Source organism: Cavia porcellus, unplaced genomic scaffold, assembly GCF_034190915.1.
Source record: "Cavia porcellus strain 051 isolate PalLab524CR breed Dunkin Hartley unplaced genomic scaffold, mCavPor4.1 scaffold_21, whole genome shotgun sequence".
In the NCBI taxonomy this organism is placed as follows: domain Eukaryota; kingdom Metazoa; phylum Chordata; class Mammalia; order Rodentia; family Caviidae; genus Cavia; species Cavia porcellus.
The window spans coordinates 47257028-47324761 of NW_026947504.1; the positions used below are offsets into that span (position 1 = coordinate 47257028).

The 67734-nt window shown below is 43.0% G+C and overlaps 1 protein-coding gene, 1 long non-coding RNA gene and 2 pseudogenes across 7 annotated transcripts; 2 read left to right on the forward strand and 2 right to left on the reverse strand.

Annotated features, from left to right (window-relative positions):
* The first annotated feature begins 949 nt into the window (after positions 1 to 949).
* LOC100722574 (serine/threonine-protein kinase Nek3) lies at positions 950 to 25249 on the forward strand. Of its 6 annotated transcripts, none has more exons than XM_063232682.1 (16): positions 950 to 1015; positions 2795 to 2964; positions 3412 to 3505; positions 3586 to 3683; positions 6323 to 6406; positions 7701 to 7768; positions 7860 to 7946; positions 10759 to 10813; positions 13388 to 13588; positions 14384 to 14456; positions 18599 to 18648; positions 19271 to 19286; positions 20009 to 20230; positions 20835 to 20969; positions 23756 to 23882; positions 24490 to 25249. In XM_063232682.1, the coding sequence occupies exons 2-16, from the start codon at positions 2848 to 2850 to the stop codon at positions 24572 to 24574; spliced, it is 1512 nt and encodes a 503-aa protein (XP_063088752.1). In that variant the 5' UTR covers positions 950 to 1015; positions 2795 to 2847; the 3' UTR covers positions 24575 to 25249. The 6 variants fall into 6 exon arrangements, with proteins under 6 accessions (XP_063088752.1, XP_063088757.1, XP_063088754.1 ...); XM_063232684.1 differs by having other exon boundaries at positions 1011 to 1027; XM_063232683.1 differs by lacking the exon at positions 950 to 1015 and adding an exon at positions 1050 to 1290.
* On the reverse strand, positions 4601 to 27463 carry LOC134471983 (uncharacterized). Its single transcript, XR_010041792.1, has 4 exons — positions 27404 to 27463; positions 10910 to 11023; positions 5752 to 5804; positions 4601 to 4780 (listed from the first exon to the last, which is right to left on the reverse strand). It is a non-coding gene; the product is annotated as an uncharacterized LOC134471983 (long non-coding RNA).
* Positions 27464 to 29156: 1693 nt separating this feature from the next.
* LOC111753682 (mitochondrial dynamics protein MID51-like) lies at positions 29157 to 30165 on the reverse strand (annotated as a pseudogene).
* A 13214-nt stretch (positions 30166 to 43379) lies between these two features.
* Positions 43380 to 43501, forward strand: LOC111753764 (U2 spliceosomal RNA; annotated as a pseudogene).
* The last annotated feature ends 24233 nt before the right edge of the window (positions 43502 to 67734 follow it).

Consider the following 67734-nt stretch of genomic DNA (forward strand, 5'->3'; position numbering starts at 1 on the left):
GCATGCACACACACTTTTCCATTCGTCATACCAAGTGGGTAAACACATAGATTGCTTCTCATATTCCCCAGGGAAAGGTATTGAGGTGCACACCTGGCTACAAATTTACAGCAGAAAAGTAAGGGACAGATCTGCTGGGCCCAGTGTTATGCTTCTTCTTAGTGCCCTACGAAAGCCGAAGCCTAACACAGGGAATTTGGCTACTTTCTTACAGGCTTTCTACAGCCTACAAGTCGTGCACTGCTTTGCAAGTAAGCCCTAATAAATTCATTTCCTCCCAAGGCAGAAGTTACTTTCCTGTTTCTCTGGGAAATGACAGGGCTGGAATGCTCCATTTTAATAAAAACTACAATTCTCAGGATACAAACTCAGGAAGTAACCTGAGTTTACCTGCGGGCGTTTCAGTGCGTGCTCCAAACGGGATGTACATCTGCACTGGTTCAAAAGTTTCCTGATGCAAACAAGACTGAAACCTTCTACCTTATTCTCTCCACCTACTAGTTCAAAGTGTGCCAACCTTTGTCCTTTGACTTTTAACTTCTCCCATAAACCTTAGCTCCAGATGCAGTACTAATCTTCCTTTACTGTGTAAGAGAACAACTATACGATTTCAGCAGAATGTAAACATCTGGGGGCGGGGCGTTATTCCGTTTCCGCACATAGCTGGTAGGGGTGAGAACTAAGTGCCTCCCGAGTGAAATTTATCTATACCGGCCGTCCACTAAAACTGGAGACAAGATTATGTCACTGCGGGACACTGTACTCAGTATTATTAGCACTGTTCTAGAGCAACATGGAAAAACAGCTTTGAAGTGTGCTGTTTGCAAGTCCCGGTCTCCAAGCGCAGGACCTCCCGCCCATATGTAGGCGGTGTCCAAACTCCGCAACCCGAGAGACGACCCGGCGGCGCGCCCCGCCCCGCCCCGCCCCGCCCCACTCTGCCCCGCCCCGCGGAAGCGCGCCCGCGGCCGGCAGTGGCCAGGCGGACCAGCGAGGCGGGTCTCGGGGAAGGCGGGTGAGGAAAGAGGTGCTCGCCTGGGGGCGACCCTTGGAGCTAGGAGTGCGGCGCGGCGCCTCTCGGGCGCTGTGGCGGCGGTCGTGGGTGGGCGACTGGGACCCAGGCCCGGACCCCCTCCTCTGTTCCCGGGCCGGGCCGGGGCGCTCACACCTCCCGCAGCCCGGAGTCGCCGGACGGCGCAGGCGCAGTGCTTCTAGCGCCGCGAGGGTGTGGTGGGGTTGCGCGCCGGTGCGTTAGCTCCGCATCTGCTTAGCCTGGTGCAAGCCTCGCTGGTGAGCCCACTGCAGGGTATTTACAGAGCACTTTAAATCCGAAGGGACCCAATGCTGTTTTTAGCTAAGAAAAATCTAGTTGCTCTTCCTTATCACTGTCCATTGCGTAAAATGAAGGCCTGGAAGAAACAAAGATCGGGAACAAGGGAAGTGTAATGGATGCCAAAGGTCAGGAAGGTGGTAAAGGAGTTGTGTTGTTCCTGTGCCTGGATATACTCGGAGACCTAACTGATCTTGGAGATAATTGCTTTTGAAGACCATGCATCTAATTTGGCTATCCGGAGAAAGTATTTCTAGGGTTTCCTAATAATTCTGTGTTAATACAAGAATGCAAACTCGAAGTTTAGCAGATCACGTTAGTACGTATTTTGGTACATGGTTTTTGTATTGCCTTTAATGTGCTCTGTTATTTACAATTCTTTGTGATGCGATTGAAAAGAAAAAGAAAAGCACACCTGTAATCCCAGTGCTCTTGGAGCCTGACACTGAAAGATCATAAAGTCGAAACTAGCCTGGGCAATTTAGAAACTTTCTGAGACCCTGTTTCGAAGAAAGGGTGGGGCATATAGTTTAATGCAAACAGTTCAACTTCCAGGACCATCAAAACAAAAGTGTTCCCCACCTCCATCCACACTTATTGAGGTTTAAGGTTACCTCTGCACCCGGTGTCCATGGTGGCAGGGACCAGGAAATTTGTGGAGGATTTTAGCTCAGAGCCTATATGTCCTATGGAAGTGAGAGAGAGGAAAAACTTTTATCTTTTAGAGGTCTTGCAAATTAAACTAACAAGAGAGTTTAACGGGGGAAAGTTTTAGTATATATGTATAAATGTAAGATGTTGCAGCTAGGAGCTCATCTATTATTACCGGCCCCAGGGTAAATTGTCATAGGAAGGTAAATATTTTGTGAAAACTAAGAGAAAGGAAGGGTTATTCAATAAAGTTTATTATGCCGACTTGAAGTGCTGCTTTTCCATTGATAAAATGCTTCTGGGCCTGCATAACTAGTTAAAGATCTCCTATACCAAAAGAGAAAAAAAGGCCTTTTTTTTTTTTTTTTTTTTTTTTTTTGCGGAACCAGGGATTGAACTCAAGACCTTGCGCTTGCCACATAGGTGCTTATACTGCTGAGCTAAATCTCCAGCCCCCAAAAGGCCTTTTTGATGGTCTTTACATAGTAAAACTTTTGTTTTTCTGTCTTTTCTTAAGTCAGGATCTCACTATGCAGTTCAGGCTGGCTTTGAGCTCACTGTAGCCCAGGCTGGTCTGGAATTTGCAACAGTCCTGGCTCAACCTCCCAAGTGCTGGAATTACAGGAGTGCGCCACCTCTTCCGGCTAACACAGTGAAAATAAGTCTTTTATTTAGATCAGAAGGGCCAACGCAAACAAGCAAATTGCTTTCAGTTTAAAATCCCCTTTAGGAGGAAATCTTTGCTGTTGGCTTCGCCTGTTGATTAAAACTACTTTGAATGAATTAACTCAGTGTTTCTGGTTTTGAATGTAGTTTGGGAGCACAGGAGGTGACTGCCTGAGCAGAGCCCAGCTGCAGTGCCCAGCATGGATGACTACGTGGTCCTGAGAGTGATCGGGGAGGGCTCCTTTGGCAGAGCTCTTCTGGTTCAGCAGGAAAGCAGCAGTCGGATGTTTGCCATGAAAGAAATACGGCTTCCCAAGGTTACTGCTCAAGAAAGGAGCTCACGTTAAAAATGAACATGTAGATTTATATGAGAGTAAATCCCTGTAGTTTAATGAGGAATTTCTCCTGGAAAAATATGTAATCAGTTTATTCATTACTAGTTTCACAAGGGCTTGATATATTTTGTGCAGTTTGGTGTTCTGATTCTCCAACTCTGATGATGTTTGAACAGATATGGTTCACATTCTTTATGTGAAAGAGATTAAAAAAGAATATAATACAATCAGTGGATTATTTCAAGCATGCAAAACATGGCTGCAGTTGAGTTAGGGATTTCGTTTGAGAAATTGATAAATTTGAGGAAAACTACAGTTTTATAAAACTGAAAACAGCACTAAAGTGTCATATTAACCATACCAAATATTAGGGTAAAGCTATTTTAAAATTCAGTATTAAGTTTATGCTTATTTAAATTCTTTTCCTAGTCTTTCTCTGATATACAGAATTCTAGGAAGGAGGCTGTCTTATTGGCCAAAATGAAACACCCCAATATCGTTGCCTTTAAAGAATCATTTGAAGGTAAATATGAATTGCTCCAAATATGTACATTTCTAAATTTGGTCTGTAGCAACTATGACTTTTCTCTGTATTTATTTTAGCTGAAGGACATCTGTATATTGTGATGGAATATTGTGATGGAGGGGATCTAATGCAAAAGATTAAGCAACAAAAAGGAAAGTTATTTCCTGAACATACGGTAAGAGACTCACTTACATAGTTTCCCTCAGTTTAGAAGCAACTTTTCTCACAGTCTTTGTATAAATTAAAATAAAAGCATTGATATCTGTGATTGCCTGATCCACTAGCTAGAAGCAGCTGGGGTCTGGATCATCATTACTGCTTAATGTCCTCAGGATGGCTGCCTGAAATATTTGTAAGAAGTAAAGTCAAACCTGCTTTGGTAGCACATGCTTGTAGTCCCAGAACTTGGGAGGTTGAGACAGGAGGGTCAGTGCCTGGTCTATATTGTGATTTTAAGGCTAGCCGGAACTACATAGTGAAATCTTGTCTCAAAAAAACAAACAGAAGTAAAATCCATTCAAGTTATAAAATATGAAGGTGTCATACTTACATGTTTAGAATAATTTCAGCCAGGCATTGTAGTGCCTGTAACCCCAGCATTTGGGAAGCTGAGACAGGAGGATAGCCACAAATTTGAGGTCAGCCTGGCTGAGATACATAGTGAATTCAAGGCCAACCTGGAGTGCATAGTGAGACTCTTTCTGAAAAAGATTTTTTTTTTGAAAATTATAGTTCTTACTCCTTGTATTGGGTATTTAAAATCTTGATTTTTACTATTCTGAAATTTTAGAAGGCGTAATAGATGCTATTTCGTACTACTAGATCATGAGAAGAATGAAGCGTCCCATTTCTGTTTCTTGATAGCAACTATTCTCAAGTCTTTTTCCTTCTGAAACTCAGCATGTTTCCTTAAATCCAAAACTTGCTGTCGTTTTAACGGGAAATTGCTGGAAAGGTGTGCTGTCTTCCCTCACCATCAAGACTGACATTCCCATCACGAAAAAACTGACAAAGAAGAGACACATATTTCACATTTAATCATAGTTTTCCGTGACATGAGAGCCTTTAGAAATAAAGACCCAAAGACCCAGAGAAAACTCATTTTATGCTTAGATTCAGTGAAGCATGGACAACTATGTAGAAATTGGATGAAAAAGTATCACCTCACAGTAATGGAATGAGTGGCGAAAACTGGCAGGTCCTGTGTGCTAGGACTTTTCTTGGCCTTTCTCTGTGGCATTCCTTCTTTCCTGGTGTTGGGCAGGACCTCTCCTAGAATAAAAAAATTTGTGATCTACTCTCATGCAGAGTAGGTGGAAGAATTCCCCGATGGCCAGCTTTTATGCAGAAAGTTGGGGTAAACTGACACTAATATTTTCAAGTTTCCCCATGGCTAGTTTTGAGGAAAAAAGAATTCTAGTTACTATGACCACCTTGGGCAAGAGACATTCTGGTTTTTGTGACCTGCCTGAGGGGACAGAGGGCACAGGAGAAAGAATCAGAAACATCTTATTTCTCAGCCCCTTTCCTTGAATTCACAAGACCCAGCATGAGAAGACACCATACTTTGAAGTATCATATTCTGAGTTCCAACACATAGTAAATATCTTGGTAATGAATTGGCCAAGGAGGATGGGGAGATAGAGAAAAGAAAAAAGAAAAAAATATATGTATGTATATAATTAAGATAGTTATACTATTACTTTCTCTTAGTTCATTGAAAAGAAAGGTTTGTGCTAATATTGTTTGGACAATTAAGTGCTGATGTTTTATATTCTAAGTAACTAAAGATAACAATATGCAGTGTATTATCATGTTATCCTCCTATTGTTTTGAATTTTTTTTCTCTTAAAAGAACTGGCCAAGGAAAATCTTTATAATATCTTCAATAGAGGTTACTTTGATTTAGATTATAACATGTTTTGAAAGCATATAAATAAGTATTCTTTATCAAGAAGTCATATCTTTTTGTTATTATTTTGTTTTGATTCTTAGACAGGGTCTCACTATGTAATTAAGGCTGGCCTTGAGCTCACTCTGTAGCCCAGGCACCAGTCCTCCTGGCTCAGTCTGTCATTATGCCAGCATCTAAAAATTGTGTTTTTAAAAAAGTATAAATTGCACTAAAAAAAAGGTATAAATTCCAGAGGTGGGGAATTTACATTCAGTGGTAGAATGCTCAGCATGTATAAAGACCTAGGTTAGATGGCTAGTACCAAAAAGAAAATAAAAAAATAAAATACCTCCAGCGATTGTTGACAACACAGTAGAGTCCTTTAATGTCATCATGAATATTCTGAAAAAAATAAATAAAATTCAGTATAATGATTATATTAGAAAAGCTGTTATATATTTCTTAATGGTAAACTACTTTCATATATGCATTCAAGATACTTGGTTGACTATAATAAAAATATACAGGAGATTTTAATAAAGTAGCTACTTATTTTTTGTTTTGAGCTAAGATTTTGCTATGTAGTCCAGGCTGGCCTCGAACTCATGGCAATTCTCCTGCCTCAGCCTCCCAAGTGCAGAGATTACAGACATGTGCTACCATGTTCAGCTCAAACTATTCGGATCATACATACCATAACTTTTCTGATAGAATCTTAATTAAACTGTGTAATTTTCATGAGTTTTGTTTTGGTGGTACTGGGAATTGAACTCAAGACCTTGCGCTTACCAGGTTTCATGAGTTTTGTATTCACATGTAAAACCCTATCAGTGAAGGCCTTTAGGCGATTCTTTGGAATTTTGGGTTAACCTGAACAAGTAATTGCAATTTTTGCAAGTTGCATACCTTTTTTCTTATAGATACTTAACTGGTTTACACAAGTGTGCCTTGGAGTAAATCATATTCACAAGAAACGTGTGCTACATAGAGATATCAAGTCCAAGGTGAGTGGAATACATTTTGGGGCTTGGAAAAAAGAAACTGTTTAACTGCTTGTGTGTGTGGTGGTGGTGGTCCTGGGAATGGAACCCGGGGTGAGCTACCACTGAGCTACCTACAGATACAGCCCTTTTGATTTTGGTATTTTGACACCAGATCCTGTGAAGTTCCCCAGGCTGGCCTTGAATTTGCAGTCTTCCTGCCTCAGCCTCCTTCTGTACTGGAATTACAAGCATTCCACTGCATGCAGTTTCATTATCTTTTTTTTTTTTTTGTTATTCATTTCCTTTAGGGATATTTCTATTTAGTTTAGAACTATTTGCTAGCCAAACACACATACACACATGCACACACACACACAATTTTTCTCCAGCTTTACTAAAGTAAAAATGACAAAAATCACACATATTTACATTGTATGTGTTTGGATGTATGTATTCATTGTGATTAAAACAGTTAATATATCTCTAACCTCACGTACTTTCTTATTTTTTTGGTTTTTTTTGGTACTGAGGAGTGAACTCACAACCTTGCTCTTGCCAGACAGGCAGTTATGCTGCTGAGCTAAACCCCTAGCCCTCATGTACTTTCTTGTGATTAGAACATTTAAGAGCTGCTTGTAGGGGATCTGGAGATACAGCACAGTAGCATAAGCCCCTGTCACAAGTGTGACATCATGTGTTTGATCCCTGGCACACAAAAAAAAAATCTACTTGCAGGGTCGGGAATGCAGCTCAGTGGTACAGAATATAGAATTAAAAAAATAGATCTATTCTCTTAGTAATTCTCAAGAATACCATAAATTTTGTAAAAATGCTATATATTAACCACAGTCACCATGGTCCTACAATGGATTTTGAGAACTTACTCCTTCTCATTGAAACTTTATATCTTTGACCTAATTTTATACTAATCAAATAAAGATGCAGAAGTCACCGAAATCTTTTTTGTGATGTCTGTTCATGAGTTTGCTTCCCTTTACAGGTGTCATCTCACCAAGTCCCTTTGTTCTCAGGTGGAAAGTGCTCAGAGCTGGGTGTGCCACTTGGTGGCGCCCTGCCCCAGGTTCCTGGTCTGCTCTGTGGTGCTGCTTAACATTTGTGTGTTAGATTTCAAAGCAGTCATCCTAAATTCCCAAGCAGGGGAATGTGTAGCTGTCAAGAGGAACTCTGCTGTTTTGTAGTCCACTCAGAGACTCGGTTGTGGGCTTTTCTACTCTTAATCTCCATCACCAGCAAGTTTGGAAAGACAGCTTCCCAGGAGACCTGGCATAATCTGAGTTCTTCTTTTTCAATACAGAATGTCTTCCTCACCCAAAATGGAAAAGTGAAACTGGGAGACTTTGGGTCTGCCCGTCTTCTCTCCAAGTATGTCTCTATTCTTTTGCAGTAACAGTAATCAGAATACTCTGATTTTAGAAATATTCTGTAATCATTCTTTGCCTTTTTATGGTTTTAGTCCCATGGCATTTGCTTGTACGTATGTGGGAACACCTTATTATGTGCCCCCAGAGATTTGGGAGAACCTGCCTTACAATAATAAAAGGTAAGTGATGTCTTTATTTGGTGAGAGGTGACCATTTGGTGACAGATCTGGCAGCCTGCAAATGATGCTAGAGTCTGGTGCTCGGTTAAAGCAGGCACACGAGCACGGTGGTTTATTTAGGCTGGGGATTCAGCTCTGTGGCGGAGCACTTGGTGGCATGTGTGAGGCCTTGATCCTTAACACTGCAAATAATTAATGTAAGCCAGCGAAATTCTTAAAATAAAAATATATTTGAAAACAATGTCGAATCTATATTCTCAGGCTTTTGGAAGAAAGTCAGTTATCCAGCTGTTTTAGTCAAAACTGAGCAGAACTAGTTATAAATGCTAGAAGAAGGACTAGTCATTTCCTACGAGTATCAGGAGTTACATCACTGATTCCCAAACTTTGCTGTTCTGGCTTTTAAAAATCCCAAAGCTCAAGTCTCATCTTTACCAATTAAGTCAAAATTTCAGGAGTTGGGAAGCAGATGTAATTTTGCAGATTTCTAACATGTTCCATATTTGGGAACCATGGAGTTAGCATTTCCAGGACTAGAACAAGTACTTGGTTGCTGGCATAATTGATTGATAACGTACGAAGGCCTTTTGATATGAAACATTTTTTCTAAATATAGATTATATAACCCAGTTGTGGTAGTAGGTGAGCAGGGAGGATTGGCAATGGATGGGTAAGAAAGGAAATAGAAATCATCCACTCTTCTCTACTGCAGTGTTCAAATAACATTTTTTTATCCATTCACTTTTCCCCCATTAGACATAGGGTCTTGCTCTGTAATTCAGGCTGGTCTTGAACTCACTAGCCCACACTGGCCTCAAACTTACAATAAGTCTCTTGCCTCAGCCTCTCAAATGCGGGGATTACAAGCATGCACCACCAAACCCAGAGTCTAGTTGCTAACATTCTATGTGCAAATTGTATCCTTTATCTACATTATACCATATTCATTTCCCACATAGTTATACTCTTCACAGATATTTCTAATGGCTATATGTGTTTTACTCTGTGGCTCTTCTAGAATTTACTTAACCATTTCTCTGCTGCTAGCCTTATATTTTCACATAAGCAGTGTTGTGAATAATATTCCTTTTGTGCATTAACATCTTTGTTCTTTTGGCATTACATTCATGGCATAGATTCCTAGAGGTAGGAGCACTTCAGGACTCGTTATTTTCCGCTGAGTTGCTTCCTGAAAAGGGTAGGACAATCTATGTGAAGTAGGTTTCTCTGCCGCTAGCTCGTCAGCCAGCTGTGCGGCTAACAGGGAACAGCTGGCAGTTTACTGCGAGGAGCTGGGGAGCAACAGAAACCCCTGAATGCTGCCTGGGTCAAGCTGCCATTTGGGCAGAAGACAAAGAATAAATCCTTAAGCCCTAGGGAGGGATAAAGTGATGAGAGCAGAAAACTGTAAAGTCCTGGGCGAGTTTATTGGCATTCGAGGCGGAAAACAGCAGCAAAACAGTTGCTGGAAGCTTCTTGGCAAGCAGTTCCTTGCCCTGTTAGCTACTGTTTTGTGAGCCACTCCTATAGTTGTTAGATTCACAAAGGGACTGGGGTATTTTTGTTGATGTTCCTCATAGAGAATAAATGGTCTTTAAAAATTGCCCTTTCCCAGGAAGTGGAAGTATAGTTGCTTTTCCGTAAACATTTATTTAAACATTAAAAAAAAGGAATAGGTTTAAGAGAACTGGCAACCACCTGGAGTGTCTCTCAGTGGTAGAGGATTTGCCTAGCATGCATGAGGCCCTGGGTTCAGTCCCTAGTACTGCAGAAAGTCAAAGTGACTCTGAAGGGACTTCCTGGAACAATTGGAGAAATATTAGATGATATTTTTGAATTAAGGTGAAATTGCTTGGATGTGAAAATGCCATTGTGTTTATGGGGAAATGTAATGTGTTCTTGCAATGATAAATTTAATAGCAAAAGTACCTGGTATTTGCAGCCTTTCAAAAGAGGTTCCATAGTGAAGAGGGAAATAGCACAGAAACACAGCAAATGTTAATGATTGGGAACTTAGGTAAGAACACATGGACATTTGCAACTTCCGATAAGTTTGAAATTCAAAAAACTAAAAGTTGAGGGTGAACAGTTAATTTTAAAAATTAGCTACAGTGAGTATCATTGAGAAAAAGTCTGAGATGACAGGAGGAAACGGCATGAAGAAGCAGGGTATGGGCCAGCCATACCACTGAGCTGCTTTGTGGAAGAATGAATCGTCTTGTTCTCCAGCCCTGGGGATGGAGAGTTGCCGGCAGCTGCATTCCCAGCCTGGCAGAGCAGAGGAGCAGCCATGGGGAGGTAGAAAGCTGCCTGTCTGGAGGCTTGGGATGTAGCTCAGCGGCATAAGCGCCTGCCTTGCAAGCAGGCAGTCGTGAGTTCGATCCCCGGTACCAAGAAAAAGGAAAAAGACCAAAAAAAAAAAAAAAAGGAAGCTGCCTGTCTGGAGGCACCTGCCAAAACGGTGCTGTGTGCGCATGCAGTGGCCACAGGGACGCTCACTGGCTGCCTCCAAAGTCCTTCCTGCTGCGAGTATTTGGGTCCATATATTTGTGCTCTTGCTGCTGAATTCCTAAATGCTACTGATGTGACCCCAAGTCACCTTGATTTGGAGGGCTGGGTGTGGGGAATGGAGAATTTGTGAATATTACTCCATACTGAAGTGTTAGAATCACTGTATATTTTGTTTTAATACCGAGGAATCGCTTGTAAAAACTATTCTTAATACTCGCAGGGTAAGTTTTAGTTTTTTGTTATGAGAAAAATGAATGTATTTTCGTAGAACTCCTAACCTACCTGTTGTTTATCCTTCCAGTGACATCTGGTCCTTGGGCTGCATCCTGTATGAACTCTGTACCCTGAGGCATCCAGTGAGTACAAACAAATGGCAGGCGAGTCCTCAGTAATGTGCCAAATTCCAGGTAGTGCTTTGTTTCCCTAGGATTAATTCATTCTAAAAAGTTTACCTGTGTTGCTATTGTCGTGGTCTTTGCCTTGAGCTTCTTCTGTGCTGTATGCCAGTAGGCAGTATCTACTAGCAAGTTTCTGTAGTTCTGTTTGCAGTTTCTTCCTTCTTTTTACTATTTTATAAAAAAAAAAAATTCGGTAAAATGTATGTACCATAAAACCTGCCATTTAACACATAATTTGGTGGCATGAATTATAGTCACAATAATATGTACTCGTGCTCCTCTCTACAAAACTTTTCATGTACACTCAGCAGAAACTCTGTGCCTATTAAGCTGTTTCTCCCTAATCCTCTTTCCCTTTAGCTGCTGGTATCTCCTATTTTCTATCTCTGTGAGTTTGCATAGTCTAGATATTTCTTACCAGTGGATTCTGTAACACTTGTCCTTTTGTGTCTGGTTTAGATCAATTAAACCATGTTTTTCAGATTCATTCATTTGATGGCATGTGTCATAATTCTATTTATTTTTATGGCTAAATAGTAACCCATTATATGGTTTTGCCATGTTTTGTTTATCTGTTCATCTGTCAGCGGACCCTTGGATTGTTAATACTTTTTGGTTATCACAAATAATGCACATATGAACGTGGATGAAAAGTATCTGTTAAAGTTTCTGATTCTACTTTGTGAGTAACTGGATATGTAATATTTTCCGGAGCCACCAAACTGTCTTCCAGAGTGGCTACACCACTGTTAAACTCATCTTTTTGCAGTTAGAGTTCACTTACCATGTGCACTTACTAACAAAATAGGAGAAAATACCTTAATACCTTGCCTTACTATTGTATTTTTTTCTAGATATTTTTAGAAATAATGTAACAAAATGAGGCTAAGAGACTTATCACACCTGTGCAGGAGTGTATTACACAGAACCAAGTTGTAGAGCTGATCCCTACTAGATCTTAACTTTGCATACAAACAGACTGTTCTTTAGGCATGGAGTGCAGTTTAGGTCTAGCAAGCTTTTTTAGTGATGGGGCAGAGAGCACTTAAAAGTTCCAGAGAGCTGGCTGAAAAAAATCCTTCAACGCTGCCAGGTGAGAGTAGCTCAAACCAAAGGCATGCACTGCCAATGACAAATTGTCCTCCTTGAATATAAATGGTTTATAACGCGGCTGCACAGTTAGAATGACTTGGGGAGCCTTTCAAACACTGATGCATAGGCCCACCTCAGGCTAATTGAATTAAAATCTCTGAAGTTACCTCGGGCATTGTGGTTGTTAAAACAGGGGGACTGATGTGCAGTGCAAGTTGGGAACCACTGTTATATACAAATAAAATTAGAATTTTAGAATTCTAATATCTAGGGACTGGTAACATACATCAATGGTAGAGCATGCACCCTACATGCACGGAGCCCTGGTTTGAATACCCAGGGCCACACACACCCCAAATTAAATACGTGAAGCCTGAAGTAGCCGGGTACAGTGGCATATTCCTGTAATCCCAGCTACTTGGGACACCAAGGCAGGAGGGTCACAAGTTGGAGACCAGCCTATGCAATATAGTGAGAACTTGTCCAAAAATAAAATAGAAAGGGTTGACATGTAGCTCTGTGGTAGAACCCTTGGCCTTGCATTCGTGAGGGCCTGGATTCAGTCTCCAGTACCACACACGGAACAGTGGAAGTCTAGAGGGCTTGCCACTGTGGAGCAGGTGGCTGGGTTTCGGGGTGGAGGAAATCATACGTAAAAGGCTGATCTTTTGACTTTTGACTTTTTAGAAAGCTGCTTTCATTTTCAAATAGACTAAAGATGTATATCTATAAAACCATAGATTATGATGAATGAAGTCTCCAAAGCAAGCATTGATGGGAAGCCTTCTCTAGATTGGGAAGTTTTTACTATTCATGTTTATCCTTCAGCTGGGGCACTGAGATTCTAGATGTGTACGCGTGGTGCTGGGATTAGAACTAGGGCCTCTAATGTGATAGAGTGCTTTTCCAAGGGCTGCATCCTTAATTTCTTTCTTTCTTTCTTTCTTTCTTTCTTTCTTTCTTTCTTTCTTTCTTTCTTTGTTTCTTTCTAAGTACTGGGGATTGAACCCAGGGCCTTTGCACAGAGATACATCCCTGGCCCTTTTTATTTTTTTGGAGACAGGGTCTTGAATTTCGAGTGGCTCAAACTGGGCTTGAACTTGCAATCCTTCAGCCTACCAGAGTTCTGGGTTATAGGCTTGTACCACCAAACCCAGTTTGTATACCTGTAGAAAAAAAAATGACTAGACTGTGGGTTTATGTATAAAAGTAAAATAATTTATATGAGCATGATTTCAATTCAAGTCGTATTCCCTAATTTCCATTTTCTTCCCTTGTATCTGCTTTTAAAGTTCAATTTTTGCTGAGTGTAGTGGTACACACCTGGAATCTCAGCTGAGGCAAGAGGATTGCTGCGAGTTCAAGGCTAGCCTGGGCTAAGCAGTGAAACTGTCCCCAAAATACTAACTAAATAAATAAGGTTCAATTTTTACTTTTCAGTTTCAGGCAAATAGTTGGAAAACTCTTATCCTCAAAATATGTCAAGGGTCCATCCGCCCACTGCCGCCTCAGTATTCCTGTGAACTTCAGCATCTGGTCAAGCAGATGTTTAAGAGGACCCCCTCGCAGCGCCCCTCAGCTACCACCCTGCTCTCCAGCCGCTGTGTGGCTCCCCTCATCCAGAAGTGCTTACCCCCTGAGGTACGCAACTAGTTGTCAATGGGGTGGTATATGGCTTGGTTATCTTTTAAGCACAATGTACTTCTTAGACATGCTTGTAAAAATTCAAGTAATTAGAAGTGTGTTAAAAAATAAAAATATTTCCCCCTCCCACCATGCTATTTTCCAAGACTAATAGCAATAATAGTTTGCATGTCCTTCTAGATCTTTTTCTCTACACATACAAGTGTCTGTATTTGTCTCTCTGTATAAATTATAAGTACATTTGGCTAGGTGTGGTGGTGCACACTTACAATTCCAGCACTAGGGAGGGAGAGGCAGGAGGATTGCCATGAGTTCCAGGCCAACCTGAAGTAGGTAATAATAACAAACAAATTTTTAAAAATTATATGAACTTTTATTATTTAAAAAAATTTTAGTTGGTTTTTTTTGTGTGTGCTGGGAATTAAACTCAGGGCCTTAAGCATAGTACGCACAGTTCTATCACTGAGTTACATTCCACCTCTATTATATGTACTTTCCAAAGCCATTTTTATTATTCAACTTTTTTTCTTTTGTCTTTTTGAGACAGGGTCTCTCTAATGCAGTTCAGGCTGGCCTTGAGCTCACTGTAGCCTAGGCTGGTTTCAAACTTGCAACGATCCTCCTGCCTCGGCCTCCTGAGTGCTGGGATTACAGGCGTGAGCCACCACGCCTGGCTTATTATTTAATTTTAGATATGCTTATGCTGAAGAATATTGGTAACTAAATAACCTTTTGGCAATGTTCTAAAGAAAAATATTTTCACATCTTTAAATTTTCAATTTTAAATTTCAGATTATCACAGAATATGGAGAACAGGTATTAGATGAAACCAAAACACATAAACATAATACTCCAAGGAAAATGGGTAAGAACTTTGACAAGGTTGTCTTTCAGTGTTCTTTTTAAATATAATAAATAAGAAAAGGAAGATGTAAATTTTAAGTTGTGAAAGTTATTTAGCTGAGATATTCCTCAAGTCAAAATTTTCTTTTTCACTGTATCAGACATAGTTTTGTATTGATCCTTACATTATAGTTTTCCAGGGATCAGAAAAAAGACCGTAGTTTGGATATTTAATGATAGAAAGGCTGCTGTCTGCTTCATGATTAGCACCTTATTTATTCTGGCTTACTGGTAAAAAGAAAGCTTTTGTGGAGAGGGCCTAGGAATCGAACCATGGAAAACCTAACACTAATTTTACAGGAAAATATGATTCCCGTGTTTCAGGAGAGTAATCCTGTAAACAAACTTTTCTGAAGTAGAACCTAGTCATATGTAGACTATAGCTTTTGGGCTGGTAGTGATATGTTAGTGTAGGTTCATCAGTTGTAAGTGGTGTGGGATTTTGGTAGTGAAAGAGGCCATCATGTGGGGGAAAGGGCATGTGTATAACTTTTCACTCAGTTTTGCTGTGAACCTAAAACTGTTCTGGGATCAGGCATGGTGGTACATGCCTGTAATCCCAGCATTCAGGAGGCTGAGGCAGGAGGATTGCCAAGAGTTCAAGGCCACTCTGAACTACATAGCGAGATCTCATCTCAAAAAAGCAAAACAAATCTGCTCTAAAATAATAAAATGTGTCAAAAAAATAAGCACATAAAGTTGGGAACTAAGGCTAGAGATATGATTTAGAGTGCTTGTCTAGCATGTGTGAGGCCCTGGGTTCCCTCTCCAGCACCAGGAAAAACAAAAAGGGAACCAGCCACCTAATAGCTGCATAAGATTTTCCTGTATCAGTAGGCTGCCCTGAACAAGCATCAGATTTAACTTGTTCTTACTCGGAGCTTGTCATGTCTGGAATTTTTCAAAGCCATGTTCCCTCCTTTGCATTACTGTCAGTGCTTCTGTAGGAGAAAGCTAGAGATGGTAGGAAGGAGCAGACTGAGAGAAGAATGAAGAAACATAGCTCCCGACCCAGGGGAACATTTTGCCTCCTATGGGGATCTGTATCGCATTGTAAAAACTAGCAGGCAGTCGTGAGTTCAATCCCCGGTACCAATAAAAAGGAAAAAGACAAAAAAAAAAACCAAAAAAACAAAAAAAAACCTCTTGTTTCCTAAACGTTAACTTTTAAAGTGTGGTTTTGGAGGGATGTTCTAAGAATACTGAGAAAAGGCCCCCTGGGCTTTGACTATAATTCTGACACAACAGAGTGTTTCTGCCTCCCCAGCTGTGTGGGGCTTCTCCCTAGTGGCAAGCCAGCCGTCAGCTCTGCAGGCCCTGCTGAGAGAGCTCTAGTCCAGGTCCAGTCCAGCGCTTTCTGCCTTCCAGGGCCTGCAGGTCAGGCTTAGTTCTTCCAAAGCACCCTCACATCAGACACCAGCAGTGAGTCAGGCCTCTGGAATTTGTGACCAATGGGCTAAAAATTGCGGTTCCTGTAGCCTTTTCTTTAGACTTGATGAACTTGCTAGAGTGTCCCACAGAACTCAAAGGAGACCTTACGATTTACCAGTTTATTAATAAAGGCTTTTTTAAAAAAATAGTGCTGGTGGTCAAACCCAGAGGTGCTATACCACTGTGCTGTACCCCTAGCCCTTTTTACTTTTTAATTAGTTTATTTATTTGGTGTTTGTTTGCTTTTTTGTGGTACTAGGGATTGAACCCCAGGTTCTTGTGCTAGGCTATATCCCTTTCTAAGATTTTTGAGACAGGGTCTTGCTAAGTGACTCACCCAGGCTGAGTTTGAACTCTCCTGAGGCTTTGAGAGTGCTGGGATCAAAGTCCAGCCCCTTTTTATTTTTTATTTGAAGACAAGGTCTTGCCTAGTTGCTCAAGCTTGTTTCAAGCTTGAGCACCTCCTGCCTCAGCCTTGTGAGTAGCTGAGATTTTAGGCATGTGTCACTGATCCCCACAAAGCTCTTTTAAAGGATGCAGATAAACTGCAAGGTTAAAAAAATATACAAGGCAAAGTCTAGAAGGGTGACGAATGCAGGAGCTTCTGTCTCTACTGAGTTGTGGTGTGCTGTACTCCTGGCACATGGAAGGCCCTCATCCATCTCCTGTGAGCTTTTGTGTGTTTCAACCATGTGCTATGGTGTTGTCATGGAGATGTTATTGCACAGGCTGACTGCAGCGTGGACAGCTGTGCTGAAGTGTGATTGGATGAAGTGGGTGTGATCTAATACTCATAGAGTGAGCCAGAAGCACAGCCAGACCTGTCTGTTCAGATTCTGTATGGGAAGGGACCCTTTGGGAAATGGGCATATTATCATCTAGTATAAGACAAGGAAGGGCAGAGTTTATTTATGGACAAGACAGAAAAGTGGGGAAGGATTAGAATATATTTTGAGTTTCTGTGACCCACTTTGGGAAAGAGAAATTCTAGTCTCTATGGCTGACCTTGGGGAGAAAAAGCAGGGGTTAAGGAGGCAGGAGAAAGCCAGAGGGGGAGATTTTGCTGTGGAAGCCTGTATCAGTTACTTTTTGTTTGCACCGAGACAAAATATCTGATGCCCAAAGTTAGGGAAAGAGGTTTATTTCTTTTTCTTTTCTTTTTTCTTTTTCTTTTTTTTTGTCTTTTTCGTTTTTATCGGTACCAGGGATCGAACTCACTACTGCCTGCTTGCAAGGCAGGCGCTTATGCCGCTGAGCTAAATCTCCAGCCCCAATTTCTTACAGTGCTTAGAGGTTTCAGTCCATATTCATTTGGCTCCAAGGCTGGGTGGCTTGGCAGGGCTACAGTTCTAGCTGCTGCAAACAGCAAGGCAGACCAGGGAGACAGACACACACACCTTCTTCCAGCCATTACATTGTATGCTGGCTCCACCCCTGGGCGGGTGTAGCACTCACACCATCAATCCAAGCACTAGACAGTGAACCAATCACAAATGCTAGATTTGGTAGAGTCCATAATTGCATGAGACTTGGGGACCACTGACATGATTTGGCCTTTTCAGCATGTCTTAAGAGGTTGAAATTACTTTTGTTTTACCAGTTTGCTTTGGTGTTAATTTGACTTTTGGTACTATTTTGTAGCTTTTGGACATGTTCAAGGGTAATGATAAACCAGTCCAAGAAAAGTGTCAAAGTAGGCTGGAAAAGTATAGTTTTAGTTTAAAGGAGTTAGAGTAATGCCACTCTACTAGGACCATGTGGCTGGTGGAAAATCCATTTATTCTGTGCACAGTAGGACCAGAACAAAGAGGTAGAATGCCAGGACAGTCACTGTGTGTGACGTGTCCACTCCTGTGTGCACAGTACCTGTCATCAGAGATGCTCAATGACATTTTGCTCAATTTTTCAAATGTTGAAGGAGACGAGGGGTGGTGGTGCATGCCTGTAATCCTCACACTTGGGAGGCTGAGGCAGGAGCATTACCATGAGTTTGAGGCCACCCTGGGCTATATAGTGAATTCACAGCTAGCCTTACTACATACAAAGTGAGATCCTGTAAAAATAAATAAAATAATTCAATGAGCAAGGCACCTGAACTTCAGAACTCTGCCAGAGGAAAATGAGGCAAAGAGCCCTTTCTACCAGAGGGACTAGTTGCCAGGGTTCTTCCCCAAATCCTGCCTCTGTTATGAGTGAATCAGCTCATTTCCTGGCATGAATACCCATTCTCTCTGCCATGGCAGCTGTCAGGAAAAGGGACTCTGCAGGCTGACTCGCAGGCATTGTAAGGGATGATGATGTTCAGGTGTGCACAGATATTACCTGTAACCTTAGGTGAGGTGGCTTAACCAAATAGCCATGTGTCTTCCACGTCAGATTTTTAACACGCCAACAACTGAGGTGCATTACTACAAGGCAGTTAAAACTTGGTAACCTTATTCAGGGTAATCCTTTGGCTCTTGAACTTTTTTTTTTTTTTTTTTTTTTTGGTATTGGGGATTGAACTCACAACCTCGCGCTTGCCAGGCAGGCACTTGTGCCACTGAGCTAAACCCCTGGCTCTAGCTCTCTGACTTTGAAACCCTCATTTATCTCTCAGGCTTTCACATAAGAAACCTAAACAGAAGTTAACTTTCCTGTGCTTTCTCTTCCTACCTTCTCTTTCTTTTTAAGTAGGCCCAAACAGAATCAGGACTGCTTTGGGAAATGAAGCAAACCGAATGGTAAGTGCTTTAAAATTAAATTTATGAGGGGATTGGAATTGTAGCTCACTTGTAGAGCACTTGCCTAGTGTATACAAGACCCTGGATTTGAGCCCTAGCTCTATAAAATAGTAATAATCAACATACGTTATGTAATTATCCGTTAGACAATTATATTTTATGTGCGTAAATGTATGAACTATGCATCTGGTGTAGTGCCAAGAGCGTCCAGAGTTCAGTGTGCCGAAGGGCCGTGATTTAGGGTATTGTTTACTGAGTACCAACAATAGCAACTTCATAGACTATCTCATTTTGATATTACATGAAGCCCCGTACAATACGTCATATTGAAATGTTTCATTATTCTTTTCCTCAAACCTGTCATTTTTATATATCTTTACATTTCTAGCAATTCTAATTATTAATGTATGGGAGTAATCATACAGTACAAATACTTGTATGTAAGGATATGATTAAAATGCATATGCTGTATGTAACTGCTAATATATAGGTATTTGGATTCTATGACTACTTATATTTTAAAATTTATTTATTTTTATTTATAGTTAGAATAGCTACCTTTGCTTATTTACTGTTTTGGAGCAATTTAAATATTAATCAATATTTTTTATCTTTTTTAAAGCAACAAGGAGAACAAGGTAGGAAGTAAAGCCATACTGATTTTGAAACCACTAATACAAATTCAATTGAAAATGCTCTGAGGAAAGTAACGAGAGGAAAGAAAGGTAAATGATCAGACTGTGATCATTGCTTATGTGAAAAGTCGGGGAATATAAAAGGAGTAACAATTTTCACATTACTTGGTCTTGTATATCAATAGCAAGTACATATTGTATATCAATAGCAAGTACATTTGCCCATCCAGTAACTTGTTTAACATCATAGCTGTATTTTATTCCCTCACTCACTGAGATTGTAGCTCAGTGGTAGAGCTTATATTTAGCACTGAATTGTATAAGGTCCTAGATTCAAACTCCAGCCCTGCCAAAAAAGGCATACTCGTATTTATTGGTCTGAGCCATTTCAAAAAGTATTCGTTTACTGTCTACCATACAAAACCAAACTCTGTGTCTATAAGTTCCTTGGGGCTTCATTCTTACACATCATGTAAATATGTAGCTTTGCATAGTTTTTAAAAATTCAGTCCCTTTAATGATTCACTTTGTATTGATTTATCATTTTGGATAATTTTATTTTGAATTTTTATTTTCATTTCCTTTATTCCTTAGGCTTAAAAGAGAGCTGCTGCTGGATCTGAGTTTGAAAGAGAAAATAATTATTCTGCATTGTTCTAGTACATATTTGGATGTAGATGAATGGATGAAATAATAGTCTTTGGTGTTCCTTTTTCACACTTTAGAATCAGGTAATCAGTCAGCCCATCCCAGAAAAGCCAGTTCACCAAGTCCTCACAGGCGACAGTGGGAGACAGATAAACCCAATGCAGTTCTTTCAGCTTTGGAAAATGCATCCATCCTCACCTCCAGTTTACCAGCAGAGGGTGACAGAGGTCAGTATGGTCAGTGTCCTGCAGTGTCTGAGGGTGACTGGTTCCAGATCCACGCCTGCTCGAGACCATTGTGTAAGATGGCATAGTATTTGATACCAACCATGGGCTTCCTCCTAGATCTGTTAAATAATTTCTAGATGATTTAGAATATGGTACCTAATACAATGTAAATATTGTAAAAGGAGCTGTCGTGTGACATGAAAAAGTCTTTATATCTTAGTAGACTTAGTATCTTTAGAAAAAAAAATTTTTTTTTGTCTTCTTTGAGATGGGGTCTCGCTCTGCAATTCAGGCTTGCCTTGAGCTTGCTTTGTAGCCCAGGCTGGTCTCAAACGCACAACGATCCTCCCACCTCAGCCTCCTGAGTGCTAGGATTACAGGTGTGAGCCATCACGCCTGGCTAAGAAAAATTTTGACCCAACAATACAGGACCCTGGATACAGAGGGCCAGCTATAGTTGGAGTGAATGCTATTATTTTTTATACAACATTTTGTTATAGTTACTCACTGTATTAAGGTTTCGGTAACTCTGTGAAGGCTGTTTGGTACTACACATCACAGAGCTGCTCATATAAGTGAATAAAACAGATTTTAGCTGAGAGTCAAATATACTCTGGAACATAGATGCCAAAACTGTTTTCTTATGTAGCACTAACTGTTATTTTTTCACAATTAGGTGGTTCTGTAATAACATATAGTGAAAATAATACCCGTAAGCAGTGGCTCAGAGAGACTCCTGATACACTGTTGAACATCCTTAAGAATGCAGATCTCAGCCTGGCATTTCAAACGTACACAATATATAAACCAGGTAATTTTTGTCTGTGATAATAATATAATTGCTTTTTTAAAAATATGGTAAGATACATTCGTTGCTGAGATAAAACACCCAACACCCAACATTAAAGGAAGAAAGGTTTATTTAGCTCGGAGTTTGCAGAGGTTTCAGTTCATAGTTGCCTGACTCCAGGAGAGAACTGCTTGGCAGAGCAGCAGAGGAGAATTCATGGCAGCAGAAGGCAGAGGCAGCAAGACAGCAAGCTGAAGTGATGATTTTCTTTCTGTCCCTCCTATCTTAGGACAGATAGCATAGCGCTGTGAACCAGTCCTAGCATCACACACCCTAGTCCAGCCAATTCTTTGAAGTCCCATCTATGACCACATGAGGCTTGGGGGACACCTAGATACAAAGCCTGACATTCTGACTCCTAAAGACTCACATCCATCCTGCTTTCAAAAGGCATTTAGTCCATCTCTAAGAATCACCAAAGTCATAACAGTTTCAGCTCTGATAAAAAGTCCAAGTTCAACCTTTCCTTTGAGATGTCAGGCAAACTCTTGGCTGTGAACCTCTGTACAAATGAAAAGAAAGCTAAACATTTCCAACATTCAGTGACACAAGATAGACATTTTCATTCCAAAAGTTACAAAGGGGCATAGAAGGCAATGGGGAACAAAGGAAGACCAGAATCCAGGAGGCAGAGGTTAAATCCCATAGGTCACGTCCAGCATCAGAGGCAATCTGTGAACTCCAAAGGGCCTGAGTGGCTTCACCCCTGTGGCACTGCCAGTGGCTGTAGCTCCCGTGGCTTCCCTTTGGCGCCAGCTCTGCTGCCTCCTTGCAGTTTTCCTCAGAAGATCCATATCCATGGCTTCTCCCAACCTCTGGGGTCTTCGCTGCACCTTTGGCTTCACATTCACAAATATAGCTCATTTGGCGTGGCAAATCCTAACTAGATTTATTATAATACATTTAGTTGTATTTGTTTACATGGTTTGAGATTAAAAAAGAAGGCCAGGAATCTGGTTCAATGATAGAATATTTCCTTATTAGAAATATTAGAAATATAGAATATTTCCATGTCAGAGGTCCTGGGCCTTTAAAAAAAAAAAAGAAAAGAAAAAAGAACACCAGGCACAGTGGTTTATGCCTATAATCCCAACACTCTGGGAGGCTGAGGCAGGAGCCCAGCCTAGGTCACTCAGTGATTCACTTAGCTTCAAAATAGCTTAGCAGCATATAGCTTAGTGCTTAGATATAGCTTAGTGCAAAGGCTCTGGTTGGAATCTGCACCACCAAAAAGTAGTACAACGCAGTTCCTTCCCTAAAGAATAAAGTTCATTATCTCGGAGGCCAGCACCCAGAGCAGTGGTGGCCTGTGGTCTGTGCACTGTGGCAGAGTTGTGCACAAAACTTTATGAGGACATTCAGGAGAGGCAGATGGCTGGGAGAAAGATACTCAGGAAAGCTAATGGCTGTAGAATCTTTTGAGTTTTAAAAAAAAATTTTGGCTGTAAGTTTTTGGTTGTGGTGCTAATAGTGAAGAGACAAGTTCTCACAATGAAGTACAATGTACTGTGTAGCCTAGGCAAAAGCTCTATCCTCCTGCCTCAGCCTTCTGAATGCTGGGATTACAGGTACAGGCGTGCACTGCTGTGCCTGGTTTGTAAAACGTATTGGTATTTTAGGAAATTCACTGTCAAGCAATGCATCATTTCTCTGTTATGAAATGATTTATACATATAAACAGTTACCTTTCATTTTTATGTTCATTTTTTTTTTTTTCTTTTGGGCTAGCCAGCCTAGACTGGCCTTGAACACACAATCCTGCCTCAGCCGGAGATTGGGGTTATATACCTAGGCCACCACAGCCCAGCTACATGTTTGTTTTACAAGCAAAAATTCTAATGCAGTTACTATCTAGAAAGTTGCTTTTTAAAAAAAGAAACAACAGTAACAACAAAAAACCTCTGGGGGTTTGGCTCAGTAGTAGAGCACTTGCCCAGCATGCTCAAAGCTCTAGGCTAAATCCCCAGCAATGTGAAAATAAATAAAAATAAAATCCATACACATGTGATCTTTTTTTGATTCCTTTTCTTCCTTTTATAAAAACTAGAGAGGGGAAAGCTCAAAGGAGAAATATTAACGTGATCCAACTATCAAACGTAACTTTCAGTGCTTTAATATAGGTTCTTTTTTGCTTGTTTGTTTGTTTGTTTTAGGCAGGTCTCACTGTGTGGTTCAGGCTGGCTTTGAACTCCTGGTGATCCTCTTGCTGTAGCCTCCCACATACTGGGTTACAGCCATGGGCCATGATGCCTGGTGCTTTAATACAGGTTCTTGTATTTGAAAGTTTTTAGTGTGATTTTCTGAATTTTTGCTCTTGGAAGAAGTGTTTTAAAATTCAATTCACGTGCTGATGCTACCTGGGTCTGTTTTAAGCAAAAATCATGCTGGGTAACTACAGTTTTCACTGGCACATTTAGCTGGGTGCTACAATAGGAACCTGGAGTCCTGGCACTCTGGACGGTGAGCTGAGGGGGATTGCTTGAGTCCAGGAGTTGGAGACCACACAGAGACATGCTCAAAAATAAATAAATAGGGCCAGGCATGGTGGTGCATGCCTGAAATCCCAGCACTCTGGAAGGCTGAGGCAGGAGAATTGCAAATTCGAGCCTGGTCTGGGCAATTTAGCAAGACCCTATCCTAAAATTTAAAACATAAATAAGGAGCACTGGGAGATGTAGTTCAGGGGTAGACACTGGGTTCAGTTCCCAGCACTTAAATAAATATTTTCTGTTGCTGTTCGCCTGGAGGTTCGGAAGGATTCTTTAAAGGCCCTTTGACTGAAGAAACAGAAGCATCAGACCATGTCGATGGAGATCAGGATTCTGTTATTTTGGATCCAGAGAGACTTGAACCTCGGCTGGATGAGGAAGACACGTACGTTGTGATATTTCTAGAAAGCTTAATTGGGCTGTGTGTGGGGGTGGACACACCATATTGTAACATGATTTCAGGTTTAATAGGTGCTTATATTCATTTTCACCATAAGTTAATTATATTTTGATCTTTTGTCTGGGATGAGTAATCCATTACAATTTTATTATAGAAAAAAATGTCTGTGTGTGTGTATATATATATATATATGAGAGAGAGTCAATCAGAATCTCAGTATGTAGTTCATCCTGGCCTTGAACCCACTGTGGAACCCAGCATGGCTACAAACTCGCCATGATCCTCCTGCCTCAGCTTCCCAAATGCTGGGATTACAGTGTGCCTATCTCAGAATTCTTGACTGAGTCCTACATGTAATTTTTCAGTGTGGACTTACTTTTTAATATATTGAACTTTACAATGAAGAAGGATTCAGAAACAGTGAAAACTTTTAGAAGAACTGTGTAACAAGTTTTTCTCTGTTCAACTGCCTTGTGCAACTAATTTTTTCAAAACTTGAACTGTTATATGATAGTGTTTTGCTTAGAACCCATCAAGAAATACCTATTGCACCCTAATACAGAGACTTATCATCCAAAATGTTTTTTCACAGGGACTTTGAGGACGATGACAAGAGCCACGATTGGGTATCAGAACTGAAGGAGCGAGTTGGATGGCAGGCCCTGTGTGAAGGATAGTGCCTTCATCATGCGAGGAAGAAGAGGAATTCTTGTTTTCCTCTGTGCGAGGAAACAGAGGAAAGCGGGAGAAACTCTTCATATTTAAAATTGTTCCTCTTTTGTATGACTGAGCTTTTTTTTTTTTTTTTTTGTCTTTTTCTTTTTTATCGGTACTGGGGATCGAACTCACGACCGCCTACTTGCAAGGCAGGTGCTTATGCCGCTGAGCTAAACCCCCAGCCCCATGACTGAGCTTTTAAGACTGTAGAATTCCTAGTCGGACGTGGTGATGCATGCCTGTAATCCCTGTAATCCCAGCACACAGGGAGGGAGGAGGGTCGTCTGAGTTCAAGGCCAGCCTAAGCCAGAGGGAGACACTGTCTCAAAAAAACAAACAAACAAAAAAACCAAAATAAAACAACCTGTAATTCCTATGAGATTTTTAACACAATGGAGAAGATATAGCAGATGGGTATGAGCTTCAGGCTTTGCAGTCCAGTTGATCAGAGATTGGATGCCAGCTCTACCACTGTGTGACGGTAGGACATGACCTCTCACCTATAAAGTGAGGCTTTGTAATGCCTATTCTCTAGGGATGCTTTTACTAGTCTGCTGGGATTTGTGTTTATGACTACATGATACTTTATACTTCCTAAAGATCTGAGGTGCTAAATATATTTAATCATAATAGGATGCCGTGTACAGTTTCTCTGTGAGACCTAGTTCATGTTCAGTGATCTTTACCAGTTCCTAGCTGTCCTGAAGTACCTCACAGGTTGCATGCAAGAGCCCGGGATGGAGGTGCCCCATGGCGATATGGGGTTGCTCTAGATCTTGTCAGAGACAGCAATTAGGTCTGCGATAGAGGAGAAGCAAGACCACCATGAAGTCCCCTGGCAGATGTCAGGAAGCAGAAAGTGGTGTGGAATAAATGGGGGGCCCAGAGTGTGTGGGTCATTGTGTGAGTGTACACGTGCCGGGTCCTCCTTTAATACTGTGATACTTCAGTGAGGCAAGGTCTCTGAACAGACTTCTCTCGGCCTCCCAAATGCTGGGTACAAATGTGCATCACCATGCCCAGCCAAAAACATTTCCTTCCTGGCACTCACAGAAGATGGTTCCAGCTGGGGCACAGTGGCATACACCTCTGTGTTCCTAGCACTCTGCAGACTGAGGCAGGAGGGTCTGAAGCTCAGGACCAGCCTGTGCTGCAAAAGGAGGTACGGTCTCAAAAACCAAAAAGTAAACCAACAATAACAAAAATCCAAACAGTGAGGGAAAGGGAACTTGGAATGATCTATGCATACTTATTGAGAGGCTGAGTGAATCCTGGATAATAAATCCTTCAGAAGCTGGGGGTGTAGTTCAGTGGTACAGTGCTTTACATGCTCAGAATCAGGGTTCCATGCCCAGCACTAAACAAAAAAGTTCTTTCAAAGGTCAGATGATTTGCAAGGTTTTGCTTTTAATAAAATTTCAGGAGACTAATTACTGGGTAAGTGTAAACCGTTTTTTGGTGATAAAGTACTACATGATTGTTTTCTTTTTTTTTCTTTTTTGGTCTTTCTCCTTTTTATCGGTACCAGGGATCAAACTCACGACTGCCTGTTTGCAAGGCAGGCGCTTACACCACTGAGCTAAATCCCCAACTCTAGTACTACATGATTCTTAACATACAACTAGAGAAAAACGGAAGGAAACTTTAAATAAAATTCCTAATTCTATGATTTGTATAAAAGAAAGAAATAGAAGAGAATCAATGTTGAACCTTATTCTAGCAAAGAGTTCCCATTCACCCATGGTACATAAACTAAGGCATAGGGAGCCCATCCACATCTTTTAGCAGTGAATATCCAAAATAATTCTACTTTTGATATTTAATAGGTATTTGTCAATACTGTGGCATATTTTTTTTGTATATTTTGATCAATTGTATGCTACTGGTAGTTTTAATATTTCAGTCCAGAAAAGGGAAGATCTTATCATCAGGAATGTTAGGACAACGGTGAAACCCAAAAAAGAACAACGCCTGAATTTAGGGCTTACAGGAAGGACTTCGTGAAGTAACTGCAAAAGGTGGCGATAACACAAGGGGTCAGGCCTATGGACAAAATAGAAAGCCACCATATATATTGCTTTATTGATTATCAGAGCAATCTGATAGAATCATCAATGACTTTCAGGCATTAAAAAGATTAAATTGAGAAAACTCAGGAAAATGAAATGGAGGTTAAATTTCAACAAGAAAGTATTAATACACACTTTCTGAATCATAAAGAAGTGGGTTTCTAGAAGGTGTGGTTGACAATGGTGGGAATCAAAGGTATTTTTAAGTTGTGTTGGGTGTGGCTATGTCCTACTTTTGTATCCGTGTCTCTGCCACTGCAGAAAGTCGCTTACTTTTCAGCTGCCTGCACACTTAAGGAAGCATTAGAGACTGCAGATTGATGGGCCAGTGGGGAGTACGGCGCGTTTGCAGACCCCGGGGCAGCAACCGGTTTTGAACGAGGCTGGTGGGGTGGGGGAGCTCGGTCGTCACAGCTCCAGGATCAGCTCCTGGTTGGGGACCTCGCAGCGGAAGTGCACCACCCCCTCCTAGGGGCATGGCTCACTGCTAGGTTTACATACGTGGTAGGGCTTATACAAGTTTCGGAGTTGATCCCCAGCATTACCAGCACCAGAACAAACTCGCTTCGTTTCTGCTTAGCTCATTTGTAAAAGTGGGAGTTTAATTCCTTGGAGAGTTGGAAAAAAGTAGAGAATAAAATGCGCGAGGTCCCTTAAATGAGAGGGGTGTGAGGGGTGCGACGTGCTGGTTGCATGTTATGCAATAGGGTCCCGACTTACGGTCATCGGGGACAAGCGATCTCAGCTGGAGGACCTCGCTGGGGGACCTCTCCCGAGGACAGCGCGGACCCGCCTCCCACCCGCGCGGCCCGGGGCCCCGCCCACGTCCCTCGGCGCGGCTCCGCCCCCTAGTTGAGCCGGGGCTTCCCAGCCGGGGGAAACTGGACGGAGCTGTGAGGCTCCTCAGGCCCCAAGGGACAGGTGTGGTGCCCAGGCTGCGCTTAATCCTCACCCGGAGCTGGACCAGGGCTCCAGAGCCGCGGGGCAAGAGGGTGGATTTCGGGCGGAGGGAGCCTGAGTGGCCGGGAGCTACCTGGAGTCCCGGCCCCGTCGATCTCCATGGCAACGCGCTAGACGCCAGCTCCTAGGCTGGACCTCACCTAAGTCACTGGCTGGGGCCACCTGGGGCGAGTGCCACACCCTTCGTTCTGGGCTGGAGGGTCCATGCCGCCTCGCTCACAACTGGGTCTTCCGATGCCCGCAGCCTCCCGTGGCAAGTCAGTGGTACCCACTTTCTGCCCTGATGTGAAATGATTCGAAAATGAGTTGCCTGCGCACCCAAGTTTTTAAACCTGCCTTTTGTTCTAAAGGTAGCATAGAGGAGAAATAAAGGCAACTGATAATAAGGTATGTGTCTGCATCCGAAAATGCTTGGCACTACTACGTGGAAGAAAGTCCTGAAGTCGCCAGATGCCTTTGTTTTGGCACCTGAAAGTGGTGACCCCCGATGGAGTCCGATACCTGCAGAGGGGCCGGTGGAGGGCGTGATTTCTCAAACAAACAAACAATTCCTATTAAGTGTTCCTTTGTTTGACACAGGGTCTCTCTATGTAGTTCAAGCAGGCCTTGAGCTCACCTTGTAGCCTAGGCCAGTCTCCAACTCGCAGTGATTCTCCTGCCTCAGTCTCTCAAGAACTGAGATTCCAGGTGGGCACCACCATGCTTGGTCTCTTGCTAAAATTTGACAGGGAGTTTGTTGCATTTCTAGGAAAGTCATTTGGCGTGGAGGCTTTGTTTCTAAGTGTTAAACAGTTTGGTTGCAGCCACAGATAATCATGAATGGATTCTCCTCATGAAAACACACGACTTTCCTAGGTCGTGGGGCTCCACAGAACATCTTTACTGTGTGTAGGACTGGCTTCTGCGTGGGAAAAGGTAGTGTCCCAGCCCTAACCACCTCTAAATCCTGTAATGACTGTGAATCTGTGGGGAGAATGGAAAACCCTGCGTGAAATTCCAGACTGCATTGTAGAGACCAGTTACTGCCTCACTGAGGAGCGCTTGGGCTGTGACCATGCCCAGGTGTGAGGATGGGAGTAGCCAGGCAACCGTGATATAACAAATTGCCTTCTCTGAACTCACCGTGCAGTATTGGTATTTCTATTTTAGGATATTCAAGTTTACCGAGGTTTGTGTGCAGGCTTCCCTGCTAAAGTGAGTCAAACTGAGGTACAAGTGAAGGCTGCCCTTGGAGCCTCCAGGCTGACTCTCTGTTACCTGTGATCACAAGGGTGTTATTTGACTCTGTTTTGGCCAGGCCAGAAGAGAATTTTAGCAAAGTGAGTTCCTTTACTTTTTAGCCAGTTTTCTGGCAGTTGGCTGTCATGAGAAGCATACAGTAATAAGACCCTCTAATTCCAGGAACCTCAGCGCTGGAGACCATGGATAAGTTTGATGTGATTAAGGTCATTGTGGAAGGTACCTTTGGAAAAGCCTATGTGGCTAAAGGGCCTGGCCTTTAATCAGACTGGCCTTTAATCCACTGTGGAACCCAGGCTGGCCCCGAACTTGAGGCGATCCTCCTGTTTCAGCCTCCTGAATACTGGGATTACAGGCATGCGCCAACACCTGCTGTGGCCTTCACCTTCCCTTAGGTCTGCAACAGCATGTCCAGCTCAGACGACAAGCAATAGCGTGTGTATCCCAATCCACCTGCTTCCTTAGGGACGAGTTCTACAAAGAAGTTCACGTTGGGGTTCAGGGCTCCAGGCAGCACTCCAGCCTCTAAGCAGCTGAGGAGTCCCCTCAGAGTCTGCAGGAAATGACTGGCCAACATGTCTGGAGACCAGTCAGCCTCCTCGTGGGCTAAGAGGAGGATGACATCGGTTTGCTGACTGGCAGTGAGGTGGCTCGGGACTTGCTCATGGCCTGGAGAATCTTGGAGCACAGAGATTGGCAGTCTGAGTCTGCCTAGTCTAAAGCCTACCGAATTGCTGTTTCATCTAGCCCCAAAGTCACCACAAACTGTCACACTGGGCTCACTGGTGTGGTCTGGCCACCAAGACAGTGTCACAACAGCAGGCAAATAATAATATTTGTCTGCTTATACTGCACTTCTAGTGTCAGGGCAGGTGGTGGTGGTTGATCACATAGTCCAAGAGGGCTGGCCAGTGCCTCCTTACTGTTTTTTGTTTCCATTTTTGTTTTGTTTTGAGACTGGGTCTCACTATGTAGCTCAAACTAGCTTTAAACTCACTATGCAGCCCAGGTTGGCCTCAAACTCACAGCAACCCTGCAGCCTCAGCCTCCCCAGTGCTGGGATCATAGGCGTGTGCCACCATGCTTGTCATGCCTTCTTAAATATGTCTGCCTCTGTCTTTGGGCAGAGATAGCTGTCTACTACACAGTGGTCCCAGTCACTGATACCAAGAGGAAGAGTACTCTGAGTTCTCATGATAAACCAGGAAGAAGCCAGAGATGTGTATGATAGTGTCCTCACCAGGGGCGTAAGACCACAGGTTTTGCTTCAGCACGAGGAGCATAAGAGCTACAATTATATCATCCTTTACAATAAGAGGTCTCAAAAGTAATGTAGGTGCTAATACAAATCAGATATTGACATTTGGTAAATATCTGCTAACAGCAACAACTATACCGCCCTTAACAGCAAAATACCACAGTCAACTAAATAGATAAGAATTAAAAATCTTAATAATAATAATTAAAATGGAGAAGCTAATGGAAGGGAAAAATGAAACAGAATTGGAAAAGAAAGAGAAAAAAAAAAAAGGAAAATCAGGAAAGAAAAGTAAGATGGAAAAGTTCAACTGAAGAGCCAGGTGTAGGGGCACAGGCCTGTAATCCCAGCACTCGGGACGCTGAGGCAGGAAGGTCACCATGAGTTTGAGGCCAGCCTGGACTACAAAGTGAGCTCAAGGCCAGTCCGAACTGCATAGTGAAACACTCTCAAAAACACAATAAAATAAAATAAATCTAACTAGTGAATGAAAGCTAATAGAATTAGGTAAAAATAACAGAGAAAGATAAGCAAAAGGAAAAGAGAAAAACAATAATAAAAATTAAGAAGTAAGCTCTTTCAGTGGCCCAGTCTGCACTCTGCAAAGCGTATTTCTTTTTTACTTTAGGGCCTTAAATAAATGTAAAACCAAAAAAAAAATTTTAAAAATAAATGTAAAACCTTTTACCTTAAAAAAGGGGGTGGGGTGGGGATTTAGCTTGGTGGCACAGTGCTTTCCTGGCAAGCATGAGGTCCTGAGTTCAATTCCCAGTACCCTAAATAAGTCAATGAAAAGATAGAAAAAATAAAATAAAACAAGCAAATAAACAAAAAATAAAGAAAAAGCAATGAATCCGAAAACTTCCCACGTGTTGGGGTGACTTCTCCTTCCTAAGGCCTGCAGCATTGGAACCTACTAGATACAGGTAGGGATACTGTAGTGACTCTCACTTAGAACCTGTTGTATTTCTCTGCCCCACTTTTGCTGTGCTAATGCTGAGTCATGCTCTGCCTTACCCACTGGGGGCGCTCAAATCAGTGTGGGGTGTCTGCCTTAGGGCACATTGGCTCCAGCAGTTTCCAGTCTTTGTGCCTTGTCTGCATCCATATTTCTGACCAGCTTTATGGCCCATGGCAGTGATGATGAACCTTCTACAGCTTTCAGTAATACAAACATGTGCCGCAGGTTCACCACCACTGGCCTGTGGGCGGTGAGGTGTCTCCTTTGCCCCAGAGGCCCTCTGTCTGTACACCCCAGGAAGTGGCAAGTGTCCAAGCCACGGCATAGCCTTGGTTAAAGTGGTAGATGGAGAAGAAAATGAACCACTGAGTTCTCTGCTGGAAACAGCAAGAGGAGCCAAGCAGTCATCTGTTCCTGACGTCAGCACTTTCTGACCCAGTCTCCTCAGGAAATTACACGATTGGCCTGGCTTTTCACTATGGAGAAGGGACCAGCCATGTCTTCTACAATCCACTCTTGCTGCTGTGTAAGCTTCTCAGGGGATCTGCACTCAGCCTGCCCCTTTTCTGCAACTGTTTTTTTTTTTTTTGGCCGCCTCCCACCCAGTCACTGTGGTAGGGTGACACCAGGAAACCTGAAGTGAAGTTGTTCTGTGATTTCTGATTCCTGGAGTAGCGCAGTTGTAGTCAGTAAATCCTTTCCCCCAACTGTCTGCTGATTGTATCTGCCCTAAGTATGGTGGGCACTGCTGTGAATTTCTCCTCCACCTCCAGCTTGCCATGTGGAAGGAGTCACTTGCAGTGTAAAACCCATCCTATAGTTGCAGCTTACAGTACTGGGAGCTTTTCTTGGGGCTGATGCTGCTGGTCTGTTGTTTTCCCTGGAATTACTGATGCTTTCTGGGCTTCGTTTGTGTTTGTGGAGATCGGACCTTCCCCCTAGGAGCTGGGATTAGTGTTCCATCCTCTTCTTTTCTCTGACCGTGTCTTCAGTTTCTTTATAGTTTCTAGTTTTCTGATCAGTTCTTTCCTGATTTCCAGAATTCTACTTCTTTTTATCCTCTTCACTAGGTTGCTTTCTAGGTGTCTTGAATCCATGTCTTGAAGAGGCTGTGTTTTGCTATTGTTTTTACTCTATTTTTAGTCTCCATTAGCTTTCATATAAGTCTCAGGCATAGTTTATAAGATTATCTTCACTGAAGGATTTTACTGGTTTTCCTAGAAATATGTGTGATTTTTTTTTTTTAGCTGCTTTCTGGCCAAGAGTGGCTATTAACATTCTTTACACCTTTGCCAGTTTCACGGATGAAACATTTAATCACATTTTGTTTTAATTTTTGTCCCTTTGATTTTGAGTGAGTTTGAATCTTTTCCTGTATACTGGCCATTTTTATTTCCTTTATTTTTTGAGCTGCCTATAAATGTGCTTTTTCATTTTACTGTTGGGATGTTTGGCTTTTTTGTTCCCTGCATTAAGTTTCCAGAGTTCTATATATCATAATACAGTCTTTATCTTGCCAATATGTTTTATGTAACTTACGTTTGTCTTTTCACTTTTTTTTCAGTACTGGGGATGAATCCCAGGCCTTTGCAGTCACTGAGCTACATCCCCCAATTTTTTTTTGAAACAAGGTCTTGCTGACTTGCTAAATTACCCTGCTGGCTTAAACTTGCAATCCCTCTGTCTCAGCCTCCCAGAGTACTGAGATTGGAGGTGTGTGCCACCATGCCCATGTTTACTTTTAAAAAATAATTATTTTGATAAATAATATCTCTATATTTATATGATTTTTTTTGAGACAGGGTTTTGCTATGAAGTTCAGGCTATCCTTAAATTCATTATGTAGCCCAGGCTGGCTTCCTGTCTCAGCCTCCCAAGTGCTGGGATTACAAGTGTGTGCCACCACGTGTGGTATAGTTAGGGTGTGCTGGGGATAAACCATGGCAAGAACTGTACCGCTGAGACATATCCCCAGTCCCTGACCATGCAACTTACTTATTTAAATATTTGGATTTTTTGAGATAGGGTCTCACTATGTAGCTCAGGCTGGCTTTCAATTTAGGCCTTAAACTTAAGATCCTTCTACCTCAGCCTCCCTGAGCTGGGTTTATGAGTTTGCCATCGTGTGGGACCCCAGTCATGTAATTCAAGTTGGGGTAAAAACCACTGAGGTTTGACTGGTTGAATAACTTACCCAAGGGTGCTACGGTCTTGGTTACTTTCCTCTCATAGCTGGGACCACACTCAACCCCCAAAATTAAAGAAGGAAAGGTTTATTTAGCTCACAGTCTGTGGAGGTGTCAGTCTGTGATCAGCTGACCCTAAGGCAGGTTGGCATGGCACAGGGGCAGCAGTTCAAGGCAGAAGACAGCAAACGCAGCCAGAGCAGAACACGGGACACACCTCTTTTCCTCTCACACTGTAAGCAGGCTACCACTCCTGGGGTGGTGTGGCACTCACACCATCTCTGTGCCCTCCTCTTGCACAGCTGAGGAGGTTTATAAAGTGAGCACCCTGGCCGTCTGCTGAGTCCCTTCATTAAACTTCTAAACTTCTCAAGTTGACACCAAGTATCAACCCTTACAGATACCTTCACCGTCCTTCCACTCAGGTGGAATGATGCTGATATGGATAATGTTAATCAAACAAAATTGTTAGCTAAGGGAAGCGCAGTGGTAGACTGAACAGTATGCTCTAGGTTCTGGGTTCAAAATCCAGAACAAAAAGAAGAAAGGGCAGAAATAGGGTGTGGTCACTTGCACTGACACAAATGCTTGAAAAGCGTTGTCCTTGGATGATAAGTAGAAAGTACAAATCTAAACAGTGACGTCACAGGAGGCAATGTTTTCTGAAAATGAAAAATATAGTGATCTTAATATCCAGCTTTACTGATCTGATTTATAGGGTATATGACACATTTTCCCTGTTTAGACTTCATTTAGTTCTTTATAGCAGTGGTTGCTGCTGGAATATTGAATTTTTATAAAAAAACTCTTTTCTGTGGAAACTTAGATATTAAAATAACTTCTTTTTCAGATCAAGTTGTAGTGGTGTACCTATAATCTCAGCACTTGAGAGGTTGAGGCAGAAGGATTGTTTGAGCTCCAGGCCAGGTTACATGGTGATTCAAGGCCATAATGAGTTTCCGTTTCAAAAAAACCCCAAAATAAATAAATATACATGTAGATGATACATACATACATACATACATAATTTTCTTTCAGATACCTAGATAGTGATTACAGTGCCACCAATCCAAATCTATTTATTGTCTGTTATCTACAGTATCTGAGACAGGATCTCACTATGTTACCTATTCTGGCCTTGAACTCCTTTAAAATACAGTAAAATATCTCCTGGTCTACTTACTTTCTTGATTATGATTGTCACTGACAAACCATTGAACAGATATGGGACGCCGCTTATAGTAGGAATGTCACTTTCTATCTTTGAGGGGTCAGTTGTAGAAATGACATTGAAACAGTGACCTCTCGGGGAATTCTGTATGGGAGCGAGCGGGAACCATATACCTGAAAACAAATTCCCTTCACCAGACTAATCTGCCTCTTAACACACTTTAGATGTCTGTTCATGAAAAAAAGAAGCTTCAGAGAAAGAAGTGATTCTTCTGGCGAAGATGAAGCATCCCAACATTGTTGCCTCCTTTGTTCAAGGTTAGATTTTCTAATATTCTTAAAGTTTATGATAAAGTACAGATAGTTAAAATACAGACGTAGGTAAAAGGTATGTTCCTGAGAATTGTGTACAAATTAACTTTTGTAAATGGATTCACTTTCCTCGTCATCTTTATCCTCTCTATTGAACTTTTGTACAGTGTTTCTCTTTTGTTTTCTGTTTGTTTGATTGTTTGCTTGCTTGGAACATGGTCTCGCTACGCATAGTCCAGGCTGACCTTGAGCTTGTATACCTCACGCTGGCCTCCAACCCCCAAGTCCTCCTCCTGCCTCAGCTTCCCACCTGCTGGGACAGCAGGTGTTTGCCACCATGCTCCTCCCTTTTCTTGGTGTATTAGATTTGTAGCAACAATAGCTTCCAGCTTTCAGGGACCTACACTAGTACACATCTGTTTCTCCTTCACATTACCTGCCGGCCATGGGTGAGCTGGAATCTGAAGTGTGGGACCCAGGCTGAAGGACGAGCCCAGATATGGACATAATGTCCGGCGAGGGTGAGCAGAGACGACACAGGCTCACACCACCATTCTCATAGGAAGTGTGGTAGAAGGGACCAGCTACACCTGGCCGACACGAGGCCCTGCACATCATGACCGGCTTCTGGGGCCCTGGGGTCTCCTTTTAGGGGTGGTTTCTAGGTTCTTTTTTGTCTTGAACAGTGAATTGGACAAAACAAGCTCAAAAGGTAGCAGGGTTTTACCATCCTCTAAAGGTTAGGAAAGCATCAGGCTCTGTGGAGCGTTTGGGACAGGTAAACCTAAGAAAAAGGACACCAAACAGTGCGAGAGCAGACTACTCTGAAAGTTAGATCCCAGCGGCTCTGAGCTTGGTGGCCAGTCTCCTCTTACCACCCAGCCCTCAAGCTGACATCAGGTGTAGCCATCCTGTCTGAACTGCTCGGCTTCTCCTCCTCTTCTCCTTCTCCTCTTTCTTCTTCTTGTCCTTTTAAAGTAAGTTTATTAGAGTGGTTTTTATAAAGATTTGTTGCAATGTGAGTTATTTGTTGAAGCTGGGTGTGGTGGCACACGCCTGTAAGCCCAGCACTTGAGAGGCTGAGGCAGGAGAATTGCTGTGAGTTTGAGGTCATAGCAAGACCCTGAACTTCATAACAAGACCCTGTCACAAAAAAACAAGCCAAGCCAAACAAAAGTCATTTGTTTGATAGAACTTTCAAGCTGTCTTGTGAAACACACTGAAGTAACCAAAAATATATTTCAAAGCTCACAAAGCTGAAAAAGAGTAAAGATTACATGCAACCAAACAAAACCTACTTCTGCATTTCCTGTTTCTTCCTCAGACCGCTCTGCCTACCCTGCTATTACCAACCATCTTCAGGAAATGCAGCGATTGTTTTGTTTGGAATCTTAAGACTTATTACCTCTCAGCCCTTGGACTAGAATCAAGTGTGCAATCTTAAGACATACCAGAACACATAATCTTTAAAAAGAAAGTCTTACAGATACATTAATTGAAAAGTTACCATCAAAATTACAATTCTGAAGTCTCCCCTTTTTGCCAAATGATGAGAATGGAAGCCGAGATGCTAGCCAAACAACCTATTAGGTGATGTGAATTTGCATGCAATAAATGTATTTCAAAAACCTGCTCACTCATGAGTCAAATATCAACCTAGTGCAGTGTAACTGCTTTGTAAAGTTAGTCTTCTGAAACATAAAAAGCATCGTTACATATTTGACTGCCTTTTTAAGGAAGACACATTTGTTCCCCTAGAGAACTATAGATCCTTCGTGTAATTTTCTACATAAAAAGGCAGATCAGGGGAACAGCTTTGTATACAAGGGATTTGCTAGTTAGGGAGAATGTTCTTGAGCTCTTGTGAGAAGTTTTGTGTGAGGCTTTGAGATCTGTTGTATGCATGTGTCCTGGAATTCTGCAGTTAAAGAGTGGTGCTCACCCTCCCAGTCAGCCTGCCACACCCTAATCTCCTGCCTCATTACAGCCCTTGCCTAACAGGTGCAGTGAAATCTTGGATTTGATCCCCAGCACCACACACACAGAATGAGGACAGTAAAATGAATTTTGGGGCTCTGTCTCTTTTGCTCCTCTGCATGTGGCACATATTAGCTGCTCAACCAGTGCATGGACCGGACCACTTTAACAGACTGGAGTACCTTGTCTTTGAACCATGCACGATAGACTCTGGGGGACAGTTTACACTGAGCACTGTTACAAAACTGAGGTCATGTTTGCAGTGTTAACAACCTCTGCTGAGTTTGTTTGTATTGTACATTTACATGTTCTTATGACTGCTTTTTTATTTTTAAAGTAGACCTTCCTTTGTTTAGGAAAACTAGAGCTGTTGTGACGCCTGTGAATTTGGTTGGCAGATTGTTGATACTGGAAACATGAGTTTATTCAGAAGCCTCAAAGAATTTTCTGGTACCTGACTTGAGAAAGTGTAAATACAGGCTTTATTGACCCAAAGCTGCTCTGAACATAGGAAATAAAGCTGTAGCTGGGCAAATGGCCTATTTCTGTAATTCTAGCTCTCTGGAAGCTAAGGTAGGAGAATCACCATGAGTTTGAGGCCAGTCTAAACTCCATAGTGAATTCAAGTCAGGCTGAACCATAGGAGACCCTGTCACAACTCAACCAACCAAACAACCAAAACCCAAACTCTAATGTTCATGTATGCACGTATGGAAGCCATAAAAATTTTTTATGGGTTTGAGGTAACAACAATTAAAAAAGGAGAATCCAGTGATATTTTTCTCTTTTTTTTTTGTACCGGGGATCACACTCAACCTTGGGCTTGCCAGGCAGGTGCATATGCCACTGAGCTACATCCCTGGCCTTCTAGTGATATTTTTCTAGGGCTAAATTAATTCCATTTAAATTCCTTAACAGTTTCTTATGTGCTAGGCATATTCTGGGTCTTAGAGATCTATCAGTGAATAAAATAGACCAAAACCCCTGAACTGTTGTATTTATTTTCTCTTGATGCATATCAAATAACAATACAATTAATGTAAAGCACCTATTTGTTCTCTTTACCTCCAGCTCCCCTCCATCCCTTTCCATTCCTCGTAGAGATCCCTATCCGTTCTCCTCTTGGTCTGGGAAGCTTACGTTTGTAATCCCATGGACACATTGGAATTCTAGCGAGGTAATTCCAGTCTACCGCTCCCAGTGCAACCCACAGTGATAATAAAGACACTAACACATATTTATAATTATGGGCGGCCAAGGGGTCCTAAGTCTGGCCAGGATGAAGGCTCATTGGAACAAAGGCCTCAATCCAGGGCCTAACCTGGGTTTTATTAATTTGTGAAGAAGGAAGTGGTTTGAGGATGAGTGACTGTGAGAACAGTGGGAAACGTGTGAGTGCTGTGAGCTGGGCTGTGTAGGAGGCCTGAAAGCACCCTGCAAAATGCAGTGAGAAGGATGTGCAGAAAGATGAAACTGCATAACACAATTGCAGAAGCATTAATGTTTACACAGTGGGGCTTCAGCTCTGATGCGCCCTGGGAAGCCATAGCCTCTTATCTCGAGGCTCAAACCCACTTGACAGCCCTGGAGTGATGGCTCTGCATCCCAACCAGCTCAGAGATGTCTAGGGAGACACTGGGGTGCAGAAACAGTGGCTGCTGCCTGGCTTCAAAGATTAGCCATCAGCACCTCAGCCAGCCCTATTTACATGGTTTAGAGCCAATCGGAGGGAAAAGGAAACGGCTTAGCCAGTGCTGTATGTATCAACACTTGGAGCTAGGGCTGGGTTCAGCCAAAGTAGGGGGAGTCCTTCAGGTGGTCCTCCACACTTCCACCCTCCTTCTCCCCCTCTTTCTTTTCTCGGATGTTCATTTGAGCAGCTCAGAATTCTGGTCTTGCCTTAGCAGGCATGTCCGCTCTGGGTCTCAATGCAATTGAAATCAAAGCGTCAGCCAGGACGCTTGTCTGTTCTGTGGTTTGTGGTCTTCTCTCGAGTTTATTTATGTGGATAGCGGGATTCATTTATTTGCAGGACTCAGTTGCACTTATTTGCTGGATGCTGACTAGGAGCTGCTCTCTGCCTTGAGCAGTGAACCTCTGTGCCTGCCAATGGCCTCTTAATGAAGTCGGGGACCTCTCACTTCCTTCGCCTCTCTAGACCCAGACTTAAAGGCTCATGTGATTAACTTAGGCCCATTTGGATACTTATATTATTATTATTTACTCGAAACCAATTGACTAAGTCTGGCATGCCGGCACACGTTTGTAAACCCAGCATTTTGGGAGGCTGAGGCAGGAGAATTGCAAGTTCAAGCCTAACATAGGTAGTTTCGGAATTTAGCAAGACCCTGTCTCAAAATTTTAAAAAAGGGGAAGGTAGGTAGGGGTAGGGGTATAGCTTAGTACAAAGCGCTGGGGTTTAATCTTCCATATCACCACCACCAAAACAAAACCAGAAAACAGCTGTTTAGTAAATTTAATGCACCAGCAAAACCCTTTTGCTCTGTTGCATAATGTAATGGTCCTGCCCTCACTCAAGGGGAGAGAGTTATAAAAGCCAGTTTTCCAGCTGTGGAGCTTACATTCTTGGTGGGGATGGGGCAAGAAGGAAGAAAGATGGAAACATAATTAAATTACTAACTACATTATTCAGTATGTTAAAGACGGTAAATGCTTCATATTCAGTAATGGAATGGGGTGAGGTAGAGGGGGTGCAGTTTTATATAGGTGGCCTCATCATGACGGTGACATTGTAGCAGAGACTCGGAGGAAAATGAAAGTGTTATGCAAAAGAAGAAACAACGGTTTGTGAATTAGGACCAAGAGCAGGTACTGTCGGGTTGCAGAAGCCACTTCACAGTTGACATAAGCTACTTGAAATAAAAAGGTAGCATAACAGCCAGGTATGGTGGTGCAATTGGGAGGCTGAGGCAGGAGGATCGCTGTGAGTTTGAGGCTTAACTACATAGTGAGACTCTGTCTCACTCAATGGCATATGTGCCTGCCTGGCAAGCACAAGGTCTAGAGTTCAATTCCTGGTACAAAAAAAAAAAAAAAAAGGCAGCAAACAAATTCCAGCATTTAAGTGACTATGCAATAACTGTAGAGGAAAATATTAGAAACTTAAACAACTGCTTATCTACCTCTTTTTCCGTGCTTGTTTTGTGTTCCGTAAGTATTTTTACGAATCCATCCAACAAACCATACTTAAATCTCTTTCATGTGCTTGGTGCAGGGAACACTGGACATAAAACAATAACATAATGGACTTTGTCTCTGCAGAGCTGATATGCTAGTGAGGGAAAGAACAAGGTAGCGGAAGCTCTTTGTGCTAAAGAGTTTCTAACTGGTGATTGGATGGTTAACGATGAAAGCTAGTTAAAGTAGGAAACCATGTCCTAGTCTGTTTGGCTGCCATCACAAACTATTGGGTAGCTTTTTAAAAACATGTATCAGTCATACAGATTAATGGATGTCATTCTGGCAGATTCATACATCCATAGAAATGGTCAGACTCAGGGAAGAACACTGCCAGCCTGAATTTGGGGGTTCTGGGAGAGACGTCCTGTGGTAACTCCAAAGGAGAGGCCAAGTCTAGTTTACTGAGCTGGGCTTTTATAGATAGGGTTGGCAGGGGGGCTGGTGGGACAGGCTTAGGTGTGTAACACAAGAGAAGGGTGAGATTAAGAATAGCTGAGTATCTGGCCTTACAGCGCTGTGACCTAGCAAGTGGGGAGGTGTGTCCTGTCCTAGCAGAGTAGGCACTGACCTGGGTCAAGGGCTGCAGGATGAAGGAATGGGCCGTGATTATTTTTGGAGCTCAGGAACTTGGGCAGCTGAGGACAAACAGGAGTCAGACCTGTCACACAGTTTGATGGCTTTCATGCACAACCTCATCTTGCCTCAGGGAGCACTTTTTGGGGGATAGGAGATTAGAGTCTGCCACCACACTGGGGCTGAAGAGGGTCCCAGAGCTAAGGTAAGGAACTGAACCTGCCCTAAAGACAGAATGGGCTCCCAGGTTCACTGAACTGTCATAGTAAAAGAATTTTCTGGACGTGTAAGTTAGAGGCTCCGAAAAAAAATTTTAGCACAACTCAGAGAAATAGGGTGGGGGCCCTCGAGAGTGAGACACATTATTTTCTGAAATGAGAAACATTTATTCTGCTTTCCAGGGAGTGGGAACCCCCCAGAAAAGGCCATCCATCCCCACAATGGTACTAGCCCATTTTACAGGTATGATCCCAGGTATTCTATTTTTAAAGATGGATAATTTAAGCAAGCTTTGAATTCTCTTAGTCTGTTCCTTTATCTTAGGATCAGACTCCTGCTTCTTACTTTTCTTAAGTAAGCCAATTTATGGACTTTCAGTATACCTGAGGTGTGTTGGGTCTGTTAGGGAAGGAGCCTAAATTTAACCAAGAAAATGCTGCTGTGAATCAGCCTGGGTAATGTCAGCTGGGGTCCAGAAGTTGCACTCTTCTTAAAAGTACAATTTTAAGCTATGATTTCTTTGTCTTCTTTCTACCTATCTTTTATTTCTATCCTACTTCAACCTCGGGTCTTCACAATGAGCTGCATTTCCCAGCCCTTTTTGGTTTTGAGACAGGGTCTCGATAAGTTACTAAACTGCCCGAGTTTGGGCAGTTTAGTACTTCTGACCTGCCTGCCTCAACCTTCCAGAGTGCTAGGATTCCAGGTGTGCTAGCCCTGAGTAGTTTTTCCTCAGTAGACATGCATTGTCTATAGTTTTGAAATCCAAGAAGTCCAAGATCAAGGTACTGGCAGATTTAGAGCCTGGAAAGAGTTCACTTTCTGGTGCCCTTTGGAGTCCTCAGTTAGCAGAAGGGGAGAGGGGTTTGTCTTGTCAAATACTAGAGCAGTACTGAGGTAGGTGAGATCCCAGGGAAAAGAATGCAACAGGGCAGACATTTATCACAGGGCAGGCAGGCTGAGGAAAGAGCTGCGTCTGTACTGTTCCCTATGCATGCCCTTAGCACCTATTTACATTCTTCTACTCTGGCCTTACCAGCACATGTGTGGTTTGTTACAGCTGAGTCATGGTTACCTAAACGTCTGCACCTGTGCTACACAGTGGGTTTGTGTCCTGAATATGTCCTCAGGCGACCTGAGACCTGAGCCTTGAAGCCAGTGCCCCCTACAGGCCTCTTTATGTCTTGTTTTTTGAGACAGGATCTCACTGAGTAGCCCAGGCTGGCCTTGAACTTGTTTGGCCTTTTTTATAAGCACACACACAACCTATTCATGAGTGATGAGGGCTTCACTCTCGCTGGCTACTCACATCCCCAAAACCTTATATCTTAATAAGTTACTTTGGGAAGTTAGGATTTCAATATATAAACTTTTAAGAGGTACAAATTTAGACCACAACAACCCTATTTTTACATGAAACTAATATGATCATTTGCCAAACTTCAATGCAAGGCTGAGGCTTTGTCTTTTTATTCTTCCTTTCATAAGCTATAGCCCTTGTTTAGAATTCCCAGTTTCATTATTCCCAGTGTGTCATGGCTGGGGCCTGAAGAGGTACTTTGGCAGGGAAGATCCCCAGGGAAAAGAATGCACACAGAGCAGACATTTGTTCAAAAGACACACAGCAGCAAAGAGCAGCTGTGTCTGTGCGGTTATTTCTTATACATGCTGTTATCTATTTATATGCTTCTGTGCTGGCCCAAGCAGTGCGCGCATGGTTTGCTACAGCTAAGCCACGTTACATAAACCTATCCTGAGTTGCATCTGCTCTAGGCAGCAGGTTCACATCCATAACATGTCCTCAGATGACCTGAGACCTGAGTTTTGACACTGCAGTGTCCCCCACACAGGATTCTGGAGTGCTGTGGGCTCTTTCTGCAGATTTTTTGGGGTCCTGAACAAAGAAGTGAACAAAAGATGTGAAAAAAATTGTGACATTTTACATTCATTAAAGGTAGGAAAAGAAGTGTACTCTGCCGAGTGAGAGCCTGCCACTGAGAGAGAGCACGGTGGTAATGAGGTTAACGGTGGCCATCTTTTATCCCCTCTCCCCCACTGATGTCAGTTTAGGTCGTCCTATCAAAAACCTGCTTGATCTCATGCAGAACTGAAGATGCAGTTTTCTGATTGGTCCCAGGTGCAGGGCTTAGGCATGTGTTCTGGGTCTCCATGATTAGCAGGTCACTTCCGCTTGCCCAGCTGGCTGGCCATACTCTAATCTCCTGCCTCAGCAGCTATGTGGAAGACCGAGGTAGAGAGATTGCAAGTTTGAGCCCAGCCTGGGCCATTTAGCAAATTAACGAGAGCCTGTCTCAAAATAAAATATGACTGAGAATGTAGCTCAGTGCTGAGGCCCTGGGTTTAATGAGCAGTACTGGGGAAAAAAGAATTTCCACGTGGAATGTGAATTTATTGAGCAATTTGTGTTTATAATTCACTTAGAGCTTCTAGTTATGTTGTATCTGTCTCAGTTAATACTGAGATCAATGCTTTTGTTTTATTTTTACCTTTTAGATACTCACTTGTACTGAACCCTACAAAACAATTCAGTGTAGTTCTTAAATTGTCATTTTGTTGAACTAATCACATTTTTCTTCTTTTATTTATATTTTATCAGTTTATGTGATAAATACATTGATAATGGCTTCTAGGCTTTTTGGCTGAGATCGAATATACTATCTGTCCTTATCAGTTTAATCTCTGATGCATTCATTCTCTTGTAGCAGGAAGTGCCCCCCCCTCCCGTTGCCCAGGTACCCTCCAGTTTACTGTGGTCCCTGTCACTTCTGTTTCCTAGAAATCACTGATCATTATTATGCATGCCTGGTCACTGTGATGTGCATTGTAGGAACCACTGCCAAATTCTCTGCTTCTTGCTTGCAAACTCCATTGAAACCTCCCTCCCTGAGCCTTTGGGGCCTAATATTTTTTCCCTTGAGGTCAGTGCCCATCAACATCCAGGGCAAGCATGCACCTCATCCTGGCGCTGCAAAAAGAAAGAAAGATAGATGAAAGAAAGGAGGAAAGAACCTAAGTGGCAAAGTAGGATCAGAGCTCAGTTCTTTTTAATTTTTTTATGGTGGTACTGGATACTGAACCCAGGCCCTTTGCACTGAGTTACAGCCCCAGCCCCTTTCTATTTTGAGATAGAGCCACTAAGTTGCTAAATTACCAAGGCTTGGACTTGAACTCGTGATACTCCAGCCTCAGCTTCCCTGAGTGTTGGAATTTCAGGCATAGGCCACCATACTGGCCCCGGTCCATCTTGATGGTATAGGCAGAATATTTAACTATTATGTTCTGCATTTTTGTGTTACATTTCCTTTCTTTCTAAAGCAAAAGGCAAATTATTGATAAATATTTGAAATCCTTCCAGTACCAAAGGATGCTTTTGCTTCCAGAGAGCAATGGGCTGTTTATTGTAATGGAAAACTGTGATGGGATCTCATGAAAAGGATCCACAGGCAGCGAAGAGTATTGTTTGGTGAAGATCAGGTAAGAACTTCTCATTTGCTTTTTAATTTATATGTGTGGGGGGTTATTACATTTAGAATGTCATACATAGTAGACTTTATATGAAGCACCGCTTTTGGTAGAAAAATTCAACCCAAAATAGTGGCTCGGTATTCTTGGTAGATTTAGTCTAGAGTAACTTTGCAGTTGAATTGAAATTGAGACTTTCTTTCGCTCCTTCCATTCCTCTCTCTGGCCAGGCCCACAGGGTTGCAGTACTGAGCTTCATCCCCAATGTTTTCATTTTGAGGGGAGGCCTTGGTAAATTGACCATGTATGCCTCAAGCTAGTAATTCTCCTGCTTCAGCCTCCTAAGTGGCTGGGATTATGGGCATGTGTCCCCAGGCCTGGCTGAGACTTTTTCTTAAAACAAAACAAAACAGGATACTCTCCATGTGAAGCTTATGTAGAAGGCCTCTGAAATAAATCTTCATGCTAAAAAACATCTGAATATGTATATTCTTTAGCCCTTTTAAATGTAACATATTTAGAGCATCACAATTTTTTCTTTTACTATTTTTAACCCGTTATCAAACAGCTGTCCACTTGGCCAAGGAGGATAACCGATCTTCTTAGCAATGCCTACTTAATTTCATTGGTCATTTTGTTATTATTTGTGGTGCTTGGGGTGGATCCAGGGCCCTGGGTGGGCCGGGCAGGTGCTGCGCCCCTCACCTGCTTCACAGGTGAGGAGTAACAGCCTCGGCCCCCGTTTTCTCTTCACGTGAACATACTTTCCCTCTATATTCCAAGCCTCCCCTGGGCCCCTCAGGGAGCTGTGCACAGGTGTGACGAAGGGGTGCACCATCTCCTCTCCATAGGAAGCACATAGGAATGGCTTGCTCGCTTTCTTTTGGCCATTTGTGTCTCTCTTCTAGATTGGCATTTAAAAACATCGTGCCATATAATTTCCTCCTAGAGTTGAAATTACTCACCTGTAGGTGAGGCACTTGGGAGGTCGAGGCAGGAGGATCTCCACGAGTTCAAGGCCAGCCTGAACTACATAATGAGACCTTGCTGTCTCAAAAATCCAAACCAAAACAAGTTGAGTATTTTGAATGTGTGATCGATCAAGGAGTCAGTATCTCTAAGGTCTATAACATTGATCAATCATTCTTCCTAAATGCATGGGTTATATATTCAAATCCATATTTACAGAAACCCTCCATATTTTCTGCCTAGGTATTAGTTTGCTGCGTTTTACAAAAATGCTTTTCATGACAATTGTTTTTCCTTTTTTTGTTCTTTTGAGACAGGATCTGGCTATGTAGTTGACTGGTCTTGAACTCACTATGTAGCCCAAGCTGGTCTTGAACTCACAGTGATCCTCCTGCCTCAGCCACCCGAGTGCTGGACTTACACATGTGCACCACCAAGGCTGGCAAACTCCTATTTCTAACTATTAAAATATTTATTAGCATATATTTGTGGTTCATAGTGATTACATTCATTATGGGGAGTTGGTACACATACAAAATATTAGAAAAAAGGAGGGAAAAAAAGGTACAAGCTCACCAGTCAGGACAGGTTTATTTCAAAACAGGCACTGCCCTGACACTCAGATCAGAGTTGTGACCCTCGAATAGGCTATAAGGTCTTTCACACAGTCATGAGAGTAAAGGGGTCTGCGAAAGGGAGCGATCAGGGTGAGACCTTAGTAGGGAGAGTGCAGTGAAAAAGAGGTGTGGCTCCTGCCAGGGACGAGGCTTGAGAGCCACAGAGAGTGGCAGTTGCCCACCAGGAGCAGGGCTGAAAGATGGTGGGCGTGGCCGTCCTTCAGCCCTGAGCTTATTATCCCACGATTACGTGTGTGTCTTTCCTTCTATCTTGGTTTCCTTCCTGCAATTTCTTTAGCTTGCAGGTTGTCTTAGGTACTTTCTCATTGAGACAAAATACTCGACACCCACAAGTTAGAAGACAAAGATTTATTTCACTTCAGTTCATAGTAGGTTATTCCGCCTATGAGCACATGAGGTGTTGGGGGGACACCTAGGTAGAAGCCTTAACACAGACTTTCTGCATTGTTTTCCAGTTTTACATAGCGCAATTGGTGACAATTGAATTACTATGAGGAAGAGACCCACAGGAACAAATAAATATACAGTACATTGACAGGCATTGATTGAGAAAAAAAAAATATACAGTACAACTTTAAAAAATGTATGTATATATAATATTTGAAGTACTAAGATCATACCTTTGCACAATTTATTAATAACTAAACAGTTTTTATTGATTTAAAATAGTAGATTTAGGCCAGGCATGATGGCACACTCCTTAATCCCAGCACACAGAGGCAGACGCAAAGGTAGCCACAGGAGGATCACTGTGAGTTCAAAGCCAGCCTGGGCTACATGGTGAGACCCTATCTCGAAAAACCAAAAAAAAAAAAAAAAAAAAAAAAGTAGATTTTACTTTTTTTCTGGTTTACTTTAAAGTCAGGGCCTTCACACTGAGCTACATTCTCAGCCCTTTTAAAAATCCATTTATTTTTATTTTGACACAGGGTCTCACTAAGTTGCTGAGTTGCCCAGGCTGGGATGGAACTTGTGATCCTTCTGACTCAGCCTCCCAGACTTATTACAGTTTCTAACAACTTTATAAATTCTCCACTTCTCCCTGTCTCACACTCTTTTTGGGACCTTCTGTTTCATGAGGAGGAAGCCTAAGTGGTATCAGGGTTATCAGGGTTATAGGAATCATAGACAAGCACTGTCCTTGCAGTTGGCACCTGGTGTTAAATAAGGAAATAGAAAATCCTGAATGGCCTCCATGTCTCCCTTACTTCTGTTTATTTTTTTCTGCATGTGGGATTACCTTTTATATTAATGATATTTGGACTGCCCTTCTGCAGGGGAGTGCAGCCTCACACCATCCAGGTGCCTCTTGCACAGGCTCAGGATGTTTACAAAGTGAGGACCCTGGTCCCCTGCTGAGTCACTTAGTTAAACTTCTGAACTTCTCAAGTTGACACAGTGACTCAGCCATTACAACATCCTGGGGCAAACAGCAGTCCCAGGACATGTCCTTTACACTCTAGAACTGAACTGCTGAATTGCTTAGTTAAGCCTCTAGACTTCTCCAGAGAAAATGTATCAAGCATTACAATCTCTATCTGTCTATCTTTATCTATCACTTACCATCTTTATGTCACTGCCAGTGCTTGTCAAGCGGAATCTTGCCCAGCTCTCTGTTATTTCTGCAAGAGTAGCCCACAAAAATATTCAAATGAGTATATTTATTATTGACAGTTGGGCCGAATTGGGAGAGCAGGCTACCCTGCACGTCCTGAAAACACTGCACTCAGTACAAGAATAGAACAAAAACCCAGAACGTATGCATACCGGGTCTAACCAAGCTTGGTCCACACGCTAGAAGCATGAATCCTTCTTGGCCTCACACCTAGTGTATGTGTGTGGGAAAATCAGTGGCGATTTACAGTTTCAAAATGAAGAAGTTTAGAGAAATAAAATACGCTTCTTTTTAAAATCCACTTCTTATAAATCTATTTCTATCTTTCAATATTTATTTTTTAATTCTTTTTGGTACCAGGGATGGAACTCATGACCTTGCACTTGCCAGGCAGGCACTTACGCCGCTGAGCTAAATCCCTGGCCCTTCAATATTCTTTTCTAAACAAGACAGAACATGAAAACTCTTTATGTGCTGAGACATGAAAACTTCAACCTCCTCCATCCTCGTCTCTCTCTCTCAGAATTAAACCCAGAGCCTCTCCCATGCTAAGCGTGTCCTCTACCACTCAGTGGTACCCCAGCCCACTACACCTCTGTTTGTTCTGGCTCTTTAATGACTTCTCCTGTATTTCACATTTTCTTTCATCTTTTAGATTTAGTTATGCTTTTTGTTCTATAAAGTAACATCTTTAATCATACATCAGTGTCTACTAGTGGTCTGGGGTGTCAGTAATATGCTTGAGGTTCTGTGTCCAGTGACCAACACACATACACACGCATACACATGTGTACACACACTCTCAAACATTACTAACTCTGAGATAGTATGCAATGAATCACATTGCAAGTACATTTTGCAAATATTTATTGAGAACGAGATACTGCATTCATCACTTGATATAACTTTGGTTCTGCCAAGAATGTTGATTGTAATATATCTTTCATTTGTGTTTTTTGTTTTGTGTTGTGTTGTTTTGTGTTACTGTATGGCCCAGAACTGATGGCAATCCTCCTGCCTCAACTGCTCAAGTGCTAGGATTACAGGCAGGTAATCCTTGCCAGACTACAATGTACCTTTTGAAATCAACCATGTTTACCTTATGATTCCAGCCTCCCTCCTTCAAGCTGCCAAAAATTTCATCATCTCTACATTTTTGTTAGGCACATGTAGTTGAACTAAATGGTGAGCCATGAGACTGTAGCAAAGTGTGTGTATCTTTTGTCTGCTACTGGAAGTTGCTTGGCAAACTACAAACGGTTTTTATTGTACTTCTTAGAAGTGATGATATACCTGAAAGCGCTTGCAAAAACTGATTAACCTACACAAAGTAAAACTATACACATGTGAGGTACTACACAGGCGAGAACTGTGGAGTTTCCCTTCCATGTAAACTCTTGTGTTCCCTAGGGATATTTGGTCTCTTGGCTGTGTCTTATATGAACTCTGCACACTCAAGCATCCTGTAAGTATGTTAACCATGAAACTCATCTTGAATAATTTATTTACTTAATTTATTTTTGTTTGTTTTTTTGAGACAAGGTCTCTGTGTGGTCCAGGCTGGCCTCAAACTCATGGAGATCCTCCTGTCTCAGCCTCTTGAGTACTGGGTTTACAGGCATACAATAACTACATCTGGCATCTTGAATTATTTAAATCACATAAGATATTTCTGGAAGAAAAACATTAACTTTCCGGTTCTAGTAGAGTGCTTAAACTTGTATGGAGCCAAGCATGGGTGGAGACAGCCTGTTTTCAGTAACTGCCTGGTCTTGGGGTGGGGAAGGGTGGAGAGCAGCATTGCAGGGCGCATCACACCGTGTCTGACTGCAGCATCAACATTATTTTGCTTCTGGAACATGTGGTGCTTCGGGTTAGCTTTTCTCTGACTTAGTGTGATGGCTCTGCGCCTTCAGTTTGAGGGGCCAAACCTGCCCCAGCTGCTACTGACATCTGCCTAGTGCGCACCGCACCCCGCCGCCCTTCCATCAGCTCGGTGCTGAAGAGGCCCTTTCTGGAGAGACTGATTGCCAGGTACCTGCCTGCCGAGGTGAGTGCGGCATGGGTTCGGTTCTCCTTGCAGGGCCCAGCAGGCTCTCTAGGCCCCTGATGCACTGCTTGGCTTCAGGGTCCCCCGGGATGCGCCTTGGCCTTGGCCCTGGCCCCGGCCCCGGGGACCAGGGACCTTGCCCAGCCCTGCCACGCTGCAGACCCAGGAGGAGGAGAAGCATCCAAGACCAGTGTGTGCTTCCTAACCACTGACAGCTGGGTTTTCTAGCACTGTTGGGGAGGCCAGCCTCTCTCCAGCTTGGTTCTGATGCTCACTCACTGCCTGACTTTAGAAAAGCATTTATTACAAATGTCTCCTGCAGTCAGACGGTCCCTAACATGAGTGGGAAATTTCACTGGATACACTGAACAAGCATGGTCAGAAAATAAGAGCAATGAAACGGGTGAAATTGTCTGATCACAGTGGGTTCTGTAGCTCACGTGTGACCCCCAAGGATTCATTCCCTTTTCTCTCAGTCAGGAAACTTCTGGAGGCACAACCTACAAAGAGGTAGAACCCACACTTAACTTGTGTGTGGTGAAGGGGCCGGGTGGAAGCAGGATCACAGACAAGCACAAGAAAACAGGCTTGTTTTCTGAAATAGAGAGGACAGACTAGTGATTAAGAATTCTCTTGCATAGATGGGGATATGGGCACACACCTGTCATCCTAGCACTCTTGGGAGGCTGAGGCAGGAGGGTTGCTGTGAGATCCAGAGTAGCCTGAGCTACCTAGTGAGCTCAAAGCCAGCTTGAATTACATAGTGAGACCCTGTCTTGAAAAACCAAAATACAAAATAAAAGAGAGAGAGAGAGAGAGAGAGAGAGAGAGAGAGAGAGAGAGAGAGAGATTGTAACTGAAGTTAGAATCTTGTATACCTGTGAGATTCAAGGAAAGAAAACAGGTGGTATTTTATGGCAGTGGTAAGAGGAGAGAACGCTTTTAGTCATGGTTTAGGCAGGTGTGGTGGTGCACACTGTGATCCCAGAACTCACGGCTGAAGTAGGAGGATCTCAAGTTCACGACCAGCCTGAGCTACACGAATTTCATGGCCACCCAAGATTACCTTTTTTCAAAAACCAAACAGAATCAGATGTGATGAAATGCTGAATGTGTGAATGTGGAAGTGGGGTGCACATTAAGGAAGAGAAAATGACAAATTCTGTGATACGGTGAAGGTAAGAGCAGTAGCATTTAGCGATAGCCAGATGTCTGAGTTTTGGGGATCAGAAGGAGTAGTCGAGCTCTCCAAGGAGTGTGTGACAGGGAAATGCTATCCTTGGGGTAGAGAAGACAAAACTATGGAAAGTGATAAAGACAAAATGAGTAAGCCTCCTCGCCATATTGAATTTGATTTAAGCACAGTGGCCCATGAATGTAATCTCGGTTACTTGGGAGACTGAGGCAGAAGATCACAAGTTTGAGTACCTTAGAGAGACTGTGTCTCAATATAAAATAAAGAGGGCTGGGGATGTAGCTCCAGGGTAGAGCACTTGTCTCCCGGGTTCAACCACCAGACTCCTGGCTTCAACCACCAGTACTACAAATAATAATGATAATAATAATTCAATTTGACACGTTATATCTAGCTTGAAAATATTTTGAAAGTAGCTAAGTTGAGCATGAGAGAAAGTGTATTGTGCCTCTCCCCCTTCTCTCTCTCTCTCTCTCTTTCTCTCTCTCTCTCTCTTTTCCTTCTTTTGAAACTGGAACTCACTCTAGTCTAGGCTGAGCTGGAATTTGCTGTTTGCTCAGATTGGCTTCAGACTCTAGATTCTCCTGATTCTGCTGTCCAGTCCCCGGGTACCCATATACACCACGATGACCAATACCACTGTCCACATTTCAGATTCAGGAAAGGGAGGAGAGCAAGAACAAATTCTGACAGCAGCAAAGCCAAGCATAGGAGACCTATTCACACATTTCCGGCAGGAATGCAGGAACAGTGGTGAACTGGGCGCCTGGTGACCCATGCTGTCATGACTACATTTAATTACTTTTACTATGATCCTGTGTAGTGTTTCTGTGAATATGAACATCAGTTCATTCTTTATAAAGAGCAGCTTTGTATGTTACTAGAAATATATAAAAGAACCCTGGAAAATGATTTTCTGCGTTCACAGAAAATCATATTCATATTCCTTAGTACTTTGCTCACTGTGGGTGCAATATCTCTGGCTAAAGTAAACTTACTGTGTTACAGAATACAGCTTATGTTCACACTCTTGCAAGCATCAATAGTAAAAGAACAGGATTTTTTTAAAATCTTATTTTTGTTCTATTTTGGGTAAATATTCTAAAGTCCAGAAAGCAAGATTTCAGGGGAGGCGTCCAAGAGCAAGGATGTCAGTGCTGACTGCAAGGCAGGATGTATTACACAGGCGCGAATGGAGACCGCCAGCTGGCGTCTAGAAACCTGTAACTGTAAGTCATGTGAAGCTCTTACCTGGTTCTTTAGCTGTGTGTCCCTGAGAAGACTGCCGGTGCACACTGGTGCTAATGAATTTATAGACAGTAATCATTCTGTGATGAGGATTAAAGTGTACTTTACTGTGATTTTAAAAATAACAAATGCTACCAGGCATGGTGGTGTACACCTGTAATCCCAGCACTTGGAAGGCTGAGGCAGGAGGATCACTATCCAAATTGAGGCCAGCCTGGGCTACATAGTAAGTTCAAGACCAGCCTGAACTATGTGGTAAGATCCTGTCTCCAAAAAAAAAAGTAAAGAAAAGCTGTATTTTCTTGCAGTAATATATTAGTTTCTTTTTATAAGTTATAAAATTTTATATAAAGTTTTTCATATGAGGCAAGTCATATAAAATAGTGCATTTCATACTCTAAATTCTAATATATTATATATATATATATTGAGGAATGTGTGTGTTTTGTTTTGTTTTTCTTTTGATGTGGTCTTATTACATAGGCCGGGCTGGCTTCAACCAAATTCACTGTATATATATATATATATATAGTAATTGATCTTTTCCTAGCTTTTTGTTTGTCCATTTGTTTTTGTCCAACAATGGGGATTGAAATTGGTGTGCTGAGCCACATTCCCATCCCTTTGTGTTTTTGATTTATTTAAGACAAGGTCTTGCTAAGTTGCTCATGCTAGGTGTGATTTGTGACTCTCACGTCTCAGCCTCTAAAGTAATTGGGATTACAGGTATGCACCATTGTGCCTGGCAAGTGGATTCTGCATACTTATTTGAATCCACCTTAACAGAGTGTTGGATTTTATAGATCACACTAGTGAAATGCTTCTGGTATATAAATAATAAAATGGCCATTGCTTTTTTTCCTTTTTGAGCTGCTGGGGGTCAAACTCGGCCTGTTTTACACTAGGTGAACATTCTGCCACTGAAGTACACCCCAGGTCCTCAAGACTTGTAATTTTTAAAGAAAACTCACGGTGGTGGTAGTGAACCTATGGTACACATGCCACAGCAGGCTGTTTGTTATTTATTATTGAAAACTCTAAAAGGTTTGCCATCATTACTATAGAGGAATATTCAGAAGCACATTTATTAAATGTTTATTCAACATATAGACATCTTATAAATGTGTTGGCACACGTACCAGTCAGAGTATACTAGAGAAATGGGTGTAACACAAGATATGCAAATGTATAAGAAATTACAAGATTGGCTTACAGTGATGAGCCACAAAGCATGACGGAACGTTCAGAGGGCATCTGCACGCTGGAGGTTGAAGGGTCCAGTTTAAAGGCAGGAGCTTACTGCAGTGTCCTGTGCAAGTGCAAATCTGTATCAGGAGGCCGACGGGTCTGCAACAGAACACTGAAGAATTTACCATGAAGGCTGAAGAGACCCAGGCAGGTGCCAAACAGTCTGTGCCAGAAGCTCGGAGACAATGTCCAAGCTGCAGGCAAACACTGGAGCGCCTCCGGAGGACCCGCCATCAGCCCGTCCTCATTTCCTTCAATTGCATGTGGGCTGCTCCCCTGGGTGGTATAACTCTCATACCATCTGCCTGCCCTCCTCTTGCACAGGCTGAGGATGCTACAAACTGGGGACCCTGGTCCCCTGCTGAATCACTTAAGCTTCTGACCTTCTCAGTTGACACAAGGAACAGTATCCCAGAACAGTAATGGCCTGTCCTTTACACCCCAGGATGCAGAGCTGCTGAGCCACTTATTAAGCTTCTAGACTTCTCCAGTTGACACAGGGTAAAAACCACAGCAGTGCATAAACAGATTGTTGAGCTTGTTGGTTAAATTATTGCCCTTTTTTAGAAAAAAGGGAGGAAAAACAAAGGTATGAGCTCAGTAGTCAGGGCAGGTTTACTTCAGAACAGGCCTGCGAAGGACCTCCTAGACCAGACCTGTGACCTTCAAACAGGTTATAAGGTCTTTCACCAGGGTCATGGGCATGTAGGGGTCTGTGGAGGGAAACGATCAACACGGGACCTTGGGGGAGAGTGCAGTGAAAAGGAGTCGTGGCTCCTGCCAGGGACGAGGCAGGCGTGAGAAGGCACGGGGAGTGGCAGTTGTCTGCCAGAGCAGGGCTGGAGGATGACTGGAGTTACCAGTGTGGCCCCCGGGCCTTGTTAACCTGCGATTGTGTGTGTGTGTGTCTGTAGCAGCTGTGCAAGCATCACGGGATAGAAGAGGCTTGGAGTGGACTCTGGTCAGCCTAGGCTGGGGGAGGCTGGACTCCTTCACCTTCCTTTGATCAAATGTGTAGTACTTTTATTAGAGAAATTTTGAAGGTATGTTGTGATCTTACAGAGGGACTCTGTGGCAGGCTGTAGGACAGGAAACATCTAAAAGATTCAAGGATGGGTTAAATGGGGCAGATTTTCCAGCCGACGTCTTCTCCCCTCATCGGAGCAGCTGCCTTGAGTGAGTGTCCACAGCAGCTGCCCGGGGTGTCCCTGTCATTCAGACTTTAGAGATCCTAAACAAGTCGTTCATTTCCTCCCAGTGCTTTTGTAGCCATTTTCAACAAGTTGTTCCTGGTATTTTCTTCTGGGTTATATACTGGTGAAAGTAAAACAAAGAAAACTACTCTAAAAATTTAAAAATAAAACTTACACTTCTGTACCATTTTTGTAGGTTTAAGATGATCAACTATCCACAGTTGCATGTGGTTTAATCTAACCTGTTCTTTCTTTGTAACTGGGACATTTCCGTCTTAATCATTTGGTTCACATTCCCAACTTTCCAGCAGTTCGATCTCTTTTTCCTCTTTTATTAGTAGCTGTTAAGTAGGCAGAGGTGTTGGATTTCGTGTGAAATTGAGGACATCTTTCCCGTTGGCATGGGCCTTGATTGGCTTTCTTGTCTTAATCCGATCTGGTACTTACCTGCCAGTTTATTGACCTCTGCTGTGGTTTAGATGCAACAAAATTGGGTTTTGCTTCTCTTACTCTGTTTGGAAAGATGAGGAGTGTTTGGGGCACTTATGTGCTTGCCCAGCTGGTAGATGCCCTTCCTGATGTTTTCTAGAGAACAATAACTCTGAGTCAGCGGCTTATTTTCTTCTAGTCAGTGTACCGTTTTCATTTACTCAGTTTATCAGTAACCAGTAGTGTTGCAACCCGAAAATCTGTGAATTGCATGTTAGGATTATCCTCCCATGTAGTATAGTAAGGTATCCGTAAGCTTGTGAAAAATAGGGAACGGTAATGATCAGTTTCAGAACTTGGCTAGATGTGCTAGCTAGCAGTGTTTGCTTTTTTTCTAACCTCTCAGATAAAAATGATAGAAAGCCCTAAACATGCTGAAGTTTGTGGACACCATGACCTTTATTATGCTTTATTATGCTTTATTATTTGCACTTGACATCTGGAGGAAGAGAGAGCTCCTTGGAGAGCTCCTGGCACGGAGGACAGTTACAGTGAGGAAGGTCACGGTCCACTGCCTGCTCAGTGGTAACGCGACAGCCTAACCTAAGCTTTGGTCCTCTGAAAGTATCTTTCTAGTCCAGCATTCTGTCTGTTATCTGTCTGTTTACAAACGGGGTCTTACTGTGTTCCTGGGCCACCTTGGATTTCTGGGTTCAAACGATCCTCCTGCTTTATTTGTCACCATTTTTTTTTTCTGAAATTCTTCCACATTCTCCTAAAACAAGTAATCCAGAAAGAACTACTAAAATCTCCACTTTAAATACTTATTTATATCACCAGGCATTTGGGTGCACATCTGTAATGCCAGCACTTAGGAGGCTAAGGCAGGAGGATTGCTGTGAGTTTGAGGCCAGCCTGGGCTATTTATTCAGTGGATCCAAGGCCAGCCGGGAAGACATAGTGAGACTGTTTCAAAAACAAAAGCAAAAAACTTAAATAGTGGCTTATTTTCTTATTCATGGTGTCATTTAACCATAGGCAAGATCATACTCTTGAATGTTTCATATTATTTTCTTTCCTCCTACTGAATTCTGCTCTCTGGGAGATGATTGAAATAGTTGTGTTTATTTAATTTTTCAAAGAGGTTACTAGTAAGAACCATGAATAATCAAATTATTAAAATTAAGTGATCATTTTGAAGAGTGAGATTTCATTCGGTATTTATATTCTAGGGATGTGTTTGAAATATGGGTATATTTGAAAGAAAATGATAAACTTAAATTGCTTTTCTAGGTTTTTAAAAAGTTTATTCCAAACAAACTTCTGCAGATCTACAATATTTCAATGTGTTTTTGCCCTGAATTCAGTATTTCTGTGTCCAGAACAGTTGACACCATCACAGCCCTGAAGGCCTATGTCTGAGAAGTGCTTTTGACTTTTGGGGCCCCACATGTGCTAGGCAAATGTTGACCTTTGATCTGTACCTTCAGCCCGATTGTTGTTTTTGTAAACAATGTTTTCTCATCACTTTGTTATTGTTGTGGAGGGGCGGGAATTCACTAACTTTAGTGTCTGGTTATTGGTTGATGGTCAGATTAGAGCCCAGGCCCATATGCATGCTAGGCAATCAAAATTTTGGATGAGCTGTAAAAAATACAACAGACTATATAATGGCAATATCATCAATACTTACTAAAAATTAGATAAGTATTGTAAAAAAATAATTTTTTCAGAAATCCATGACGAGAAATGTAGATGTTTTATTTTTAAAGATATTGGGTACTGGTAGGTATGGTTTTATGTATCCTCACAACACACTTTTAAATTACCCTCACAATCATCAAAAGTATGTGTCCCATTAGCTCAAGCTGTTAATACAGCTTTCACGTAGAACTGAAAGCAACCACACAACATTTTCAGCCACTGGGAAAATGTCTTCCACTCTGTGCAGATGAGAGAGCTGTCAAACTAGCAATTATTTTGGTTATACACGGTTTTATCTCCCAAGGGGTTCCTTGAAATCCTTTCCTTCTTGCTATGTCACTGCCCATAGCAGCTCATCCTCCCAGGTCCTCTGTGAGTTCCGCCCTCCCCACTGTCCTGTCCCACCTGCTCCCTCCCCCCGCTCCCAGTGTTCTCTCTGCTGGAGCACCAGTGCCACGGGGTGGGATAAAGAAACAGGACTTTGTGCAGGTTTGGCCAGCTGCCTTCGAACCCCTGATTCCTTCCACTGAGAAATGGTGCTGTGTCCACTTTACAGATTAGGATATAAGAGCTGGAGACCTTAAGTAAGTGACAGACTCCAAGGCAGGGTGGCATGGCAGAGCAGAAGCAGTTCATGGCTTGGCTGGCAGGAAGCAGGGCGGGATTAAGCAGGTGGAGGGATCCAAATCATTCCAGGCAGAGCCCAGTGAGCCACCTTTGCCCACCAGGCTTCACCTCCCCACCTTGCACCCAGCTCTGAACCCATCTGTCAACTACTCTACAGTGATGAGTGTCACACACCCATGATCCAGTCACCTCCCCAAAGCCTCACCAGGGGTGCATGAGGCTTTGGGGGACAGCTAGATATAAACCATTACATTTGCACTCAGACTGACTTTCTTATTCCCTAAGGCCTGCAGAGTACCTTCAGTGGAAATTTGAAGCTCAGCAATATAAGTTGCAAGTGGAAGAACAATTGTTAAGTAAAACACCAAACCTGAGAAGCTTCAAGAATTTCCTAATAGTTTCCTCTATTCACAGATATTCATGGCTCCTTAAGTCAAAGTTCATTCTACTAGAAGGCGAAGACTACCCATCTGCTAGTCCTGTTTTTTAAGCTAAAGAAAAATAATGAGCTTGACTCAGAGTATGAGAAAACTGGTTTTACCTGACTCTGTCTCTTGCTTTGTGACTAATGACAGTTCATGACCCTTTCTGAGACTCAGTTTCCTTTTCTATAAATGATAATTTTGGAGTACATGAGCTTTAAGATCCCTTCTGCTACAGTGCTTTGATTCTACTTACTTTTAAAAGAATCTTCTACACATTAAAAAAAGTACAAAAGAGCTGAGCGTGGTGGAACACGCCTGTAATCCCAGCTCTCAGGTGGTTGGGGCAGGAGGATCACTGTGAGTTTGAGGCCAGTCTGGGCTATAAAGTGAGTTCAAGGTGAGCCTGAACTGCATAGTGAGACCTTGCCTCAAAAAGACAATAAATAAATATTTAAAACAATTGAAAATGTCTACCGTATCTTACCATTTGAATTGAAAGTTACTCTTTACTTTTAAGTTCTGTATCAGAATTCTGGGGCTGAGACAAGCTGTTCAGTTCCCATTTGTATCCCTCTTACTTTGACCTGATCACCAGCTGTAGTCCTGTTCTCCTACTAACCCTCATGCTCTGGGATTGCTAAATTGTTCCAGAGTTTTTGGTTCCGAATATCAATCTAGGGATCTCAAGTGATAGCATAAAAAAAATTGCTGAGAATAAGCAACACTGGATCGAATTTTAACATTTTATTATCAGTATTAATCATCAATATTATCAGTATTAATATTCAATACTGAAAAAATTCTACTTACCATAAAGAACTCTCCACTACCAAATTGCTAAGTGATACAATTTTTGTCTATTGGAAAAAGGCAAGGTCATGTGGATATATATGCCTTAGAAATTATTTCATTCGATGCCTGTGGTCTTCATCCATCTTCTGCAGAGGCAAACAGCAAGCCGACTGCAGGAATGAGAAGCCATGGAGAAGAGTCTGATATCTAGGAGCTGCAGTTGAGGAGAAAGGAGATTAAGGACCAGGTGAGAAGCCGTGTGGCCTGGGCTGCCTTCGTGGCTGTGTCGCCGCCCCTGTGCTGTGCTCAGGTGTGGCTTCTGCTTTCACAGGGTGCCTTAGCGAGGCTGCTGAGAGGCGCCCGCCATGTCTCAGGGCACACAGAGTTAGGTAGCTCACTCCTCCAGGAGCGCAGTGTTCCTATGTCCATAACAGTTTATTTCCTTGGGGTGACACAGGCACTGTCCAGCGTTAACTTATTTGGGATTTTTATTAGCTCCCTAGGGATGCTGTAACAAAGAACTACAAACTGGTAAGCTTAAAGCAGCAGAAATTTATTGTCTCCTAGTTCTGGAGATGTACCAGGTGTTGGCATTCACATATCAGCCCGGAAACCCACGGGGGCTTCCTGCTTTGCTTCTTCCTGGGTGCAGGTGATTTGGTGGCAGTTGGCCCTTCGTGGCTTGCAGCTGCATGACTGTAATCTCTGCCTGTTTCATATGGCATCCTCCCATATGCCACTGTCTTCACGTGGCTGTCTTCTTAAAACAGCCCCAGTCACACTGAACTGGGACCACTGTCTACCAGCATGAACTCATTTTAACCAGTTTTATATCTTGGTGACCTTGTGCCCCGGTAGGGCACACTCTGAGGCACAGAAGAGAGGGTACAACTTCAGCATACCCGTTTAACCTGTAACAGGACTGTTGTTAAAGTGGGACATGTACCTTGGTACCACACTGGGGTTATACATGAGCCTGAGATCTGTACCCTCCCGGTGTGTCCCTCCGAGTGTGTGATGTGTCACGGCCAAGAACAAGCTTGTGGTCATCTTTAAGAACTGCAGGTTTTATAATGCTTGCTTTATACTGCACATTATAAAAATTATAGCCTGTAAAGAATTATTGTGGTAGTTTACACACATTTCAATTTGTTTGGACTGGGTTTGCTTTTCAGGAATATTGCAAACAGTTAGAGGAAATACGCCAGCAGTACCATGATGACATGAAGGAAATTAGGAAGAAGATGAGGAGAGACTTGGAGGTAAAACTTGTCGACTCAGAGCTGGTGACATGAGGCGCTGTTAAAGTAATGACAGTGGCAGGGCTGTAAGCTGGCTGCGGGTGGCGGTAGGCTGTGCTCAGAATGTTCCACGCACAACCCTCAGCACCCCCCGCCCCCGGGGGAGAAAGTCAGAATCTTACTGAAAAAGCATGGTTTTATCACAGAAATAAACACGCAGACTTCTTTAGTAATAGGAAAGCTACTAGACCTCATAAACCTTAACCTTAGTGTGGTTTCCTGAAGATTATGCAAGAGGATGAGGGTGTCTGAGAACCTCACAAATGGTGTGTGTGTGTGTGTGTGTGTGTGTGTGTGTGTGTGTGTGAGTGTGTGCATGCTATTGGGGATTAAGCCCCATCTCTTTTTATTTTATTTTTTATTTAGAAGCGGGGTCCTACTAAGTTGCTAATTGCCCAGGCTGGGCTTGAATTTACATCCCCCGTGTCTCAGTCCCCCAGAGAGCTGTCATTACAGCTGGGCGTCACCACCTAGCTAAGAATGGATGTTATTAAAAATACTTATTGATTGTCTTCTTTGTGATCAGTAAGTTTTAACTAATCAGTTACTTATAAGCAGAACTGGCTTGGATACAGAAAGTCCAAACTGAGTCTATACTCGTGCGTATAAGTGTGGGGAAAGAGAGTGGAGGTTACTGAATTCAGCCGTGGGCAGGGGAAGGTTCTAAAGTCCGTGCAGTCAAGTGTGGCGTAACAGGGGCTGGGGATTTAGCTCAGCGGCATAAGCTCCTGCCTTGCAAGCAGGCAGTCGTGAGTTCGATCCCTAGTACCGATAAAAACGAAAAAAAAAGACCAAAAAAAAAAAGTGTGGCGTAACAATGTTTGGCTCAATGACAGACCACAGATAGATGACGGTTCCATGACTGCACGGCTTAGCCAAGTCACAGCCATCTCAGTTGGTCTAAGTGTACCCTACATGGTTGCTTTGTGACTCATTTCTCAGAACATATTCCTGTTCAGTGATGCGAAAGGAGACAAGACAAAATCTGAGTGCAATGGAGATGATTTGTGAAAATCCAAAGAGGTGACATTGGAAATTCATCCGTCTGTCTTTCAGGAAATTCTAGAATTGTGGCAGATGGCTGCTTCTTTGGTAAATGAGATAGTTAGCCTGTGTCTGGAGCCTGCGCCTCCAATGCTAGGAGCACCCTTAGTGCCGGGAGTACTCTTCCTCCTCCCCTTCCTCCTCCTCCTCCTCCTCCTCCTCGTCATCATCCTCTCAGGCCTCCTGGCTGCGTGCTCACTGAGCACACCTGCCATGCTGATGAAACTGACCACTTCTCCCACCTTTTCTCTCCTCCGGCCCTGAGTGCATAGGAAGGAATTCCTATGAGTTAAGTGAACACATGGTATGATTCAGGTGTGCGTTCCAGGCTCTAAACCGGAGCTTTCATGCATTCTATCTGTCTATCTGCCATGACAAAGGAGCTAAGGGATGCATTCAGAGTCACATAGACATTACGAGGCCAACTCAGTATTTAAATATCTGACTCTGAGACCTGTGCTCTTTCTAACACCTGTAGTTCTGTGCATACTTAGACAAGGCACAGGTTTGAAACAATTACAGAACAAGACTGACTATGTAGGTGTGTAAGACCAAAGATGAGAGGGCTGAGTGGGATGAGGCTTTAGATGGAAGAGGGACAAGCCTAATTTGGACCAGAGAGGAGTGGAATTTATTTGTTTTAATTAATTAATAATTGCTTTTTTAAAGACAGGGTCTCTGTGTAGTTCAGGCTGATCTTGAACTCAGTGTGTAGTCTAGGCTGGCTTCGAACTCATGGTGATCCTCCTGGCTCAGCCTCCTGAGGGCTGGGATTACAGGCATGCGCCACCACACCTGGCAAGGGTAGAATATAGAGAGGGCAAGCTAAGGGGCATGCTGGAACAAACGTGCCAAGGTTCCAGCTGAGTGTGGGTGTTCTAGGCAGCCCCAGGCAGCTGGGGGTGGTCTTTTCAGAGCAGACAGTGGTTGATGGTGGGGAGCCTTGGGCCACCCTCAACAGGTGGGGTCCAGGAAACATGGGTAGCATGGCAGCCACGGCTGATTTCCTAGTATCTTGTTCTGAAGTCCTGTATCACCGTTCATTCCCATTGCTCATGGTCAGCTAGCAGTGGGGAGGCCTGTCCTCCCCAGACCAGTCAGACCCTGGTGAGGCCAGAAAGGAGCCCTCACAAGCTAGGAACAAGGGGGTGGGGAGGAAAGATAGGACAAGAAAATAAAAGGAAAAATGGAAACAAAAGCTTTGTAAATGAGGAGAAGAAGGGTTAAAAAGAGGGAAATAGGCAAAAAAGAAAAAAAAAAAAAGAAGCAAGATACATCATGTGCAGACACAAATTCCCTATGATGGATGATTGCTATCACTAGGTATATCTAAAATGCACCAATCAGATAATAACAAACAACCCCAACCAAGCTAGGAAGAACTAACCTTGCTGACTGCACATACTGTGTGTCACAGGAGAGCTCCAAGCTCAGCTGGGAGACCTCCCTAGAGAAGGAGAGAGCCCTGCCTGTTGGCCAAGAAGCCCCCGAGGGGACGCACCCGTGCAGGTAGGCAGGGCAGCTGCCCACCAGCCATGGTGACCTGTTCAGAAGCAGGCAGGCCTTTGAGCATCAATTTCTCCCATTTCTTCCTGCCGCTCCTCCCACACCATCCCCTAGGCAACCACGCATCTGCTTTCTGTCATCAGATTACTTTGCATTTTCCTCTCCTGTCAGTGTACACACGGGGTCACACTGTCCCTGCTCTCTGTCCTTTTCATCCCTGGGGTTTGAAGCCAGGGTCTCACCCATGCTAGGCAAGTGCGCTACCCCATCCATTTCTTTTATTTTGACACAGGATCTTGCCAGATTCCCCAAGCTGACCTCCAACTTGGAATCCTTCTGCCCAACCTCCCAATCAGCACCTGGCTGGTAAATTTAACTTCTCAAGAAACTGCCAAAGCAGCTATTCAGCCACATTCCTGCCAGCTCTGCAGGAGCGCTGTTCTGTCTCGGGCAGCTCTATCCTGTCTGGGGCTGTGTCCACCACATTGTGTCCGCCCCAGCATCCCCTAGTCCCCTGCGTCATTGTCGTGACTCCTGGGGTCTGCCAGGCTCTGTGCAGGGTCCCCAGCAGCACACAGAGGCTGGCCACTATTCACTTTCCTCTTTTCCAGGGACCCCCATTTTTCATTCCGGTTCTCTAATGAATTAAAAGCCATTGCTTCTATATTGGATGTGGCTGTTTCAGATTGGGGAGTAACGGGGGCCCCTGGGCCATCTTGTCTGGAAGGAGAAGTCTGTAGCGCCTACTTCATGTGAAACTGGGGACGGTTAGAGTTCCACTCCGAGCCCGTGCAGCTCGAGGGGAGCTGGGAGACGACTGGCCTGCTTCTGGCCTTCGCTCCGCTCTTCCCTGTGCATGGAAAATGCTTTCTGAGACCTCCCTTTGCCGAGGCCTCACATCCCCAAGTCTTACATCAATGTCAGATAGTTCTTCCTGCATTTCTCTTTCCTCTCCTCATCTTTCATCCTATCATCCTATTTTATTTCCTGTATAACACTGAATGATTCTTTAAGGTGTATCATTATTTGGTAACTTGCTTACTCCTTACTGTCCTACTCTAGTGAAATGTAAACTCTGGGCTTTTTGGCCATATCCTCTGTGCTAATCCATGATGCCACCCTAACCTGGTGAGACCTTGTCTCTAAACAAACAAACAAACAAATATCCTGGCGTGGTAACATACACCTGTAACCCTGGCACTCGGGAGGCTGGGGCAGGAGGGTCTCTTTGAGTTTGAGGCTAGTCTGGGCTACAGGGCAAGTTCAAGGATAGCTTGAATTGAGAGTGAGACTTTGTCTCAAAAAAACAAAACAACAAACAAACAAACAAAGATGAGGGAAAAAAGCAGGAGACTGGGGATGTAGTTTACAGTGCCTACCTAGCATGGGCATGGCCCTGCCTTCAATCCCAAATAATGTAAGGAAAAAAAGAAACAAACAATCAAAACAGGGCAGTGTTAAACAGGCAGAATGTGTGAGTCTAAAACTCAGGAGAGAAAAAGGCGAAGCCTGAAGATACCCACGGAAGAGCCATTACGTAAAGATGGCACTGAGCCACACTCTGGGAGGCCGAGGCAGGAGGACTGAAAGTTAAAGCTCAGCCTAGCTTAGTGCCTTAGCAAGATCCTGCTGCAAAGCAGGCAAACAAACAGAGTTGGGGGGCTGGGGTGTAACTTACTGTGAAGGTCTGGGCTCAGTCCCTAATTTTTGGGAAACATAATTTGTAAAATTACTTTCCTATGCTGGGGATAGACTGTGTGGTAGGGCCATGGGCTGAGGCACAGCACTGAAAAAATTCTCTCTTTCTCTCCTTCCTTCCTCACTTTCTTCTTTCCTTCCTCATTTTTTCTTATTTCTGTTTTTGGTTTTTTTGAGAGAGAGAGTTTTGATAAGTAGTTGAGGCTGGTTTTGAACTCACTATGGAGCCCAGGCTGGCATCAAACTCATGATGATCCTCCTGCCTCAGCCTTCTGAGTGATGGGATTACAGATGTACACACCTTGCCTGACTTGAAAAGTTAGATTCTTGATTGGTTGGTTTGATGGGGTGGTTTGGATTGGACTGTACTGGAATTGCCATATTATTGAACTTTTTTTTCTTTGTCTTTTTGAGACAGGGTCTTGCTACGCAGTTCAGGCTAGCCTGAGCTCACTTTGTAGCCTAGGCTGGTCTCAAACTCACAACAATCCTTCTGCCCCAGCTTCCCCCAAGTTCTGGGATTACAGGTGTAAGCCACTATGCCCAGCTATTATAGAACTTTTAACCACTGAAATGCCACGCATGAACATTTAAAGTCAATGAGTATGATGCCTAAGTTTTTAGTGAATTGTTATTAACTTTTCTTTACAAAAGCATGCTTTATGCTAAAATCAATAATCAAATTCAATCTAGCAATCATGTAAATATACAGTTCTCTTCAGAGGTTTCAAAAATATAATTGTTCAGAGAATATAATTGCTCAGTATTAAGTGATAGAATTATATTTTTCTCTAAACTCTCAGGACATTGGAAAAAATTAGGCTGAAGGCCATAAAGGAAAGTAAAATTCCAGAAAACAAATATAAAGCTAAGGTACCAGACATTTTTGTCCTTTGGTTCCGTGTTAGGAAGTGGGCTGGAGAAACCCACACCTTGCAATCCTGGTTTCCTACATGGTTTTCCTCTCTGCTATTTTATAGTGTAGCCAATGGCCCTGTTGGTGATGTTAGACTAACCACTCTGAGTCTGTGTAATATCAAAATAGATTTAAAGTCTCAATGCTTTGCTAAGCTAGCATGGTTTTTGTGCTTTCTTCTAGAGAGAGGTAAAGTTTGAAATTACTTTAGATGAGTGGACATCTGATGGCAGCCCTGTCATCAGATGAGTATTTGGAAGCTCAAAGAGTCTTCCAAATACTTTCTTTTTATCTCCCCACCCCTGTGCCTTTTTTTTTGAGACAAGGTCCCACTGTATAGTTCAGGTTGACCTTGAACTCACTATGTAGCCCAGACTAGTCTTAACTTGTGACTATCCTCCTGCCTCAGCCTCCCAAGTACTGGAGTTACAGTTGTGTACCAATGCCCTGCTTTCTCTTTAGGAAGAAATCCAGGTTATTTTCTTAGGTGAATTATTGTATTTTATTTTCTTTTATAAAGGAATTATTTTCCTCTTACTTTTTATCATCGTCAAACTATGATGCATAGTCAACAACTAATTTTTAGACCTTAAAACAATGAACAGGTACCTGTAATCATAACTCTCAAGAGGCTGAGGCAGGAGGGTTGCTTAAGCCCAAGAGTTCAGCACTGGTCTGGAAAAACCAAAATGCCCCCTAAAGCAGAATGTTGTTATCTACTGACTGGAGGGCGCTGATGAGAACATTTTGAGAATTCTGGAGGATGGAACCGAAGTAGAATAATTCTGCAGGGCAGAAAGCCTAGATAAAGTTAAGTTACCTGGCTGTGGTGGTTCGTTCCTATCATGCCAGCTCGTCAGGAGGCTGAGGCAGGAGGATCAGGGGTTTGAAGCTGGCCTGGGGATTATGGAAACCCAGTCTCAACCTTCACCCTGAAAACTGTGTCTTGTGCCTCGTGCTTCTCGTACTATTGACAAGGGAACGGAATGAAAGCATTGATGTTTCTGTCTCCACATTGCTCCACTTCTAAAACCAGCGATTTGTTAAATAAACATTATGTTAAATACTCACTGCAGATCATGTTAATTAGTGTTACTGGGAACACACAAACAATCTTAACCTTCTCTCCCAAATGCGGTTTGTTTCTCATGAAATACTGTGGAATTGCTTTAGACAACACACGTACTAAAAGAAACTCTGACCTTTGAGGATGGAATGAAGCTTACGGGCTATGAACGCCTTGGAGCGTGAAGATGACCTGGACAAAGGTGGGGCCCAGAAGCAGGTTCATTCCGTGGAGGCCGGGGGTGAGAAGAAAGCCTTTCATTCCCAACCCATTTCACTGTCTCCTCCGCCCTGTGCTCAGGCTTCTCCTGGAGCTCCACCTCACCAGGCTCCCTCCTCAGCTGCTGGACAGCTCGCTGGACAGGGTCTCAGCAGGGCTAGGATCAAACCTCTGCGCTCTTCCTTCCCAGATATCCCATGGCCCTTCATTTTGGTCAGTGCCATCACCAGAGTGACAGCCTCTGCTGAGAGGACTCTGGGCTCTTCCTCCTCCTCCATTCCCAGTGTTCGGGATGGACCAGCCCGGTCCACGGCTGGTGAGACCGTGGGAGTTTGAGGCCCAGCTGGCGCTGCACTTTCTGGTCCTGGGAAACTTGCAAGTTAAGCCCGTGCTCTGATCTGAGTTTCCTCTGAGGAGTGCAGGGTAGCAGCAGTGGTAACACCACGCTTGGTCATGATGAGGACAAAAATCCTGCTCAGAATATTTGTTTTGGGGGAGATAATACCCATACGGTAAAGTTTACCAAACTGAACACTGCGTGCCCTGTTCCTGCTGACCCGCCTTTCCCACCCAGCACCCCCTTTCCCCTCACCAGCCACGGGGTCCACACAGCTTTCCACGGCCTGTGGGAGCAGCCGTCTTCTCTTTGAGCCATGTGAGCATTTTCACACCTGGCTTGACTCAGTTTCCCCTTTCTAGGATATCATTTGCCTCATTTCAATTTGGAAATATCTTAATCTGACGCATCTCATCAAGGATCTCCCTCTGCCTGCCACAAAGTATGCTCATGATGGGGAGCCTGAAGGCAGAGAAACCTCGGCGCTGCCCTCAGTATCACGGAAGTGATGAGCAGCGGGGAGGCAGCACACGTGTGTCCTAGGCCAGCTTGCCGCAGAGTAGGGAAGTCCCCCACTCCCCAAGCTTGGCTTGCCACGGGCCCTGGGTTTAGCCCGAGGCGGGGATGCCTTTCTGTCAAGAGTGCTGGTATTTGTAACTGAGAAGGATCTGCTGGCTGCTGGGGGCCAGACCAAAGACGGCCTAATCTGGGTAGAAAAGACCAGTGTGGGAGTCAGGGTCTCGCATGAAGAGGTGATCCAAGACAGGGAGGTGGACTTCGTGGAGATGGGGAGGGGTCCGGAGGGCGGGGGGAGAAGAGAGAACTGGAAGGAGAAGGGAAGTAACATGATTAAGATGTGATGAGTATGTGGTACCAACTCCCCAAGATAACAGATGGAATCATTCCGTGTCACTGGCACATACCAATAGGAAGCATCTTTAAAAAGAAGATGAAAAAAAAAAAAAAAACACCAGGTAATCATAGGGGGAATAGATATTCAAAATACATACAGAAATCACAATCAACAATAAAAGCTTTGGTATGGCAAACAGTACTAGTGTCTAGAATTGTCATTTTCAATAGGGTAAACAGTATAGTATTAATTATCACCGTGAAAAATTGCTAGCAATCTAAAGCCAGCAAAAAGAATTAAATTATAATATATTCACAAGCTAGACTACCATATTTGCTTTAAAATGATCTTAGAGAAGAGTACTTAATAACGTGGGTACCATATGTAGCTAGCTGAAGAAAGCAAGTAATGAGAAGTTATGTTGTGTGGGGCTCAATTT

What these genes read in the sequence shown, in the direction of transcription:
- LOC100722574 (XM_063232682.1), top strand. Translation starts at nt 2,848, where the DNA reads ATGGATGACTACGTGGTCCTGAGAGTGATCGGGGAGGGCTCCTTTGGC. An exon ending in ATAGAGATATCAAGTCCAAG is followed by an intron (nt 6,407 to 7,700) that starts GTGAGTGGAATA and finishes TTTTCAATACAG; the next exon opens with AATGTCTTCCTCACCCAAAA. An exon ending in CTGCCTTACAATAATAAAAG is followed by an intron (nt 7,947 to 10,758) that starts GTAAGTGATGTC and finishes TTATCCTTCCAG; the next exon opens with TGACATCTGGTCCTTGGGCT.